The following is a 72089-nucleotide window of genomic DNA, read 5'->3' on the forward strand; positions in this document are numbered from 1 at the left end:
TGGCCCGGCTACAATGTCTGGTTCTTGAGATATAAGTGGAACACTCTGCAGGGGAGTACAAGAGTCTTTTATACTAAATATAATCCTGCCATACCCTGAGGTGACCTTGAATGATTCCCACCTCCTGGTATTTATGACTGTGTGAAATCCCCTCCCGTTAAGATTGTGCAGAACCTGTGACTTGCTTCTAACCAACAGATTATGGCAAAGGTGATGGATCTCCCTCCCATGATTAGGTTATATCATATGACAAACTATGATTTTGTTTGTCACAACTATGTGACAATTATGATTGTTATATAAGACCCTGGTTTTTTTTGTCTCCCAGTTTTGGAGGCCAGAACTCCAAACTCAAGGTGTTGGCAGGGTTGGTTCCTTCTGAGAGCTGTGAGGGAAGGATCTGTTCCAGGCCTCTCTCCTTGGCTTGTAGACAGCCATCTCATCCTTACATCTCTTCACATCGCCTTCCCTCTATGTGTGTCTCTGTGTCCAAATTTCCCCTTTTCATAAAGACACCAGTCATACTGGATTAGGGCCCACACCAATGAACCCATTTTATTACCTCTGTAAAGACTCTATCTGCAAATAAGGCTCACATTATAAGCTACTGGGGGTTAGGACTCCAACATATTATTTTTGGAAGGGGGGGACACAATTCAACCCATAATATACAGTAATGGACTCCTCTGTGGCTTGCTGGATTCACTGTGGCAATGTACTTTTATTCAGCTGCTGTTACTTGGTGATAAAGTTTAATCTGTGATGGGAAATAAAAAGAGCATAAGCCACACCAACTTCCCCATCATACTGACATTACTACTAATCCTCAGTAAAGAAATTTGCCCTCTTACAGAACAGCCTAGAAAGCATCTACACCCCTCTTCACTCTCATGTAATGACCTTACATATATATATGTTTACGTATATATGTATACATATATATGTGTGTGTATATGTGTGTACAGCTATCTATCATCTATCTACTTATCTGTCTATCTATCTATCAAATGACATTTATTGAGTGCTCACCACATTCAATTAAACAACTTTCCTGAGGTCACAGAACCAGTAAATCAAAGAGGTATAGTTAAAAAATAGGAAGCAAATCCAGGTAACGTGGTTCAAAGCCTACAGTCTTAACCATTATGCTGTGGTGTATCTCATGATACAAATGGGAAGGTAGCCATCCTCTGGATGTACTGTCCTACCATACTGGGACTGTAGGCATTGCTCTAAGCCAGTATTTATTCAGTACTGAGATCTCGCTGAGGATTTTTAAATGTTTTATTTCCATGCTAATGATAATCTAGAAATATTAATAAAAGCATATTCTGCATTATTTGGGTTATTATCTTTGCAAGAGTTCTGCCCATATATCAGTGTCCCTGGATTTACATATGTGTTTAAATGGCACTAAACGACCACCTCAGGTGACATCCTTTAGATGCTATTGCACTTTTTCTCAAACTATGATCCACAGACTCTTGGGCATTTATATTTTCTTGAGGCAACTTGCCAAGTTTATAAAGTACTCACCTGGCCTAGGGTGAAGGACGATTATAAACAAGTCAGAAAAATAGGATATCATTTACCAGACTTAACTTTGGAGCAGACTTGACAGTCTGCCAAGGGCATGGGTTACAGGATAGGTCCTTCAGTTGGAAGTAAAAAGTAGAGACCTACAATCACCACCTCCAGCCGTCTGGGGTGCCTAAGTGAAAGAGCAAGCAACTGAGTGAGATGTACACACACACACACACACACACACACACACACACACACATTGTATGAAGGAATATTTTGATTATAGGGAGGAAGAAATGTGACTAGGGGATAACTGGGGGAAAAGGGATTAGGGTTGTTTCTGAGGGACTAAGGCCTAGGTCTGATTGTCAACAACACTGAGGAAGCAATACAGGAATCCAGCCAGCTTGCCTGGAACCCTGGATCTGGGAGAATGATTTAATTGTAAATCCCAGACCTTCTTACTCAGAGCATGGTCCCTGGAGCAGCAGTATCACATGGGAGCTTATCAGAAATGCAGAGTCTCAGGCACCACCCTAGACCCACTGAATCAGCATCTGCATTTTAACATGATCACCAGGTCATTCCTGTGCACACTAAATTTGAGAAACATGGCTCTAGCACAGTAGTTCTCAGACTCCAGCACTTAGAGGGCTGATTAAAAACAGATCTTGGAGGTCTAACTCCAGTGCTTCTCATTTAATAGATCTGAGGTGAAGTATTTCTAATAAGCTTGCAAAGGACGCTGTTACTTATGCTGCTGTTTCTGTGGACTATACTTTGAGAACCACTGCCCTAGTACATGGGAGCAGTGGAAAGCAAGACAGAGGGTATAGATATACTTCGTGCTTTATTCAGGATTCAAACAGAAGATGAAGTAGGCCTGAGCCTGTAGGTGGAAATTATCAGTTGGTTCAGACTTGAAGAGCTAGCAATGTCTGAATATTAAGAATATAATTTCTTCTTATACATGAATAGGCCCTTGTACCTTAGTTTAGACATCCTGCATTAGTTAGGGGTTCTCCAGAGAAATAGACCCAATAGGATGTGTATCTATATCTATGTATCTATATCCACATCTATATCTATCTAAAGAAAGAGAGAGATTGCTTCATTATAAGGAATTGGCTCACACGATTATGGATGCTGAGAAGTCTCAAGACTTGCAGTCAGCAAGCTGGAGACCCACCCAAGACAGCTGTTGTGTAGTTCCAGCCCAAGTCCAAAGGCCTGAGAGCCAGGAGAGTTGATGGTGTAAATTCCAGTCAAAAAGCCAGCAGGCTAGAGACCCAAGAGGAGCCCATGTTTCAGTCTGAGTCTGAAGACTGGAAAAAAAACAATGTCCAAGCTGAAGCAGTCAGGCAAGAGGAGTTCCCTTTTACTCAGCCTTCTTGTTGTATTAAGGTCTTCAAGTAATTGCATGGGGCCCAACCACATCATGGAAGGCAAGCTTCTTTACTCAGTCTACCAATTCAAATGTTTATCTCATTGAGAAACATCCCCAGAATAATATTTGGCCAAATATCTGGGCACCCTGTGGCCCAGTCAAATTGAGATACAAAATTAAACATCACACACCTATAGTTTTGGTTGTTACTGTGAATTTTTAAATCATTATTACCTTGCTTAATTGGTTGTGTGGCTATATAGAAACATTTTTGGTGTCTTGATCTTGTGTGTACAAATTGCTGATGAAATCTTCCTAAAGTTTATTTTGAAGGTGTTTTTGCATTTTCTATGTAGACAATCATATCAGCTACAGATAACTTCCTTCCTTTCTTTCTAATCAATAAACACATTACTGCTTCTTATTATCTGAGATTTTAAGACTAGTTAGAAGTGTTCAATCTGTACCCAACTTCCTGGTTTCAATCCCAGCTGTGGAACTTATCGTACAGTCTTAAGTAAGTTATCTCATGTCTCTGTATCTCAATTTTGTCATGGTTGTTATACCTAGTGTGTATCTTCATACTGGTTATAACTTGAAGAATTGTTATGAGAATTAAACAAAATTGGTGTAAACTACTTATGATTTCTCTGGCTTTTATGTCTTTCTTTTTCTGGCACAGGGGTACTTCCCTTCTTTTAAACTCACCTATATATTAAACAAATTTTTGTTAAATCTTATCCAGCATTTCTGTGTTTGCAGCAAAATGGGACCTATCAGCATTAGCTTACTTCTCCAGATTTCAGGAAGGAGCCTAGGTCAGTTTTCCGCAAATTGTAGTCTAAGTTTGATCTATACCAAGTCACGTCGGATGCTTGTTAAAAAGCCTGATTGCAGGGCACCTTAGACCAGACCTACTAAAATGAAACTTTGGAGCATGGTGCCTGTGAATCTGCATTTGAAACTAAAACATGATATCTATGCACATTAAAGTTTAATAGTCACCTTTTTGACTGGAATTTACACCTATTTATTTATCTATCTATTTATTTTTTTTATTGAAGTATAGTTGAATTACAATGTTGTGTTACTGCTGTTCAACAAAGTGACTCAGTTATACATCTATGTATTCTTTTTCATATTCTTTTCCATTATGGTTTATCACAGGATATTGAATATAGTTCCCTGTGCTATACAGTAGGACCTTGTTGTTTATCCATTCTATACATAACAGTTTGCATCTACTAATCCCAATCTCCCAATATACCTTTTTAATAGTCACTTGCAGCACCAACTTGGTGCTCCAGGACAGAAAAGGCAACCAAAGCCCTATTGAAGAGAAGAATACCAATAATATAGATTCCCTTACTTGATTTTCCATATAAATAAATTCTCAGTCTCACAAAGCTAAGGGGAAATCCACAAAATGCTAGAGTAGTTGTGCTTTTCCCCTAAATTTCAGAGCATTGTTGACTCTCTGATTCTGCCGGGTTTAATAATGAATTCCTAAGTGTTGGAGTGCCTGTTGTGTGTACTTCCCTAGCAGAGCAATTTCAAGCAGAACAGAAAGAAATTGGACTACAAATCTGGTTTGGTTTAGGTGAAGAAAAAAAGGAATTTTCCACTTTCAGCTTACTGGAGGCTGTAGTGACACTACATTCCATCTGTTTGAAAAACCTTCTTACACCAATTAAATGTGGCCTATTTTAATTTAGCTTCTAATAAGTTTAGATTGTATAATTCAAAGCTTTTTTTTTCAGGAGACATTCTCTACCACATTACAGTTTAGTCCCTAACCCAGTGAGTTCAGTGGTTGCCAAGGGACTATTTAATGCATGTTTGAACCATCAAAGCTATACCTTCAATGGACAGAGTTAAGGTTAAGAGATGTAATCAAGCAGCTGGGAAATGTCCTTCTGAATGTAAGAGGATGATCGCAGGGTTGACTGCAGAGGCATGTCACTAATGAGTATTTTTTTCTCAGTTGCAAAATTAAAGAATCAGGTATGCTTAGCATTCCACTAGCTAATTTTGAACTCTGGGAAAGACCCTCAGCATCTTGTTACTCATGATTGTTTGAGGAATTGGTGTCTTTATCAGTGGAGGGAAGATTCCTCCTGCACAGGCAACAGCTGAGAACAGTGATATGACTGAGAAAAGGAGGCCAAGAAACATCTCTGAGGGGACTGGGGGACATGCAGGAGTCAATGATACTACTCATAGAAGGAAGATTCCACCTGCCACATCCTAATCTCAGAGAGGTCCTATATAAACTCCTGATTCTTCCCAAGTATTCTGAACTGATCACATGCCATACCTGCCCACTTACTAGGTACTGGCACCTAACAAAATTCACACATACACACACACACACATGCACGAACATACATATACATACACACTCCTGAGTGTTTACTGGGAGTCTAGGTGAATGAAATAACACTTTCCTAAGTACAGCGTCCCTCAGCAGGACCAGTCTTTAGGACTATTTGATGTCTGCTTTAAACTACAAAAACTTTTCACAGAAAATTGGCCAGATATGTCAAAACTTAAACCAGTTTGCAAAAGTTTAATCTATTTTAAGGAAAAGGGTAGAGTTGGAAGAAATGTTATATTTAGGGAAGACAGTAGTCATATTAAGTAGTGATAAAATTAAGTAGTGATTGATAAGAAGGACTAGCAAGTAAAATATGAAATTGACCTGAGGTATGTGGGTTCTTTCGATCTTGCTTTAGATCATAACCTATTAGGTCAGTAGTATTTATTAATGAGCAATTTTAATAAAGAAGCATTTGGATATTTTCTATGAAATATAAAGCATAATTGAGTTCAAAAGTATACCAAATATATATAATACATTTTACCCATTCATTAAAGAACTAGGGAAAGAGGGGTACAAAAATGGTAAAACTTCTTTCTTAGCAAAGTATTGGTAGTTAATCACAGCCCAGATTCCCAGATTTTCATCCCAGTGCCTACACTATACTATGTTTTTGGCTCTCTCGTTCAATTTATTTTTGCCTGTGAAGAGACTAGTTGTTTAGAGCTTGAAGCCATTACCAAGGCACTTTCATCTATCATAGAATGTAACCTAAATATAGTCTATTTATGAGCAAAAGAAATAAAAGGGATACAAATTGTCAAGGAACAAGTTAAACTGTCACTGATGGAAGATGACACAATCTTATATATAGTAAATCCTCGAGATTCCATAAAGAAACTCTAAGAATAAATGAATTCAATAAATTTGCAGGACACAAAATGTATAAAAATTAGTTCTATTTCTATACACTAACAACAAACTATCTGAACAAGAAATTAAGAAAACTATCATATTTACAATAGCATCAAAAAGAATCAAATACATAAGAAGAAATTTAACTGAGGTGAAAGATCTGTACACTGAAAACTAGAAGTCATTGATGAAAGAAATTAAAGAAGACACAAATAAGTGGAAAGATACCTGTATTCATGGATTGGAAGAATATTATTAAAATGTTGATACTACCCAAAGTCATCCACAAATCCAATGTAATCCCTCTCAAAATTCCAATGGCATTTTTCACAGATAAAAAAGCAATCCTAAAATTTGAGTAAACCACAAAAGACCCCAAGTAGCCAAAGCAATCTTGACAAGGAAGAACAAAGCAGGAGGCCTCATACTTCCTGATTTAAAACTATATTACGAAACTATAGTAATCAAAACAGTATGGCACTGGCATAAAAACAGACCAATAGAACAGAATAGAAAGGTAGAAAATAAACCCACACATATGAGGTCAACTAATCTATTATAAGGGTGTCAAGAATGCACAATGGAGAAACAATAGTCTCATCAGTAAATGCTGTTGGGAAAACTGAATATTCACATGCAAAAGAATGAAATTGGACCCTTCTCTTACACCATCCACAGAAATCAACTAAAAATGGATTAAGGACTTAAATGTAAGACCTGAAACTGTAATACTCCTAAAGAAAACAAGGGGAAAGTTCACTGACATTGGTCTTAGCAATTTGTTTTTTAATATAACATCAAAATCACAGGCAACAAAAGCAAAAATAAACAAGTGGGGCTACATCAAACTAAAAATTTTCTGCACAGCAAGGAAACATTCAACAAAATGAAAAGGCAACATACAGAATGGGAGAATATATTTGCAAACATTTATCTGATAGGGGGTTAATACCCAAAATATATTAGTAATTCATACAGCTCAATAGCAAAAAACATATAATCTATTAAAAAATGGGCAGAGGGATGGGAGGAGATTAAGATGGTGTAGTAGAAAGATGCTGGGTTCACCTCCCTTCGTGAACACATCAAAAATACATCTACATGTGGAAGAGTTCTCACTGAAAACAAACTGGAGTCTGGCAGAAAGATGCTTATACAACCAAGGCTGTAAAGGAAGGTCTACACAGAGTTGGGTAGGAACCACTTAAATAAGCTAGTACTAATATTAAAAGACAAAAATTGTAAAATCAACTATAACTACAATAAAAAGTGAAGGGATAAACATGAAGATGTAAAATATGACATAAAAAACACAAAGTGTGGTAGAGGGGAGTAAAAAAAATGTAGCTCTTTTAGAATGTGTTTGAACTTAAGTGACTACCAGTTTAAAACAAGTAGATACATTTATAGGTCAACATATATGAACACCATGATAACCACAAATCAAAACCTTCAAGAGATAAACAAAAACTAGATAGAAAGGAACATAAGCATATCACTAAAGAAAATCATCAAACCACAAAGGAAGAAATCAAAAGGAGAAGAAAATAATAGAGAAGAACTACACAAACAATCAGATAACAAGTAAAAAAATGGCAGTGAGTACATATCTATAAATAATCACTTTAAATATCAATGGACTAAATGCTCCAGCAAAAGACATAAAGTGGCTGATTGGATTAGAAACAAGACCTATCTATATGCTGCTTACAAGAGACTCACTTCAGGGCAAAAGACACACACAGACTGAAAGTGAGAGGATGAAAAATATATTTCTTGAAAATGGAAACAATAAGAAAACTGGGGTAGCAAAACTCATATAAGACAAAACAGACTTTAAAACAAAGTCTATAACAGAAGACAAAGAAAGGCATTATATAATGTTCAAAGGTCAATAGAAAAGAGGATATAACATTTGTTAACTTATATGCATCTAATAGAGGAGCACCCAAATATATAAAGCAAATATTACCAGATATAAAGGGAGAAATTGACAATAATACAAAAATAGCAGGGGACTTTAACATCCCCTTGCATCAATGGACAGATCATCCCAACAGAAAAGCAATAAGGAAACAGTGGTCTTAAATGACACATTAGAGCAATTGGACTTAATAGATACCTGCAACACATTCCATCCCAAAACAGCATAATACAAGTGCACATGGAATGTTATCCAGGATAGATCACATGCTAGGCCACAAAACAAATCTCAACAAATTTAAGAGGATAGAAAACATATCAAGCATTTTTTTCCAACCACAACAATATAAAAGTAGAAATCAATTACAGGAAGAAAAATGGGGAAAACACAAACATGTGGAGACTAAACAACATGCTACTAAAAACCAATGGGTCAATGAAGAAGTCAAAGAGGAAATAAGAAAATACCTCAAGACAAACAAAAATAAAAACATAACTTTACAAAACCTATGGGACACAGCAAAAGGAGTTCTAAGAACTTTTTATAGTGATACAGGCCTACCTCAAGAAACTAGAAAAATCTCAAATAAATAACCTAACTTACCATTAAAAGAATTAGAAAAAGAAGAACAAACAAAACCCAAAGTCAGTAGAAGGAAGGAGATAATAGAGATAAGAGAGGAAATAAATAAAATAGAGACAAAAAAAAACTAATAGAAAGGATAAATGAAACCAAGAGCTGTTTTTTAAAAAATAAACAAAACTGGGCTTCCCTGGTGGTGCAGTGGTTGAGAATCCGCCTGCCAATGCAGGGGACATGGGTTCGAGCCCTGGTCTGGGAAGATCCCACATGCCACGGAGCAACTGGGCCCGTGAGCCACAACTACTGAGCCTGTGTGTCTGGAGCCTGTGCTCCGCAACAAGAGAGGCTGCGATAGTGAGAGGCCCGCACACCGTGATGAAGAGTGGCCCCCACTCTCCGCAACTAGAGAAAGCCCTCGCACAGAAACGGAGACCCAACACAGCCAAAAATAAATAAATAAATAAATAAATTTTAAAAAGAAAAGATGACTACTATCTAAAAAAATAAATAAATTAAATAAATAAACAAAACTATATGCCTTTAGCCAGGCTCATAAAAAAAGGGGGAGGACCCAAATAAAATAAGAGATAAGAGAGGAGAAATTACAGCTGATTTCACAGAGATGCAAAAAATCATAAAAGAGTACTATAAACAGTTTTATGCCAACAAATTGAACAACCTAGAAGAAATAGATAAATTTCTAGAAACATACAATCTTCCAAGACTGAATCATTAAGAAATAGACAATCTGAACAGACCAATCACTAATAGTAAAATTAAATTAGTAATAAACTCCCAGCAAACAGAAGTCCAGGACTGGATGGCTTCACAGATGAATTCTACCAAACATATAAAGAGCTCATACCTATCTTTCTCAAACTCTTCCAAAAAACTGAAGAGGAAGAAACACTCCTAAATTCATTCTACAAGGCCACCATTGCCCTGATACCAAAACCAGACAAAGACACTACAAAAAAAAATTATAGGCCAATATTTCAGATGAATACAGATGCAAAAATTCTAAACAAAATATTAGCAAACAGAATTCAAGAATATATAAAAAGGATCATACACCATGATCAAGTGGGATTTATTTCAGGGTTGCAAGGATGGTTCACCATCCATAAATCAATCAATATGATACACCACGTTAACAAAAAGAAAGAAAAAATCACACGATCTCAAGAGATGCAGAGACAGCGTTTGACAAAATTCAACATCCATTCATGATAAAAACTCTCATCAAAGTTGGTATAGAGGGAACTTACTTATCTCAAGATAATAAAGACCATTTATGACAAACACACAGCTAACATCATACTCAATGGTGAAGAGCTAAAAGCTTTTCCTCTGAAATCAGAGACAAGACAAGGTTGCCCACTTTTGCCACTTCTATTTAATATAATATTGGAAGTCCCAGCCACAGCAATCAGACAAGAAAAAGAAACAAGAGGTATCCAAGTTGGAAGGGAAGAAATAAAACTTACTATTTGCAGATGACATGATTCTATATTCAGAAAACCCTAAAGTCTCCATCAAAAAACTATTAGAACTAATAAATGAATTGAGTAAAGTTGCAGGATATGAGATTAATATGTAGAAATCCGTTGCTTTTCTATAAACTAATAATGGACTATCAGAAATCAAAGCAAGAAAACAATCCAGCTTAAAATTCCATCAAAAAGAATAAAATACCTAGGAGTATACTTAACCAAGGAGGTGAAAGACCTATACTCTGAAAACTATAAAACACTGATGATGGAAATTGAAGATGATATGAAGAAATGAAAAGATATCCTGTGTTTTTGGATTGGAAGAATTAATATTGTTTAAATGTCCATACTACCCAAAGCAATCTACATTTTTAATGAAATCCCTCTGAAAATATCCATGACGTTTTTCACAGAACTAGAACAAATAATCCTAAAATTTATTTGGAACCACAAAGGACCCTGATAAGCCAAAGTAATCTTGAGAAAGAAAGAACAAAGCTGGAGGTATCACATTCCCTGACTTCAGACTATACTACAAAGCTACAGTAATCAAAACAGTATGGTATTAGCACAAAACAGACACATAGATGAGTGGAACAGAATACAGCACCCAGAAATAAACCCACGCACTTATGGTCAATTAATTTACAATAAAGGAGGCAAGAATATACAATGGAGAAAAGATGGTCTCTTCAATAAGTGGTACTGAGAAAACTGGACAGCTACATGTAAAAGAATGAAACTAGAATATTTTCTGACACTATATACAAAAATAAACTCAAAATGGATTAAAGACCTAAATGTAAGACTGAAAACCATAAAACTCCTAGAAGAAAAGAAAGGCAGAACACTCTTTGCCATAAAGCATAGCAATATTTTTTTGCATGTCTACTAAGGCAAAGGAAACAACAACAACAATAAACAAATGGGACCTAATTAAACTTAAAAGCTTTTTCACAGCTAAGGAAACCATCAACAAAACAAAAAGAGAACATACTGAATGGGAGGAAATATTTGCAAATGATATAACTGATAAGGGATTAATACTCAAAATATACAAACAGCTCATACAACTCAATATCAAATAAACAGCCTGATTCAACACCCATTTATGATAAAAGCCCTGCAGAAAGAGGGAACTTTCCTCAACATAATAAAGGCCATATATGACAAACCCACAGCCAACATCCTCCTCAATGGTGAAAAACTGAAACCATTTCCACTAAGCTCAGGAACAAGACAGGGTTGCCCACTCTCACCACTATAATTCAACATAGTTTTGGAAGTGTTAGCCACAGCAATCAGAGAAGAAAAAGAAATAAAAGGAATCCAAATCAGAAAAGAAGAAGTAAAGCTGTTACTGTTTGCAGATGACATGAAAGTATACATAGAGAATCCTAAAGATGCTACCAGAAAACTGCTAGAGCTAATCAATGAATTTGGTAAAGTAGCAGGACACAAAATTAATGCACAGAAATCTCTTGCATTTCTATACACTAATGACGAAAAATCTGAAAGTGAAATTAAGAAAACACTCCCGTTTACCATTGCAACAAAAAGAATAAAATACCTAGGAAGAAACCTACCTAAGGAGACAAAAGACCTGTATGCAGAAAATTATAAGACACTGATGAAAGAAATTACAGATGATACAAATAGATGGAGAGATATACCACGTTCTTGGATTGGAAGAATCAACATTGTGAAAATGATTCTACTACCTAAAGCAATCTACAGATTCAATGCAATCCCTATCAAACTACCACTGGCATTTTTCACAGAACTAGAACAAAAAATTTCACAATTTGTATGGAAACACAAAAGACCCCGAAGAGCCAAAGCAATCTTGAGAATGAAAAATGGAGCTGGAGGAATCAGGCTCCCTGACTTCAGACTTTATTACAAAGCTACAGTAATCAAGACAGCTTGGTACTGGCACAAAAACAGACACATAGATCAATGGAACAGGATAGAAAGCCCAGAGATAAACCCACGCACATATGGTCACCTTATCTTTGATAAAGGAGGCAAGCATATACAGTGGAGAAAAGACAGCCTCTTCAATAAGTGGTGCTGGGAAAATTGGACAGATACATGTAAAAGTATGAAATTAGAACACTCCCTGGCACCATACACAAAAATAAACTCAAAATGGATTAAAGACCTAAGTGTAAGGCCAGACACTATCAAACTCTTAGAGGAAAACATAGGCAGAACACTCTATGACATAAATCACAGCAAGATTCTTTTTGACCCAGCTCCTAGAAAAATGGAAATAAAAACACAAATAAACAAATGGGACCTAATGAAACTTCAAAGCTTTTGCACAGCAAAGGAAACCATAAACAAGACCAAAAGACAACCCTCAGAATGGGAGAAAATATTTGCAAATGAAGCAACTGACAAAGGATTAATCTCCAAGATTTACAAGCAGCTCATGCAGCTCAATAACAAAAAAACGAACAACCCAATCCAAAAATGGGCAGAAGACCTAAATAGACATTTCTCCAAAGAAGATATACAGATTGCCAACAGACACATGAAAGAATGCTCAACATCATTAATCATTAGAGAAATGCAAATCAAAACTACAATGAGATATCATCTCACACCGGTCAGAATGGCCATCATCAAAAAATCTAGAAACAATAAATGCTGGAGAGGGTGTGGAGGAAAGGGAACACTCTTGCACTGTTAGTGGGAATGTAAATTGATACAGCCACTATGGAGAACAGTATGGAGGTTCCTTAAAAAACTACAAATAGAACTACCATACGACCCAGCAATCCCACTACTGGGCATATACACTGAAAAAACCATAGTTCAAAAAGAGTCATGTACCAAAATGTTCATTGCAGCTCTATTTACAATAGCCAGGACATGGAAGCAACCTAAGTATCCATCATCAGACGGATAAAGAAGATGTGGCACATATATACAATGGAATATTACTCAGCCCTAAAAAGAAATGAAATGGAGGTATTCGTAATGAGGTGGATGGAGTTAGAGTCTGTCATACAGAGTGAAGTAAGTCAGAAAGAGAAAAACAAATACAGTATGCTAACACATATATATGGAATCTAAGGAAAAAAAAAAGGCCATGAAGAACCTAGTGGCAAGATGGGAATAAAGACACAGACCTACTAGAGAATGGACTTGAGGATATGGGGAGGGGGAGGGGTGAGATGTGACCGGGTGAGAGAGTGTCATGGACATATATACACTACCAAATGTAAAATAGATAGCTAGTGGGAAGCAGCCGCATAGCACAGGGAGATCAGCTCGGTGCTTTGTGACCACCTAGAGGGGTGGGGTAGGGAGGGTGGGAGGGAGGGAGATGCAAGAGGGAAGAGATATGGGAACATATGTATATGTATAACTGATTCACTTTGTTATAAAGCAGAAACTAACACACCATTGTAAAGCAATTATACTTCAATAAAGATGTTTAAAAAAACAAAAAAAAACCCAAAAAAAAACAGCCTGATTAAAAAATGGGCAGAAGACCTCAATAGATATTATTCCAAAGAAAACATGCAGATGGCCAGCAGGCACATGAAAAGATGCTCAACATCACTAACTATTAGAGAAATGCAAATCAAAACCACAATGAGGTATCACCTCACACCTGTCAGAATGGCTACCGTCAAAAAGACGACAAACGTTGGCGAGGATGTGGAGAAAAGGGAACTCTCAAGCACTGTTTTTGGGAATTTAAGTTTGTGCAACCACTGTAGAAAACAGTATGTAGATTCCTCAAAAAGTGAAAAATAACACTGCCATATGATCCAGCAAACCCACTTCTGTGTATGTATCTAAGGGAAATAAAACCACTATCTCAAAGAGACATCTGCACCCCCATATTCATTGCAGCATTATATACAATAACCAAGACATGGAAACAACCTGTGTCCATCGACAGATGAATGGATATTTTAAAATATGGTAAAATATATACAATGGAATATTATTCAGCTGTAAAGAGAAGGAGATTCTGCCATTTGTGACAACATAGATGAACCTGGAGGACATTATGCTAAATGATATAAACCAGACAGAGAAAGACAAATATTGCATGGTCTCACTTACATGTTGGAATTTTTAAAAGTCAAGATAATAGAGCCAGAGAATGATTTGTAGAACTGGGGGCTGGGGCTGTGGAAAATGGTGAGATATCGGTCAAAGGAAACAAACTTTCAGCTATGAGATGAATAAGTTGTAGGGATCTAATGTGCAGCATGGTGACTATATGTAACTTATACTGTATTGTACACTTGAAACTTGCTAAGAGAGTAGATATTGTGTTCTCACCACACCAAGAAAAAAAGTAATTAAGTTTTGTGATGGATGTGTTCATTAATTTGATTGTGATAATCATTTCACAATATGTATATATATCAAATCATGTTGTACACCTTAAATATATATAATTTATATTTGTCAAAAAATTAAAAATTAAGTTCCTCAGTCATACTAGCCACATTTCAATTGCTCAGTAGTGACATGTGTCTACCATTTTGGACAATGCAGTTCTTGAGTATTTTTTCAAGTGATTTGCAATAATAACAAAACATGGAATCTGAGATTTCTATAGAGGGAAAGGAGGTCACCGAGAATGAGGATATAATGGTGTCAGTGGATTGGAAATCTAGAGTATAAAATATCTGAGGTTATGGGGGCACAAGGCTAAGAGTGTGGACAGGTAACCGGGGGTAATGAGAGAAGAAGTCATGTTTTGGAGGTGGAGCCATCACTCATGATGACAATGTCCAGAGTGTAACCACAGGAGTCTTGGCTGTAGTGGAATGGAAGAAAAGACCATTGGAAGTCAAGATGGTGAGGAACTGAGGTTATGGATCTTTGGTTGGGTCCTCCATAGATGCTTAAGTCATGGCAGATTGTAACAGGAATAGGGGAGGGGGGAGAGGCCATGAACCAAGACTCCAGGTCTCCAATGATGGAGGAAATTTGAGCAAGATGTCGGTAATGACTGCAGAAGTGGTAGCTGGAGTTATAGCCTGATAGCATGAGCTACGAGTGTATTGGGAATTTTTTATTGAGGAGGGAATTAAATGGAATCTGACAATGTCAGGAGATGCAGAGTTTCCTGTGTCTGTGGGAGAGCAAGTAGGAAAGGGAGAGGAAAATGTCAAGGGTGACATTAGAAAGGACAAGTGTCAACCTAAGACTTTTGTCACAGTTGAGTGCAGAGTGACAAGCCAGATATGACCTTGGCTAGCAGCCCCTGGGGCCTTAGGAAACACCTGGTAGGAAGAAGAGAAAAACATTAAATAAAATCCAGTTGGGGTGTTTCAGAGATGAATGTTGACTTGGAAAACTGGAAATAGAGACTGTAAAGGGTTTTAACATGGTTGATATTAGGATAGTTCTCAGTTGGCACAATAAGGCCCGTAACTAATGAACAATAATACTTCCCTGCTGAATGGTAGCCATGGTGTTAAGGGGAGCAGTAAAGGGAGCCAGCGTGGAAACAGGATGAACAACCGTCTCTAATCCTCACAGGAAAGAGCTTCCTATATAAGCAGTAACTCTACCTGCAGACACAAACACACAGCTACATGCACCAACACAAAATGAAACACTTTTCTTAAATAGTTTTCAATAAACAAGGACTTAACAGATGAGGTGGCAGAGCCAGGACAGCTCCCTGAATAAACACAAAGGACCAGGGCAGACAGGGCTCAGGAAGCCACCTGAGTCCAGGGCCCAGCACCCTCCTGAAGTGAGCCCGGACTCAGGGATGCACCAGCCCCTGCCTGGGGCAGCTGCTCTGGGACTTGGATCTGAGGAAGTTTGAGGGCAGAGTCTGGGCTCAGTAAAGCATTGCTGGAGGAGAGGAAAGACCTACTGATGAAGCCTCAGGAAGCAGAAAGCAACTCTGATAGTTTCCTTCTATTGGTGCCTCCCTGTTTCCTGAATCCATTCAGACCCCTGTTCACAACAGTTCAGGCTCCCTCTGATCGCATGCAGACAGTCAAGTCTGGGAACCGTCGTGGAGGAGCCCTCCATAAATGCCCCGCTCCCCTCGGAGGAAGAGTTTGTAGGTCTCGCTGTGTGAGATGTTCTTGAAGGGCAGCTTTCCCACCAGCAGCTCATAGAGCGGCGTCTGCACGCCAGATCCACCTTCTCGCTGTATGCTCTGCCCGCGATCATTTCAGAGGGGTGGGCAGTCCGGAGTCCCGCATGATGTTTTTTTCCAGAATAGATATAGTTAGAGTGCTGAGCAGAGGCCTCACAGCCAGGAAGGTTCTTCCTCCCCAGCCTCAAGTGAGCTGGGGGTTGTGAGGCCCCAGGAAGCTCTGGACAGACTCGTCCCTGGAAAGGATCCTCTGTTGAGAACACAATTGTGTTTCAGAAGAGAGAGGGCCTCCTGAGGGAAGATGGGCAGGGCCATGGTCCTAGAGAGGCACTGCTCACTCACAAAGGACAGAAAACTCTGCATCTAGCCTTTATAAAATGATAAATATGTAGACAAAATATGTGAATAAAGTACCGCTTCAGTAATGTAATCAAAGTGGCATGTGATCATTGAAAGGGCTCTGAAGAGCTAAAGTGAGGACATGATTATTCTCATACCTTTCTAGACACAAAATTTTTTAACCTGAGGTAACCCTGAGTATCTGTCTTATGTGCTCTGAAAACCAGCCTCAATATAATCGTAGAGGAGGAATTCCAAAACACCCTGACCAGTGACAGCAGCACGGGGAAAAGGCCCTGGCAGTAACTGTGAAACCCACACACACGTGCCTGTGTTCATCCTGGTCTGCCTCTTAAAATTCTAGTCACTTTACAGCAACACTTCATACAATATTTTATCAGATAAAATAATGAGATTTCTTCTCCGTGTTTGTTTCTCTAACTTAATCATGAGTTTAACTTGGCTGTGTGTATTATTTTCTTCTAGTTCTAATTCCATCCCTAAATAGCTGCTGAGGTGGGCTTCTAGAAGCCCCTCTACCTCAGACTAAGGAAGCTGAGAATTAGGTGTTGGAGGAAAGGATTGGGACTCAACAGGGAAGCCCACTCAGCTAGACCATCACCCTCATTCCACACAGAAAATTAACAATAAGCAGACAAGTGGACCAGGACCAAAAGAAAGTGAGAGTGCTGGGCATTCAAAACCACATCAAGAGTTTTGTCTTGTTTTTTGAGTCAAAGCCCTAAACAGTTTTAAGTGGTGCAGAAAAATGTGCTCATTTGTATATGGATCATTATCTCCACGGTTATAATGAAATAATTGCATGAGACACTATATTTAGTATTCTGATTTCTCATAAGTTTCAAATATTTCATAAGTCAAGCCTTCAAGTCAAGCATTCATACAAAACTTATGCTGCTCAAGGGTACAGACAACGTTTTGGGAGAATGAAGTCTTTCAATAAATGTTTGTAGAGCTGCCTTCAACTAACACGCCTGACACCAGATGGCAGTGAACGTTTATAAAAGACAGATAAAGGAAAAGACGCTCTTTCCCCTCCCAACCACCACCACCTCCTACACTCTGTATTAGTTTCCTTTTGCTGCTGTAACAAATTACCACAACATTAGTGGCTTAAAACAACACAAATTTATTATCAAATAATTCTGTAGGTCAGAAGCCCAACACAGGCATCACAGGGCTAAAACCAAGGTGCCAGCAGGGCTGCGTTCCTTTCTGAAGGCTAGAAGGGAGAATCTGTTTTCTTGACATTTCTGGCTTCTAGAAGCTGCCTGTATTCTTTGGCTCATGTCCCTCTTCCTCCATCTTCAGAGCCAGCAATGGCCAGTTGAGTCTTTCTCACATGGCATTACCTTGACATTGACCCTTCTGCCTCCCGCTTCCATTTTTAAGGATCCTTGTGATCACATTGGGCCCACCTAGATAAGCCAGGATAACCTCCCTATTTTATGGTCAGCCATCTGCAACCGTGATCCTCCTCTGCCATGTAACAACCTATTCACAGGTTCCAGGATTAAGACATGCACATGTCTGGGGGCTGTTATTTGCCTACTACACCCTCAAAAAGATAACCAATGATAACACATCAAAGGCATGGCAGAGAAATCAGAGAGAAGTCGTGCATTTCTTTATCTTCTACCTCTCTTCCTGCTTTGTTGTTTAATATTCTAAAGAGAGCTTTCCAGTGCAAACCGATGGTAAAACCATGAAGGTTTTCCTAAGTTTACAGTAACCACTAGGTTTCTCTCCTGGATGAATTATCAGATATGAAGTAAGCCTCTAGGTTGGGTCATTTTCTAATATCTCTTGAAAAGAAAAGTGATGACCTGTCACAAAAAGTTGTCTCATGGTGATGATACTTAAGGGGATTTCTCTTCAGTATGAATTTTCAGATGACAAGTAAGACAACTCCTCAGGCCAAAAGAGTTTCCACAGTAGTTACACTCCAAAGGTCTTTCCCGAGTGTGAGTTACCTAATGGCAAGAGGCCTTCCCGCATCCCTCACACACAGACTCCCTAGCGCAACCCTCTCGATGCTTGGTGAGGACTGAGCTGCAGTCAAATGCTTCTGAACCTCCTTAAGTTCTTCAGGCTCCTCCCCAGTGTGATTCCTCAGGGGCTGTATGAAAGAAGGCTTCCCCGCAGCCTTTGCACTCCAAGGTTTAGCCACACTGGGGATCCGCTGGTGCTGCACGAAGTGATGAGGTATATGGCTTCTCGCCACTGGACGATGCGGTGTTGAATGGGGCATCTGTTCCAGCAGACGGCTTTCCCACACTCAGCGCACCTGTAGATAGGGCTTCTCTCCAGGGCGAATGTGCCAGAGCCACGTGAGGTGTGACCCATGGACCAGGCTGCCCCGCGCTCTGTGCTCCACTGGGCTTCTCAGTGTGCCTCCTTGTGTGTCAAGTTAAGGACGAGCTGTCACAAAAGGCTCTCCTGCACACTTTGCCCCCAGAGGGTTTTTCTCTCAAGTGCACTGTTTTACAAAACAATGGACAAAAGCAGAGCGGCCTGTGACGGCCTTTCCACGTCCTCTTCTCTCTTGGGGCATTTTCCTAGACCCGATGATGGAGGCCCATGAGGTGCGCTGTCTTGAGACGGTGCGGCACCTGCTGCCCTCACAGGGCTTCTTTCCAGCCTGAGTCTGAGGATGTTGAACAAAGAGGAAATTCCCATGAAACCCTTCCCGGCAAATTGCATCGGCAGGAATCCTTCCTGGAGGAAGCCTGCGGTCTTTACCTGGCCTGGATGAACCCCGTTCCTAGGCAGAATCTCCCCGTGAATTACTGCTGCAAACCCCTCAAGCACGTACTATTATCTGTCCCCAGACTATGGCTTTCTAGGCGCATTTTCCTCAGGAGGGTCTTCTGCAGGACTGGCCGTGGTCTCAGGCACCTTTCCTGCATTTCTGGAGGCCCTTGCTTGCTGCTCCCTGGCTCACTGCAAGGTGGGCTGCCCGGAGGCTCCCGGAGTCAGTTGTCCCTGGGGCGAGGCTCTCCCTCAGGTAAGGCCGGCTGGGAAGTGGGGCTCTGTGACACTGCGTGCTGCCTCGGACCTGAGAGACGATGTCTAATGGTGGGATGAGAACACAGGGCAGTCGGGCCTGAGCAGGCCCAGGGGGGAGGGAGAAGGCGATCAGGGGACGCTTCGAGAGGCGCTGCCCCACAAGCTGAATCCTGATGGGGAGGTGGAAGCTTCCAGATAGAGTAAGGGGAAGGCTCATTGGAGCCTAAGGAGGCAGGGAGGGTGAAAAACACGGGTCTAAATCAGCCAGTAAAAGGCATCTCACGATAGTCAGAAACTTGAGGGACGCAGATGACCCAGGCAGGGCCAGCATTCTGCTGAGAAAGTATTTTTTTCTGAGGTAGGAGGAGAGGGGTAACTGGTGCGTGTGGGGGCACTACCCCAGTCATTCTGCGACCCCTGGGAGGGGGCCAGCCTGAGGAAAAGACAGCGAGGGAGCCGGCCCCACCTCGGGGCTCCTCACTGGGGGAGGGAGGGAGCGTCCTTCAGGGGGAGATCTGCTTGAGCTGGGCTTCTGCTGCATGTGCCTCTTGATCAGTGCAGGGAGGGGGGAGCCATGAGGACCCCATAGAGCAGTAACAGGACAGACAGCAGGACTCACAGCCCGTTCATTCACTCATCACAGTGTTCCTGACAGCGAACAAAGCACACAATGGCCCTGGCTTTCTGGAATCCACAGTCTATCAAGGAGCAAAACGATAAACATAAATTAGTGAATTTTAAAGTCTATCAGAAAGTGTTGAGAGCCATGGAAGGAAATAAAACCGGGGAGAGGGTTAGGGAAGGTGGAAAGGGGACTGACCTCCAACAGGGCGGTCAGTGAGGTGTTTGCATTATTTTATAGTGAGCGCTCGTCTTAAGCCAGGTCTGGTGTAAGGTGCTTTACAAGTCCGTTTTCATGGAATCCTCACCTCAGTCCCAAAGGATACTTATCATTCCATCTTCTAGATGAGGAAACTGAGGCTCAGAGGTGAGGTCCCACGACTGATGACTGGCAAAGGCTGGTCTCTGTCCATGTGTTCAGTCTCCACTAGCTGCAGGGGTTTCCCAGGCTGGAGTCAGATTCAGGAAAGCACGGCGTGGAGGACTAGATCCCCCTCAGTGAGGAAGGGCTAGGAATGCCGACATGTACCCATTATTCCAGGGAGGGGGTGGAGCCCACCGTTCTGACTCTTGGGAGAGACTGTGTGGACACTGAGGCCAAGGAGGGGGACCCTGCCAGCGGGAGCCTTGTGGCTACCTGCGACAAGGGAGCCCTCAGGTTTCTGTTCAGTTCCTAGTCTGGCCGATTCCTGGCTAAACAGACCACCAGAGGTTGGGTGGGAAAACATGCAGGGTGTATTCATTTATCTTATTTAACAAAAATGTAGACAGTCCTTGCTATGTGTCCAGATCTTCCCTAAGAGCTTAACAAATAGGGATTCATTGTAATTCATATAATAAATACCAGGCTGGTACTACTATTGTCCCTGTCACAGATGAGTAAACCAAGGCCTAGAGAGGTTCAGGAACACGATCCATGGCTGAGTCCAGGTGCTTCCTTCGCCATGCTGCCATGGGAATTTCAATCCTAGCGGCAAGACCAAAACGAACATTATGGGTTGTTACCACGTCTCAGGGACTGTGCCCAGCACCTCCAGTGCATTCATGAACTTCAGTTACGTTTATGGACTTATCTGGAGAAGTTACACAGTTAACACGCGGAGTCTCATCATTCCAGAGCATGGTATGATTCATTGATTCATTGACCCAAGGCTCGCATAGGTCCTTGCTGTTGTAGGCCTTGTACTAAATGATTCTCCTGGTTTTTCTCACAGCATCCCCAGGACGCAGGTGTTGTGACAGGTGCCATTTCATGAATGAAGGCGTGGAGGCTCAGGGACGTGAACTGATTTGTCACAGAGCATGCCTGGAAATGGCAAGTTGCCGAGCCCAGACGGGAGCCCAGGTATGGCTGTGGCTGGCATCTGTGATGTTCATCTACAGAACTACACAACGTGGCTTTGGAAGGTGCCGAGTTCAGGCATGATGACGATGATGATGGTATCGATCATAATCAATCATGATCACAACGCGGAGCACAACCGCCAATCCGCACAGTCAGTGAACATCAGGCTCTGTTCTAAGCCTTTTCATACATTCATTTATTTGCCCTGGCAACAGCCATGAGAATTAGATACTATATTACCCCATTTTACCAATGAGGAAACTGAGGCAGGGGCAGGTTAAGTAACTTGTCCAGAGTCACAGAGCTCATGAGCAGCAGAGCTGGGATCGGGCAGCAGGCAGTGTGGCTGCAGAGCCCGGGCTCCTGAGTGACACACCAAGGAGGAAACAGCTCAGAGCCCGGCGTGGGGCCAGCAGCTTTGGAGAAAGTGGGCCATGGAGATGAAGGGCTGTGAGTGGCAGGATTCACTCCTGGGAAAATAGGGGCCAGTGGGAGTGGCTAATATGGTGATTCCCAGAATTGGGCATTTCATGAACTGGTAAAAAATATAACCCAGGAAACCCACATAGTTATTTGGTCAATTAAGGACATTGATTCAGACATCAGGCACCATCTACTCTCAAGAACATTTCACAAAAGAAGGGCAGAGGCCATCTCAAAGTCAAGGGCCGTCTTCTCAATTGAGACTCACAGCATTGGCTGAATTTTCCTGCATCACCAAGGACTGAGATGCTGGGAGAAGGAAATGAGAGGGGCATGGACGGTGCCCAGAGCAGGCTTGACACGTGGCCAGTGCTCATGGAATGGTGCCTGCTTCTCTTTATGTTGACCCACAAGGGAAGCGGGAACTAGAAGAAAATAATACACACAGCCAAGTTAAACTCATGATTAAGTTAGAGAAACAAACACGGAGAAGAAATCTCATTATTTTATCTGATAAAATATTAGGCCCAAGGCTGAGGCAGATCACAGTTTCGTTCAGTTCTTGATTTCAGTCTCTCCCAGGGCCCAGCTGGACATTTGGCCCTTGTTTTCTGCAATATATCCCTATTCCCTTCTAAGAAATTCTCCCTTTGTTTTGAATCATTTTGAAGGGGACTCTGATTCTAGCCCCACCAATCCCTGGTAGAGACACTGGGAGACCAGGAAGGATGTGAGAGTCAAACAACGCAGGAGCTACGGGGAGGAGGGAGGAACAGCCAGGCCTGGAGCGTGGGGGCAGAATGGAGGAGGCTGCAGGTGCCCTCAGGAGGCTCGGGGGAGGACCTACCTGGGTCTAATGCCAGGGCTTCTCTCTGTGTCACTCTCAGCTGAGTGGCTCTTTCTGCTGCAGCGAGTTTGAGGCAGGAATTGGCTGCCCCAGTTCTCACTCTCTGAGGCCCCTGGATTCCTTGCGTCCACTTTTCTCTGCAAGCTTCACAGCTTTACTCTCAAGTTCTCTCTGCAGTTGGACTTTCCTGTGTGGGTGTCCTTGAGGCAGGAAATGGCCACCTGAGCCTGTATTTCCCTCGACTTCTCACCCCAGTGCCCATCTGAGGCTGGCCTGAGAACCTTATCCCAGATTTCCACAAGTCTCCTCAGGCTGCCCGTCAATGCCATTTGACAATGTGCCTGTGCATCTCCTGGACCATGGAGGACCCTGGCCCGTGCCTTAGGAAACAAGGGACGGCCCTGCAGGCACCTGGGCATGACTGAGCTTTTAACCTTTAACTCAGGTTGTGTTTTCCTCCAAAAGATACCAGGCGACAGTGATGGCCACACCTATCTGACTCACCCTCCTCCTTGGAGAACAGCTTGTCATGAGTCCCTGCTCTGGGGACTGTGGGGACCCCCTTCCTCAACCAAAATGTGGGTGGCTTTCCTGCTTTTTAAGCATTTAAGTGAATGTGATATTTCAGACTTTTAACTTTATTCCAATGTTTAGAGGTACAGGAACTTTTCAAACAATTACAGTGAGTCCCCTACATACGAACCTTCAAGTTGTGAACTTTCAAAGATGTGAAAGTGCGTTCAAGTGTCCAATCATGTAAGTTAGTTCAGGTGTCTGGCATACATTGTCACGTGTGCATTCTCTACAAGTGGTTGTGCTTCTGTGTACTTTACTGTACAGAACTGTATAGAGCACAGTAGTACAGTATCTTTATTTCAAGCCCAGGATGTCCGGAAGCAAGCATAAAAGCAGTGGTGATGTAGCTGGTACTGCTAAGAAGCGCCAAGAGAGACAAGAGGAAGAAGTAACTGAAGAACCGAAGAGATTCACGACACAGGAAATGGCAAGGGGATTTTCTTTACTTGAGGAGGCACTGTTAGTTTTTGAAGCACAGGCCCTGAACTCAGAACGGTACAGCAAGGTTGCAGCAGCTGTTCAGAATGCAATCCAGTGCTACCGTGTCATCTATGACAAGAAAAAAAGAGCTACTACCCAGACATCACTGGATCACTTTTTCAAGAGGGTAGACGGAATTGAATCCAGCACAGAACCAGAACCTGTGCCATCAATGTCAGGCATGAGTGAAACTGCAGCTTGCCCTCTGTCTCCTATTGCTGACGATCCTTCAGCTCTACCATCTCCCACCTCCTCTCCCTCCTCCAGTCAGTAACTCTTCTTGTCTGTTCACTAGATGCCAGCCCCTGTATGCCAGCTGTTGTACTGGACAACTGTACCTTTCAAGGTACTGTACTGTAGGATTCAAAATGTTTTCTTTATTTTTTGTGTTTGTTGGTTTTTTAGTATTATAAACCCATTACATTACAGTACTAGATAGCCGATTGTGTTAGTTGGGTACCTAGGCTAACTTTGTTGGACTTAAGCAAAGTGGACTTAGGAATGCTCTCTCGGAACGGAACTCGTTCGTATGTAGGCTTGCTGTAGTAAGAATTTGCATACATTTAACTAGCTAAATCCATAAGTTTTTAATTTCTATTGTGTGCTTAAAGAAGCAATTATTTCATAAATAAATAAATTCGGGGGAGTGGGTCTGAACAGGCCAGTGGGATGCTAGCTCTTTCAGCAGTGCAGCCCGCCTGCTGCACGCCCCCCCCACCAAAGGTGAACCTGCTCAAGGAAACGTCCATTGGAACACTGGATCATCCCTCCTGCTGAGGGGCTTGCTGAGCTGGAGGAGCTGACACACTGGTCTGGCCTGGCTGACTCTTCTCTTGCTCACAGGGAGTAGACACAATGTCTTGCTGAGTCCACAGGGCAATGAACATACACCATTCCCCAGCTCGGGCTCCTTACCCATGCAGGCCTGTCTTCCCTCAGATAACAACCAGAAGCACTGGGTCTGAAGGCCCCCTCCCCTCTGGAGGCAGTTTTGGAGATGCCCACCTGCTGTACCTACCCTCTAGCCCTTCCTTCCCTCTGTCACTTCGGGTCCTTTTGAAATAACAACCTGAAGATTCCCTCCCCCCAAATCTGATCCCCTGGCTATGCCCTGGTCCACATATAAAGCTCCCTTGACATCTCCAGCCTAGACACCCCCCCCCAAAACTGCAGACATGCTTGTCCAGTTGTCCATGTGACACACACACACACTTCTGAACATCTCAGAATTACCAAGACCAAAATCCAACCTCTGACCTTCCCCCCGCAACACACAACCTGCTCCCTTCACCCAACTTCTCCATCTCCATTCTCCCAGATAAGGAAGGAAGGAAGGAAGGAAGGAAGGAAAAAAGAAACAAAGAGCAAAAAAATCTTAGGATGGTCCTTCACTCCCTACCTTCCCTCACAGTACCTGATGCAGCAGGGAATCCTGCAGGCTTGGCCCTCCTCCGCTGCCCCACTCTGGTCTGGCCCAGCCGTACTGCAGCGGCCTCCTCTGTGCTCTCCCTGCCTGCACCTTCACCACGGCTCCCTCCACCCCAGCCCCACCCCACTGCCCCCGGGCAACCTTTGGGAACCTTAACATCTTAACCCAGATTGTGTCCCATTTCTGTCCACAATTCCCCAAAGCCTGTAGTGCCTTAGGAATGAAGGTCCAGCTGTTCAGGTTGCCATTTCAGATGCGACTCCTCCCCTTCACGCTCCATTCCTTGTAGACACCACACAGATCCTAGGTTTGCCGAATGCTCCCGACTCAGTCGCACATCCAAGCCTTTGCACAAGCTGGTCCTCTGCCTGCAACCGTCCCACATCTTTTCCCACTGGCTGTCAGGAGGGGACCCCGCTCACGAGCACCCCACTGTCCTGGACACAGCCGCCTGCGCTTCAGTGCCCTGAGAAGGCACATTCATCCAGGGGCTTTAGGATTCGGAGGTGGGAGTCGGGTCGGGTGACGACCTGGGAATGGCAGCACCCACCTGCGCCGGTCCGTCAGCGCAGCCGCCGTCACCAGAGCCCTCAGCGGCGGGCGACAAGAGCGGGGACCCGGGCTCCGTCGGCCCCAGCCAGGCCCGGCGGCAAGGTGACACGGGCAGCGACACTGCCAAGCCTCAGACCCGCCTCTGTGCAGTGCGGACCACGCTTTCTCTCCTGCCACCTCAGGGATGACACTGCTCTGGAGCTTCTAATCCGGGGTAAAGAGCCAAGAACAGATAAAATAACCGCCGGGAGGACTAGGCCAGAAGTCCCGCCCCGAAGTGGCGCTTAAGACACAGAAACGTCCCTCCCCCAGCTCCTCATTGGTCCAGCGACACTGATGCTCAGGTGCAGAGCCTTCTGGGTAATGTAGTTCCCACAGCCGCCAGGCCAAGGCCGATGGTCTGGGAGCTCACAGACCTTCAATACAGGTAGCCTAAGAGTCAGAGTCAGATTTGTGAAGCTCAGTGTTTTCAGTCAGGGAGGAGAGAAAAGACTTCGGACAGGACCATGGTGGCGAAGATGGAGGAGGTGTCGACTGAAGAAAAACACATAACCTAAAAGTTGTGAGTTATGTTTGGGACTTCCTAGAGCTGGGGAAACAGCCTTTCACAGGGCTCTGAGGGACTGTTCCAAAGAGGTAAAGGAGGAGCCAGGGTATATAGGAGTTTCTGGTGGAAAAAACAAACAAACAAACCGTGTAGTCGAACGAAAGATTACTGCTAATCACAAAAGCAGAGATCTCCAGTTAATGAATTTAGCCCTTTTCTTTGTATGGGAAGATACAAGAGTCTGGGCTCATGGAGATCATTCCTTTGATGTGCATCTCAGCTATCCAGGGCCAGTATCCTGTTCTTTCCCATCCTGAGTCCCCTCAGGGTGCACCATCTAGGGCAGCTACAGTGGCTGCCGGCTTGATGGCTGAAACATCCTTTGTTTACTGAAATGGCAGGCAACATTCTTTGTTCACAGAGAGAGGCATGCCAAGCGGTCCTGAAGCAGGTAGACAAGGGTGGTTCCTGCCTCTGGTTGCATCAAAAAATAAAATCTCCCCTGCCTATATAATTAGAGATTGTGTTCCAAACCAGGGAGCAACACTGTTTTGTCCAGGTATTATATATTCAGTTCCTTTTAGGAATGTGAGAACTATCTAAAAACAAAAAAGTGACTAACCAAGTACCATTTCCTGTGGGGATAATGGCTGCACTGGTCACAGTCAACAGGTGTGGAAAGGGGCCATCTGAGCCCTGAGTAAAAGTTGGGGACACCATGATCTCATCTCCTTGCTGGTGTGGACCTAAAAAAATATTCACAACCTAAAAGTTGAGAGTTATGTTTTATTTGGCAGAAATGTTTAGGACTTAAGCCCGGGAGGCAGCATCTCAAGTAACTCTGAGAGAACTGCTCCAAGGAGGTGAGGAGGGGAAGCCAGGTTATATAGATGTTTTGTAACAAAGGGCAGGTAGTTGGGAATATCAGAAGATTATTTTTAATTAAGGAAAACCAGATATCCCAAGTTACGGAATTTAGCACTTTTCTATGTATGGGAAGATGCAAGAGTCTGGGCTCACTGAAATCATTCCTTTGATATGCACCTCAGCTCTCTGGGGCCAGTATCCTGTATTTTCACATCCTGCGTTTCCTCAGGGCTCACTTCAGGGAGTGGCTGCAGTCTGATGGCTGTCGATGGCAGGTATTCTTTCCTTCCTGAGTTTCCTCAGGGCTCACCGGCTCACATTGGAGGGCTGTGACATCCTTTGTTTACTGCTATGACATCCTTTGTTTACTGATATGGCAAGAAATATTCCATTTCTCACTGGAAGGTGATTATAATTTCACCTGAAATGTCAGTGACAGTGTCTGCGTTATGTAGGGAGTTGAGATTATCTCAGAAAAAGGGTTGTGAAATATCTACTTAATTCAAGCTACTGATAATGATTATGTAGTTATTCTAAGACAGATGCAGAAAGAGCTCTGGGTAAACATATCTGTGACGTTTGAAAAAGGTTAGGATCTCATTGAAGTTTGACCAGGGAATGCTGAAGTCTGAGAAGCTGAGGCCATGGTTACACTGGAAACTTGGCTATCCTGAGGCTTTGACTTCCTAAAGTTGATATTTTTATCATTCTTGAGCGCACTGAGCAATAGCAACGTGAAGAGAGAGGCAAAGTGGGAATTTGGACAGAATTTTCAGAATGGTAATGGCTCACACAATTACTCATAAGTTTGTATGGTTTGCCGGCTAAAAAATGCACAACCTAAAAATTGAGAATTATGTTTTATTTGGCGGACAAAACTGAGGACTTAAGCTGAGGATACATCCTCTCCGATGGCTCTAAGGGACTGCTCTGAAGAGGTAAGGGAGGATCCAGGATATATAGGAGTTTTGCAACAAAAACCAGGTAGTCAGAACATCAAAAGTTTACTGTTAATTAAAGAAAGCCAGACATCTCAAGTTAATGAATTTAGCACTTTCCTGTATATGGGAAGATGAAGAGTCTGGGCTCATTGAAATCGTTCCTTTGATATGGACCTAACTATCCAGGGAGTATCCTGCTTTTCTCCATCCTGAATCCCCTCAGGGGGCACAGTTGGGGGCGGCTGCAGTGGCAGCTGGCTCGATGGCTGCAACATCCTTTGTTTACTGATATGGCAGGCGACATTTGGCATCCACAGGTTTGACCAAACGTTATTCAGGCTTCTCTCCACAGACCCCTAAATTTTGGTTCACCTTCAAGCTTAAGCAAGCACTAACATGCAACTCACTCCTGGCTGTCCATAAGACAAACATTTCCTGTTAAACTGCCCCACTCAAGCTGTCTACTCACCCCCACAGCTTCCCTTCACCCCCCCAGCAAAGCTCCTGCTAGCTTTGCTTATCCCTCTCTATTAAAAAAAAAAGAAGCCTTTTCTGTTTGATTTTGAGATGCCTATGGATCTTGTGGTCCGCGCACTCTCCCTATTGCAATAGCCTTTTTGAATAAAGTCTCTCTTACTGAAGTCTGGATTTGTTTTATTTGACAGTTTTATATTGCCATGAATTGGCTCAAGATTGGACTTTCTATTTGGAACCCTGTCATTCCTGCCCAGGTAACTAACGGCACCTTACAAATCCTTTGAACTTCTCTCTTGTTCATGAATTTGGGAATCCTTTGGTGAATTCAGTTCTCCAACCAGTGCTCTGGACATCATGTCTGTTACAGCATGGTAAGGAGTTATTTTGATTCTTTTAAGCAAAGAAATTTTTCTCTGGCATTTTGAGTGGGGAATCATTCCTTAACTCTTGAGCAGGAAACTTCCTTACTCTTTGGTGTGGGGATTCTTCTGTTTTTCCTTGGTTCTCCTAGTGGGAATTGGGGGAGGAAATTTTCCTGGCCCTTCAGACAGGGACTGTACAAGGGAGTGAGTACTGTAACTGAGCAGGACTCTTCCCTGGCTCCTTTAAGGTCCCATCTCTGATTTGATTAGTTAATCCCGTGGGTAACACTCTACTGTGTTCCCTCCCTCCTCTTTCCCTGCTCTACCATTATGGCCTTAATTCAGTTCAATATCTTTAAAAAAAATGGCAAAATTTTTACGAAAGACGATTTGGAACTTCAATGGCCTCGGAAACATGGGCTCTCCCCCTATTACCTCAGCAAATACCTCTCCCTTCCCGTCTCCCTGCCCCTCATCCTCCTTCCTTCTTCTCATGACCTTCAAACTTCCCTTCAGCTCCCTGTATCCTTTGACTTACATGCCCCCCTTCAACACTCCTGCCTCCTCCATCCTTCTATCCACCTCTGCCAAACCTTTTCCATCCCACTTCAGCCCTTCAAAGTTCTCTAGTCACTTTATCTCTAGACCACCCTCTGCCTGTTGGGGGCTCTTGAGGGGTTCAAAGACCCCAAGAGCAAACACTTAAGGTGGAAAAAGCTAATTAGGAACAGGCTGGATGTTTTATCTACCCAGATGAGCTTTAGAGACACCCAGACTTGGTGTATCCTCAGTCTGTTGCCCCAAATTCAATACAGAGCCTCCATAAGATTACACATCAGGGCAAAGAAAGTCTTAAAGGTCACCTCCACTAATATTGTTGGGGACACTTCAACTCTCATATTGAGTAGGTAAGTTTGACTTGCCCCATCTACCAGAAATGCATTCCTGATTTTGTAAAAAATGTAAGGTGGTCAAGGGCAAGAGCCAGCACTTTTATATAAACCAATACACTAAAAAATTTAAATTAAAGCTATTAGTTTGCTATTTGTGTCTGGCTTTGTATTTATGTATGTATGAATGTTATTTTCCTACTTCCAGATAAGAGTACCATATAGACTATAAAATGCCTTAAAGGAATTCTATTCTGATTGGCTTAGAGATAAATAAGCACTTCTATAAGTTAAATATTCCTAAACTTCTCAAAAATTAAGGAAATTTAACATCTAAGACTTTCAAAAATATTCTTATAGAAACAAACCCAAATATTTAAAAAACTCAAGTTTACATAATTTAAATCTTGACAAACAAGACTAATACAATCAGTTATGTCTTCTGAGTTATCAAGTTTAGATAAAATATAAGCATATATTTTTATTCTATTTGGAATATTCTTCCTAAACTCATACAGGTTTATTGATTGAGTACACTAGCACTGCATCTATTAAATATTTAAGATTAGAAAAAATGTAAATTCAGGTTTAACCAAATTAAATTACTATTCTGACAAACTTTATTTTGACACTAATTATGTTTTGTAATAGATTAGCTTGAAAACAGTTTTCAAGATCTTTGGTAAGTTAAAACTTTAGACTTGGACTTAAGTTAGTTAATGAATATTCATTAAATAACTAGATCAATTTTTAAAAAGATAAAATACTGAAATATTAATTACTAAAGCATACTTTTAAGGCTATATATGTTTGGGTCTATTAATGAATGCATTCGTTTTTTCCTCATTGAAAAGTTGTACTATAAAAGATAGTTATGGCTATATTCATAAACTCTGCTAATCTGCTACAAAATACTGATGCTATGACAGAAGTTCAAAATTATCCACCTCCAACTTTTTTCTAAAATAAAAGTTACTGTGAATGAATGTTATAATCAATATATGTGAATAAAACTCTACTAGAAGCAATAGTAACATATAGAAACAACTTTGTATGCAAAGTATAAAAGATATATTTTTATTAAGGAAAAAATATAGTTTTGTCTTAAAGTAAAAATGACTGGTTCTTCCAAAATAAGAAAGAAGAAAATTTGGGATAAAATTTAAGTAGATATAAAAAGTTGTAAAGGGGAATGTTATATGTGGTGTTCAAAGCTGGTGAAAGACTAATGGGTTTATTTATAATTTTTTAAAAAGTAACTTTAATATCAAATGTTATACCAGTATAAAACTGGACTTTAGTTTTCTCTCTATTAAATGACAAAATTTTCTTGGATTGTTGATCTACTCTTTTTTTAAGTTCATGTATAGTTGATTTACAATATTATATTGGTTTCAGGTGTATAGCATAGTGATTCAGTATTTTTGCAGATTATACTCCATTATAAGTTATTATAAGATCAAGGCTATAGTCCCCTGTGCTGTACAGTACATCCTTGTTACTCATCTATTTTATATATCTGTTAATCCCATACCCCTAATTTGTCCCTCCCTCCTTCCCCCTCCTCTTTGGTAACTACAAGTTTGTTTTCTATATCTGTGAGTCTGTTTCTGTTTTGCATATACATTCATTTGTATTATTTTTTAGATTCCACATTCTCTTAATAAGAAATTATAAAAGTTTTTCTTTGACTTCTAAGTGATTTGCCTAAAAGGCAGAAATACTGTGTCTTAGAGTAACCCCCTGTGCTTTTATGTTGACTTTATCATGTCCTTGATTATTTAAGAAACCAAGGTCTTCTCAGTTTTAAAAGTTCTAGAGTTCTTTACAAACTCCCACAATTTCCATGCTTTGCTCTGGGAAATAACCAGGACTGTGGACAATCTTACCAGAACCACTAACATGATTACCGAAGAACTACATCAACTCCAACAAGTGGTCCTCTAAAACTGTCTGGCATTGGACATGATTCTGTCTTCCCAAAGGGGCACTTATACAGTAGTCAACGGTCAGAAGTGGCTGCTATTCATATGTTCCCCAAAACATCACTGATGTCTATGCCATCACCAAAAGTATTCAAAACACAAACTGGAAAATCCATCAGATCACCACTGTGATTCTCACTCTGCCATCTAAGGACACTTTGGGTTCAATGTGCTGGAATCCTTTTGATTGACTCCTTTCCAACCTCAGATTTTGGTTTTACACTCTTATTTAGCCTTTAATAATCATTCTTTTCCTTGTATTCCCAGGCATACCTCTCACCAGTCCTTATCTCTAAAACCCTCCAACAGCTGTCACTTGACCACATGGTCAACATATAATCTAGCTAATATTTCAAAGCCAACAAGCATGTGAAGGCCAGCCCACCTTGAAAAATATTTTGACCAACCTTAACCTCACAGTGACTCTTATTCTATCCACAATAATGGCTAAGGACAGACTTTGCCTCTCTTAAACAAAAGCAGAGACTGACCAAGTGCTCACAGTTATCCATAAAATACCCACTGACTTGGCTTGACTAAACTTTAGCCAGGCTTCTCTCCCCTGAACTTTGGCTTTCCCCCAAGCTTGAGCAAGCACTGAGATTCAGATATTCCTGGCTCCCTTAACAGCTCATTCTGAGAATCAGCTCACTACAGAAAGAAATACTTCCATTAAACTGCCCCATCATGCTGTCTGCTCATCCCCACCACACACACACACAAAGTTCCTGCTAGCCCTGCTTACCCTTCCCTGTAAAAGAAACATCTTTTTCTGTTCAGTTTTGAGACACGTGAAGAACTTATGGTCAAAGCATTCTCCCTATCTCTATACAGTAAATCCCCTACATACGAACCTTCAAGTTGCAAACTTTCGAAGATGTGAACGTGTGTTTGCATGTCCAATCACTTAAGTTAGTTCATGTGTCTGGCGTACATTGTCACGTGCATGCATCCTCTACAAGTGGTTGTGCTTTTATATACTTTATTGTACAGTACTGTATAGGGTACAGTAGTACAGTATCTTTATTTCAAGCCCAGGATGTCTGGAAGCAAGCGTGAAAGCAGCGGTGATGTAGCTGGTACTGCTAAGATGTAACAGTGGTGATGTAGCTGGTATCTTCTATTGCTGATGATCCTTCAGCTCCACAATCTCCCACCTCCTCTCCCTCCTCCAGTCAGTAACTCTTCTTGCCTGTTCACTCGATGCCAGCCCCTGTATGCCAGCTGTTATACTGCACTACTGTACATTTTAAGGTACTGTACTGTAAGATTAAAAAGGTTTTCTTTATTTTTTGTGTTTGTTTGTTTTTTATGTATTATCTGTGTGAAAAATATTATAAACCTATTACAGTACAGTACTGTATATCTGATTATGTTAGTTGGGTACCTAGGCTAACTTTGTTGGACTTAATGAACAAACTGGACTTATGAACGTGTTCTCGGGATGGAACTCGTTCGTATGTAGGGGACTTACTGTAGTCTTTTCAAATCAAGTTTCTTTTTACATAAGTCTGGATTTGTTTTTATTTAATTGTAAAAAATGAACAGGAGTTATTTCGTGTAATTTTTATTTCCCACTTAACAGATGTTAATTAAACCCCTGCTGTGTTTCAGGCACGGTTGTGGATGCAAGGCTCACATTGGTAACCAAAGATACACAGGCCCCTGCCCTCACGGGGCTTACATTCTAGTCAGAGAAGATGGAAAGTAAACATTAACAACAAAATAGTGAATTATACAGTATAGAGAGAAACTTATGGGTTATGAGAAATGGGGAGTTTTTTCCTCCCCAGAAGTTAGTGAGGGAAGGCTTTATTAATCTGGGGCATTTAAGCAAAGATTTAAAGAAGTGAGGGACTGACCTTGTGGATATGTTGGGGAGTAAATTCTAGGCAGAGGAAACAGCCAGGGCAAAAGCCCCAAATTGGTATTGTCTGTGCCCTTCCGATTAAAACAAGGAGGCTGGTGCAAGTGGGACCAGGTGAGTGAGGAGAAGACTAGAAAGAGATGAGCTGCTGGTGAGAGAGAACAAGGAACGAAAAGGAGGAAAGTAATATTAAATTTATTTTTCCATTTATGTGATGATTTGGTTCGCAGTACACAAACTGCACTGGGCTGTAAAGAGTAAAGAGGAGAGGCATTTGTCAGTCTGAAGGCAAGGAGGTGGGGAAGGGGTGCTTTTAAGTAAAGACACCTGAGATGAATCCTAAAACACCTGAAGTAGATAACCAAGTGAAAGGGTGTGAAAGTGTTTTCCAGACGAAGGGGGAGAAACTGCAAAGGCACTGAGATCCAAGAGCTGGTTTTTCTGGAGTACATGTGTTGAATATGACTGAAATCTAAGGTATGATGGGGGAATTGGGAAGAAACGCGGTCTTGGAGGTGTAAAGAAGTAAGAACTTGAAGGGACACCTGGGCATATGTTAATTTAACGCCTGGGTTACTCTGCTTTGAAAAAGCGTTATTAACGTTTTCTAATTGTAAATATATACTCAATGCAAACCAATTTGGAAATGCAAAAATAAGTATAAAAAATGAAATTAGAGAGCACCAATAAGGCCATCAATAGAAACATATACTGTTAATATTTGGGTGCTTATTGTTCCATGTTAAATGTTTATAACATATATAATATATATATCATATATTATATATGTTATATAATGCTAAAATATATATAATACACATATATTTGGATGGACATATATACATAAGTGAATTTTTTTTAATTTATAGAAATTGAATCAAATTACATGCTATATTGTAGCCCTCTTTTTCAACACAATATATTGGGAGAATTTTTCCATCTCAACAAACACGTATCTGCCATTATTTCTAAGAATTGGTATAGTGTTCAAATTCTTGCATATCCCATACTCCATGTAAGTTCCATGAAGACAGGGATCATGTGTATCTTGTTCCTTGTCATGTCCCTAGCATCTAGCAGAGTGTCTGGGGAAAAAACCTTAATAATGTGCTTAATTAATTAATTGTAGACTTTCAGATTGTTTTTAATCCTTGCTATTACAAACAGTGCTGCTGTGGGGAGCCATGTGTATAAATGTTTACAAACTTTTTGGCAATATTTTTAGATTAAATGCCTAACAGAAGGCTAAGTAAAAATGTATATTCTATATTTTTATTGAAGTATAGCTGATTTACAATATTATATTAGTTTCACTTGTACAACATAGTGAGTCAATAGTTTTATAGATTATACTCCACTCCATTTAAAGTTATTATGAAGTATTGGCTATATTTCCTGTGCTTTACAATATATTCATGTAGGTTATTTATTTTATACATAGCAGTTTGTACCTCAGTTCCCTATTCCTATGTGGCCCCTTCCCCCTACCCTCTCCCTGCTGGTAGCCACTAGTTTTCTGTATCTGTGAGTCTGTTCCTTCTTTGTTATATTCACTAGTTTGTTTTAAAATTTACATTCCACATATAAGTGATAGCATACATTATTTATCTTTCTCTGTCCGATTTATTTCCCTAAGCATAATACCCTCCAAATCCATCTATGTTGTTGTAAATGGCAAAATTTCATTCTTTTTAGGCTACTATTCCATTGTGTGTGTGTGTGTGTGTGTATATATATATATATATATATATATATACCATATCTTCTGTATTTATTCATCTGTTGACTGACACTTGGGTTGCTTCCATATCTTGGCTATTGTAAATAATGCTGCTATAAACATTGGAGTTCATGTATCTTTTCAAATTAATTTCCATTTTCTTCAGATATATACCTAGGAGTGGAATTCCTGGGTCATATGGTAGTTCTATTTTTAGTTTTTTGAGAAACTTCCATAATGTTTTCTATAGTGACTGCACAAATTTACATTCCCACCAACCAGCACAAGGGCTTCCTTTTGTCCACATCTGCCAACATTTGTTATTTGTAGACTTTTTGGTGATAGCCATTCTGACAGGTGTGAGGTGTTATCTCCTTGTGGTTTTGATTTGCATTTCCCTGATGATTAGCAATGCTGAGCATTTTTTCATGTTCCTATCAGCCATCTGTATATGTTCTTTGGAAAAATGTCTATTCAGATCTGCCCATGTTTTAATCTTTTTTTAAATATTGAGTTGTATGAGCTGTTTATATATTTTGGATATTAACCCCTTATAGTCATATCATTTGCAAATATTTACTCCCATTCAGTAGGTTGTCTTCATTTTGTCAATGGTTTCTTTTGCTGTGCAAAAGCTTTTAAGTTTAATTAGGTCCTATTTTTTTTTTTTTTTGCTTTTGTTTCCTTTGCCTTAGGAGACAGATGAAAAAAATATTGCTATGAATTATGTCAAAGAATGTTCTGCCTATGTTTTCTTCTAGGAATTTTATAGTTTTCAGTCTTTCATTTAGGGCTTTAATTCATTTTGAGTTCATTAATTAGTTCTAATAGATTTTTGGTGGCGGCTTTAGAGTTTTCTGTATACAGTATCATGTCAACTACAAATAGTGACAATTTTACTTCTTCCTTCCAATTTGGATGCCTTTTATTTCTTTTTCTTTTCTTTTTTTAAATAAATTTATTTATTTATTTATTTATTTATTTATTTATTTCTGGCTGTGTTGGGTCTTCATTGCTGCTCACGGGCTTTCTCTAGTTGTGGCAAGCGGGGGCTACTCCTAGTTGTGGTGTGCGGGCGTCTCATTGCAGTGGCTTCTCTTGTTGTGGAGCATGGGCTCTAGGCGCTCAGGCTTGCTTCAGTACTTGTGGCTCGCGGGCTCTAGAGCACAGGATCAATAGTTGTGGCGCACAGGCTTAGTTGCTCTGCGGCATGTGGGATCTTCCCGGACCAGGGCATGAACCCGTGTTCCTTGCATTCAGAGGTGGATTCTTAACCACTGTGCCATCAGGGAAGCCCTATTTTTCTTGAATGATTGCTGTGTCTAGGACTTCCAATACTATGTTAAATAGAAATGGCAAGAGTGGGCATCCTTGTCTTGTTCCTGTTTTTAGAGGAAAAGCTTTCAGCTTTTCGCCATTGAGTATGATGTTAGCTGTGTTTGTCATAAATCACCTTTATTATGTTCAGATATGTTCCCTCTATAGCAAGTTTGATGAGAGTTTTTGTAATGAATGAATGTTGAATTTTGCCAAATGCTTTTTCAACATCTATTGAGATGATCATGTGATTTTTGTCCTTCTCTTTACTACTGTGGTGTACCACATTGATTGATTTGTGGATATTGAACCATCTTTGTACCCCTGGAATAAATTCAACTTGATCATGGTGTATGATGCTTTCAATGTGTTGTTGAACTTGGTTTTCTAATATTTTGTTGAGAATTTTACATCTATATTCAACAGATATATTGGCCTATAATTTTCTTTTTTGGTGGTCTCTTTGTCTGGTTTTGGTATGAGGATAATTGTGGCCTTGTAGAATGAATTGGGAGTATTCCATCTTCTTCAGTTTTTTGGAATAGTTTGAGAAGGTTAGGTATAAACTCTTCTTTATATGTTTGGCAGAATTCTGCTGTGAAGCTGTGTGATCCTCAACTTGTTTTGCTAAGAGATTTTTTAATTATAAATTCAATTTCACTACTAGTGATTGGTCTGTTCAGATTATACATTTCTTCCTGATTCAGTTTTGGAAGGTTGTGTGTTCCTAGTAATTTGTCCATTTCTTCTAGGTTGTCCAATTTATTGGCATATAACTGTTTGTAGTATCCTCTTATGCTTTTTGTATTGCTGTGATATGGTAGTAATTTCTCCTTTGCATTTCTTATTTTGTTTGAGTTCTCTCTTTCTCTCTCTCTGATCTTTATTATTTACTTCATTCTGAGGACTTTGGACTTTCTTCTTCTTTTTCCAATTCATTTATATGGTAGATCAGGTTGTTTATGTCAGATTTTTTTTCTTGAGATAGGCCTGTATCACTATACACTTCCTTCTAGAACTGGTTTTGCTGCATCCAAAAGATTTTGGAAAGTTGTGTTTTTATTTTCATTAGTCTCAAGGTATTTTCTGATTTCCTCTTTGCTTTCTTCATTAACTCATTCGTTTTTAGTAGCATGTTGTTTAGTCTCCATGTATTTGTGTTTTTCCCATACTTCTTCCTGTAATTGATTTCTAGTTTTGTACCACTGTGGTCAGAAAAAGTGCTTGATATCATTTCTGTCTTCTTAAATTTGTTGAGACCTGTTTTGTGGCCTAGCATGTGATCTATCCTGGAGAATGTCCTATGTGCACTCGAAAAGAATGCATACTCTGCTATTTTGAGATAGAATGTGCTGTAGGTATCTATTAAGTCCAACAGCTCTAATGTGTCATTTAAGACTACAGCTTTCTCACTGCTTTTCTGTCAGGATGATCTGTCCATTGATGTAAGTGGGGTGTTGAAGTCCCCTATAATTATTGTATTATTGCCCATTTCTCCCTTTATGTCTGTTAATATTTGCTTTATATATTTAGGTGCTCCTGCATTGGATGTGTATATGTTAATGAATGTTATATCACTTCTTGTATTCTTTATCATTGTATAATGCCCTTATTTGTTTTTTGTTATAGACTTTGTTTTAAAGTGAACTTTGTCTGATATGAGTATTGCTACCCCAACTTTCTTATCATTTCCGTTTGCATGAAATGTCTTTTTCCATCCCCTAACTTTCAGTCCATGTGTGTCTTTAGCTCTAAAATCAGACTTTTATAAGCAGCATATAGATGGGTATTGTTTTTTAATCCAATCAGCCACCTTATATATTTTGATTAGAACCTTTAGTCTATTGATATTCAAAGTGATTACTGATAGGTATGTAGTTATTGCCATTTTATTACTTGTTTTCTGGTTGTTTTGCAGTTCTTTGTTATTTTCTTCTTTTCATTTCTTCCCTTGTAGTTTGATGATTTTCTTTAGTGGTATGCTTGTGTTCTGTTCTCTCTAGTTTTTGTTTATCTATTGTAGATTTTGATTTGTGGTTACCATGGTGTTCATATATGTTGAACTATAACTGTATCTTGTAGTTTTAAACTGGTAGTCATTTAAGTTCAAACACATTCTAAAAGAGCTGCATTTTTTACTCCCCTCTACCACATTTTGTGTTTCTGAATGTCATATTTTACATCTTCATGTTTATCCCTTCAATGTTTATTGTAGCTAAAGTATATTTTATAATGTTTTGTCTTTTAATCTTCATACTAGCTTATTTAAGTGGTTGATCCACAGCCTTACATTTACTAGTGGGATTCTTCCCTTCTCTATAGATTCTTACTTCCTTTCCACTTAGAGAAGACCCTCTAACATTTCTTTCAGAGTTGGTTTAGTATTGATGAACTCTTAGTTTTTGCTTGTCTGAGAAGTTCTTCATCTCTCCTTCAATTCTGAATGATAATCTTGGTGGGTAGAGTATAATAGGTTGTAGGTTTTTCCCTTTCAGCACTTTAAATATATCATGCCACTCTCTTCTAGCCTGCAAAGTTTCTATACAAAAATCAGCTGATAGCCTTATGTGGGTTACCTTTTATGCAACTCTTTGTTTTGCTCTTGCTGCCTTTAGAATTTCTCTTTGTCTTTAACTTTTGCCATTTTAATTATGGTATCTCTTGCTGTGGGTCTCTTAGGGTCATCATATTTAGGACTGTCTGTGTTTCCTATATCTGGATATCTGTTTCCTTCTTCCTTCAGATTTGGGAAGTTTTTGGCATAATTTCATCATATACATTTTGACCCCTTTCTCTCTTTCTTCTCCTTCATGGACCCCAATAAAGTGAATGTTGGTATGCTTGATGTTGTCCCAGAAGTCCATTAAACTGATCTCATTTTTTAATTTGTTTTTCTTTTTGCTCTTCTTATTGGGTGATTTCCATAATTTTATCTTCCAGATTACTTATGCATTCTTGTGTATCACCTCATCTGCTGTTAATTCCTTCTAGTGTGTTTTTCATTTCAGTTATTGTATTCTTCACTTCTGATTGGTTCTTTTTTATATTTTCTAGTTGCTTGTTAAAATTCTGACTGTGTTCATCTATTCTTTTCCCTAGTTCAGTTAGCATTCTTACTACTAATGCTTTGAATTCTTTATCTGGTAAATTATTTATCTCTGTTTCTTTAGTTGTTTTTTCAGGTTTTTTTCTTGTTCATTCATTTGAAACAAATTCCTCTGTTGTCTAATTTTGCTTAACTTTCTCTGTCTCTATGAAATTAGGTGAAATACCTAACCTGGTCTTGAAGGGGTGTCCTTATGTGGGAGCATCCCTATGCAGCCTGGGTGTGCCCAGTGGCTTTGTGGGAGAGCTGGATCTGAAGTCTTCTCCCAGGGTGTACTAGCAGCTCTCACCTTGGTGAGAGGGGGAGCTGGAGATGGAGGGTCCAGAGCCAGTGCCAGGTGTGAGCCAGGACTTCTCCTGTGCTTAGTAGCCAACACTGCTCTATTGGGGATTAGGTTAGGTCTCCAATTGCTGGTGCAGAAGCCCTGAGTTTCAGGTCTGAGCTGATTCCATCTAAGTGTGTGCTCTCTCCCTTCCCAGCACTGGAAAGTTTGCCCCAGGGGAGAGAAGTGCTGGAGCAAGAGGGGGTGCCCAGTGTGGGCCAGGGTACACACACTCTGACTGGTGTGTGGGGCAGTCCCCACACACCAGTCAGAGTTCCAGATGCTCCCACTGTGCTGCCTCCATGAGCACTGGTAATGGCTACTCTCAACCTGTTCGATATAGGCCAGGTCTGTGCTGGCTCCATCCCCAGCACCTGTACATTCTCCTCAGCCATGGAAGCTTTTGCTCTAGTTGGGTGTGTGTGTGCTACAGAATAAGAGGGACTGGAGCAGGTGCTCAGAGTAGGTTGGGGCACATCCTGGGGTGGTTGTAGGAAACCAGCCAGCATCCTGTGCAGTTTCAACCTGCTTCTTCTGCCTTGTTTTATGAGTAAGCAAGCCTGTGGGTGCTCTTCACAAATGGAGTCTAGATTTCTTATAGCCCTCCTGTTAGTCCCACTGGTTTTCAAACCAGCTAAGGGGACTCATCTTCCCAGTTTCTGACCCCAAGGTTGGGGTTTCCAAGATGTGGTTTGAACTGCTCACTCCCCAGGAGGATCTCTTAGCCCGTGTAATCCCCTCCCTCCTCTGTGTCCCCTCCTAGAGGTGCAGGTCCTGACCTGATCGCTTCTCCTCCCTTCCTACCCAACTCCGTGTAGACCTCCCTTTACAGCCTTGGTTGTATAAGCATCTTTCTGGCAGACTCCAGTTTGTTTTCAGTGAGAATTGCTCCACATGTGCATGTATGTTTTATGTGTTCACGGTGGGAAGTGAGCTCAGCACCCTCCTACTCCACCATCTTGATTTCCTCAAATGTATGTTCTTTTTGAGAGTTTTTGTATGAATTGCCAAACTACTTTTCAGGAAAGTTTTTATTGCCAATTCCTAGTCTCACCAAAAATAGATAAGAATGCCATTTTCCTTACATATTTGCCGACCCAATATAGGAACAGTAATATTCAATTTGCAAATATGTATGTGAAAGTTAATCTCACTTTAAAATATGTATATTTGTGATTACTAGTGAAATAGAAAATCTTTTTATATTTTATTAACGTTTATCACTTGTGTTTTTTCTTTTGTGAATTTCTTGATCACATCCTTTGCTATTTCTCATTTTGTGTTTGTCTTTTCCTTTTTTATGATAGCCTTTTATTTATATTAAAAAAACTTGGCATTTTTTCTAGGCAGCAAATATTGGAATTGCTTCTACAACATTAATTTTACCCTTTCCCAATTGTATAGCATTCACATGGTTTCAAAAGGATTAACCCCATACCCAGCTCTGGTAGTAGACTCGGATTGGTCTAAACTATAGAGAATAATTTCATCTTCTTTCCTTAGTGATTAGTTCAGGCACTGGAACCATATTTAGGCCTAAGCCAATCAGTGATTGGTTCAGAGGTGGCAATTAACACTCCCGTGGAGGAACACTAAACTAAGGAAATTGGGGTAATTACATCCTACTGTCCACAGGGATAGGCATTAGCCTAGGCTTAAGTGAATCAGGTGATGGAAATACTCCCTGAACTGAGTGATTGGGTTTAAGAGTGATGTAATTGGAAATAAGCTTAACACATTTTTGATGGTTATGGGAAGTAGAACATTTTTTCCCTCTTGCAATGAAAAAGGGCTAATATAGCCCCAGTTGCCAGTCACAAACATCTTATGATTTTTAAGGAAGCCAAACTGAGGATGAAGCCAACACTAGAAAGTATATGGAATCAAGAGAAAAACAGACAATTAGACCCAGAGCTTTGAAATAACCATGCTGGAAATCTAATCAAACAGAGAAAATAGAATTTTCTAAAAATATTTTAAGGCAGTTTAAGTTGTGCTTTATGTCACTCATAACTAAAATCACCTGGATATTGTAGTCTTATAATTTTTGTAATTTTTCCAGTTTTTCATTTGTCACTTATCCTTGTTCATGATACTTTTCATAATGATATTTTTCACAATGTTTTACCATGTATTCAAATCTATTTTTCTTGGTGTATTTTTTAAACTGTGACATTTGTCCCAGTTGTCATCCAAAGTCAGTGATAACTCTCAAGACCCAGGCAAAATTTCAAGGTGTCATTTCTTTACTACCATTCTACACATACCAAAACATGTAATATTTTATTTCTCAGGATTTGTGTTACTCCTTAGCCAAAAGAGATCATATGATCTCCATAAATCCTTACTTTTCTAATTCTGTGACTTTTATTTTATTGAGCCCATTAAAGAATTCTGGCTGTGGACTTATTTTGAGACATTGTTGGGCCCTTAAGCAAGACAGAATACTGTTTCTAAATAGTTCTTAGTTTTCCCAATTCAAATTCTGTATATAACTGTTGGTGTTATTTTAAGAACATCTTCTACAATTTAACAGCTTATCTTAAACATCAGTATAAGTGATGAGCTACTGAATTTTAATTTTTTAGAATAAATAACTTTCTATGCGTGAGTAGGCTTTAAAAAATAAAAACACGTATACACAAGAAGTAAAATAGTCTATCAATCAAATTATGTGACAGATGTATTCATTTTTTTTAACATCTTTATTGGAGTATAATTGCTTTACGATGGTGTGTTAGTTTCTGCTTTATAACAAAGTGAATCAGTTATACATATACCTATGTTCCCATATTTCTTCCCTCTTACGTCTCCCTCCCTCCCACCCTCCCTATCCCACCCCTCTAGGTGGTCACAAAGCACCGAGCTGATCTCCCTGTGCTATGCGGCTGCTTCCCATTAGCTATCTATTTTACGTTTGGTACTGTATATATGTCCATGCCACTCCTCACTTTGTCACAGCTTACCCTTCCCCCTCCCCATATCCTCAAGTCCATTCTCTAGTAGGTCTGTGACTTTATTCCTGTCTTGCCCCTAGGTTCTTCATGACCATTTTTTTCCCCTGAGGTTCCATATATATGTGTTAGCATATGGTATTTGTTTTTCTCTTTCTGGCTTACTTCACTCTGTATGACAGACTCTAACTCCATCCACCTCACTACAAATAACTCAATTTCGTTTCTTTTTATGGCTGAGTAATATTCCATTGTATATATGTGCCACATCTTCTTTAGCCATTCATCTGTTGATGGACACTTAGGTTGCTTCCATGTCCTGGCTATTGTAAATAGAGCTGCAATGAACATTTTGGTACATGGCTCTTTTTGAATTATGGTTTTCTCAGGGTATATGCCCCGTCGTGGGATTGCTGGGTCATGTGGTAGTTCTATATTTAGTTTTCTAAGGAACCTCCATACTGTTCTCCATAGTGGCTGTATCAATTTACATTCCCAAAAACAGTGCAAGAGGGTTGCTTTTTCTCCACACCCTCTCCAGCATTTATTGTTTGTAGATTTTTTGGTGATGGCCATCCTGACCGGTGTGAGATGATATCTCGTTGTAGTTTTGATTTGCATTTCTCTAATGATTAATGATGTTGAGCATTCTTTATGTGTTTGTTGGCAATCTGTATATATTCTTGGGAGAAATGTCTATTTAGGTCGTCTGCCCATTTTTGGATTGGATTGTTTGTTTTTTTTGATATTGAGCTGCATGAGCTGCTTGTAAATTTTGGAGATTAATCCTTTGTCAGTTGCTTCATTTGCAAATATTTTCTCGCATTCTGAGGGTTGTCTTTTCGTCTTGTTTATGGTTTCCTTTGCTGTGCAAAAGCTTTTAAGTTTCATTAGGTCCCATTTGTTTATTTTTGTTTTTATTTCCATTTCTCTAGGAGCTGGGTCAAAAAGGATCTTGCTGTGATTTATGTCATAGAGTGTTCTGCCTATGTTTTCCTCTAAGAGTTTGATAGTGTCTGGTCTTACATTTAGGTCTTTAATCCATTTTGAGTTTATTTTCGTGTATGGTGTTAGGGAGTGTTCTAATTTCATTCTTTTACATGTAGCTGTCCAGTTTTCCCAGCACCACTTATTGAAGAAGCTGTCTTTTTGCCACTGTATATTCTTGCCTCCTTTATCAAAAATAAGGTGACCATATGTGCGTGGGTTTATCTCTGGGCTTTCTATCCTGTTCCATTGATCTATATTTCTGTTTTTGTGCCACACTGTCTTGATTACTGTAGCTTTGTAGTATAGTCTGAAGTGCGGGAGCCTGATTCCTCCAACACCGTTTTTTTTCCTCAAGATTGCTTTGGCTATTCAGGGTCTTTTGTGTTTCCATACAAATTGTGAATTTTTTTGTTCTAGTTCTGTGAAAAATGCCATTGGTAGTTTGATAGGGATTGCATTGAATCTGTAGATTGCTTTGGGTAGTAGAGTCACTTTGACAATGTTGATTCTTCCAATCCAAGAACATGGTATATCTCTCCATCTATTTGTATCATCTTTAATTTCTTTCATCAGTGTCTTATAATTTTCTGCATACAGGTCTTTTGTCTCCTTAGGTAAGTTTCTTCCTAGGTATTTTATTCTTTTTGTTGCAATGGTAAATGGGAGTGTTTCCTTAATTTTTCTTTCAGATTTTTCATCAGTAGTGTATAGGAATGCTAGAGATTTCTGTGCATTAATTTTGTATCCTGCTACTTTACCAAATTCATTGAGTAGCTCTAGCAGTTTTCTGGTAGCATCTTTAGGATTCTCTGTGTATAGTGTCATGTCATCTGCAAACAGTGACAGCTTTACTTCTTCTTTTCTGATTTGGATTCCTTTTATTTCTTTTTCTTCCCTGATTGCTGTGGCTAAAACTTCCAAAACTATGTTGAATAATAGTGGTGAGAGTGGGCAACCTTGTCTTGTTCCTGATCTTAGTGGAAATGGTTTCAGTTTTTCACCATTGAGGAGGATGTTGGCTGTGGGTTTGTCATATATGGCCTTTATTATGTTGAGGAAAGTTCCCTCTATGCCTACTTTCTGGACTGTTTTTATCATAAATGGGTGTTGAATTTTGTCAAAAGCTTTCTCTGCATCTATTGAGATGATCATATGGTTTTTCTCCTTCAATTTGTTAATATGGTGTATCATATTGATTGATTTGCATATATTGAAGAATCCTTGCATCCCTGGGATAAACCCCACTTGATCATGGTGTATAATACTTTTAGTGTGCTGTTGGATTCTGTTTGCTGGTATTTTGTTGAGGATTTTTGCATCTATGTTCATCAGCGATATTGGCCTGTAGTTTTCTTTCTTTGTGACATCTTTGTCTGGTTTTGATATCAGGGTGATGGTGGCCTGGTAGAATGAGTTTAGGAGTGTTCCTCCCTCTGCTATATTTTGGAAGAGGTTGAGAAAGATAGGTGTTAGGTCTTCTCTAAATGTTTGATATAGTTCGCCTGTGAATCCATCTGGTCCTGGGCTTTTGTTTGTTGGAACATTTTTAATCACAGTTTTAATTTCAGTGCTTGTGATTGGTCTGTTTATATTTTCTATTTCTTCCTGGTTCAGTCTCGGAAGGTTGTGCATTTCTAAGAATTTGTCCATTTCTTCCAGGTTGTCCATTTTATTGGCATAGAGTTGCTTGTATTAATCTCTCATGATCCTTTGTATTTCTGCAGTGTCAGTTGTTACTTCTCCTTTTTCATTTCTAATTCTATTGATTTGAGTCTTCTCCCTTTTTTTCTTGATGAGTCTGGCTAATGGTTTATCAGTTGTGTTTATCTTCTCAAAGAACCAGCTTTTAGTTTTATTGATTTTTGCTATCGTTTCCTTCATTTCTTTTTCATTTATTTCTGATCTGATCTTTATGATTTCTTTCCTTCTGCTGACTTTGGGTTTTTTTTGTTCTTCTTTCTCTAATTGCTTTAGGTGTAAGGTTAGATTGTTTATTTGAGATGTTTCTTGTTTCTTAAGGTAGGATTGTGTTGCTATATACTTCCCTCTTCGAACTGCTTTTGCTGCATCCCATAGGTTTTGGGTCGTCGTGTTTTCATTGTCATTTGTTTCTAGGTATTTTTTGATTTCCTCTTTGATTTCTTCAGTGATCTCTTGGTTATTAAGTAGTGTATTGTTTAGCCTCCATGTGTTTGTATTTTTTACAGATTTTTTCCTGTAATTGATATCTGGTCTCATAGTGTTGTGGTCAGAAAAGATAGTTGATACGATTTCAATTTTCTTAAATTTACCAAGGCTTGATTTGTGACCCAAGATATGATCTATCTTAGAAAATGTTCCGTGAGCACTTGAGAAGAATGTGTATTCTGTTGTTTTTGGATGGAATGTCCTATAAATATCAATTAAGTCCATCTTGTTTAATGTATCATTTAAAGTTTGTGTTTGCTTATTTATTTTCATTTTGTATGATGTGTCCATTGGTGAAAGTGGGGTGTTAAAGTCCCTTATTATGATTGTGTTACTGTCGATTTCCCGTTTTATGGCTGTTAGTATTTGCCTTATGTATTGAGGTGCTCCTATGTTGGGTGCATAAATATTTACAATTGTTATATCTTCTTCTTGGATTGATTCCTTGATCATTATGTAGTGTCTTTCTTTGTCTCTTGTAATAGTCTTTATTTTAAAGTCTATTTTGTCTGATATGAGAAATGCTACTCCAGCATTCTTTTGATTTCCATTTGCATGGAATATCTTTTTCCATCCCCTCACTTTCAGTCTGTATGTGTCCCTAGGTCTGAAGTGGGTCTCTTGTAGGCAGCATATATACAGGTCTTGTTTTTGTATCCATTCAGCCAGTCTATGTCTTTTGGTTGGAGCATTTAATCCATCTACATTTAAGGTAATTATTGATATGTATATTCCTATTAACATTTTCTTAATTGTTTTGGGTTTGTTATTGTAGGTTTTTTTCCTTGTCTTGTGTTTCCTGCCTAGAGAAGTTCCTTTAGCTTTTGTTGTAAAGATGGTTTGGTGTTGCTGAATTCTCTTTGCTTTTGCTTGTCTGTAAAGGTTTTAATTTCTGCATCAAATCTGAATGAGATGCTTGCTGGGTAGAGTAATCTTTGTTGTAGGTTTTTCTCCTTCATCACTTTAAATATGTCCTGCCACTCCCTTCTGGCTTGCAGAGTTTCTGCTGAAAGATCAGCTGTTAACCTTATGGGGATTCCCTTGTGTGTTATTTGTTGTTTTCCCCTTGCTGCTTTTAATATTTTTTCTTTGTATTTAATTTTTGATAGTTTGATTAATATGTGTCTTGGTGTGTTTCTCCTTGGATTTATACTGTATAGGACTCTCTGTGCTTCCTGGACTTGATTATCTATTTCCTGTTCCATAATAGGGAAATTTTCAACTATAATCTCTTCAAATATTTTCTCAGTCCCTTTCTTTTTCTCTTCTTCTTCTGGGACCCCTATAATTCGAATGTTGGTGCATTTAATATTGTCCCAGAGGTCTCTGAGACTGTCCTCAATTCTTTTCATTCTTTTTTCTTTATTCTGCTCTGCAGTAGTTATTTCCACTATTTTATCTTCCAGGTCACTTATCCGTTCTTCTGCCTCAGTTATTCTGCTATTGATCCCTCCTAGAGAATTTTTAATTTCACTTATTATGTTGTTCATCACTGTTTGTTTGCTCTTTAGTTCTTCTAGGTCCTTGTTAAACGTTTCTTGTATTTTCTCTATTCTATTTCCAAGATTTTGGATCATGTTTACTATCATTATTCTGAATTCTTTTTCAGGTAGACTACCTATTTCCTCTTCATTTGTTAGGTCTGGTGGGTTTTTGCCTTGCTCCTTCATCCTCTGTGTGTTTTTCTGTCTTCTCATTTTGCTTAACTTGCTGTGTTTGGGGTCTCCTTTTCACAGGCTGCAGGTTTGTAGTTCCCGCTGTTTTTGCTGTCTGTCTACAGTGGCTAATGTTGGTTCAGTGGCTTCTGTAGGCTTCCTGGTGGAGGGGACTTGTGCCTGTGTTCTCATGGATGAGGCTAGATGTTGTCTTTCTTGTGGGCAGGTCCACGTCTGCTGGTGTGTTTTGGTGTGTCTGTGGCCTTATTATGATTTTAGGCAGCATCTCTGCTAATGGATGGGGTTGTGTTCCTGTCTTTCTAGTTGTTTGGCATAGGATGTCCAGCACTGTAACTTGTTGGTCGTTGAGTGAAGCTGGGTCTTGGCGTTGAGATGGAGATCTCTTGGAGATTTTCGCCATTTGATATTACGTGGAACTGAGAGGTCTCTTGTGGACCAGTGTCCTGAAGTTGGCTCTCTCACTTCAGAGGCACAGCCCTGACGCCTGGCTGGAGCACCAAGAGCCTTTCATCCACACGGCCAGTTACGTGTGGTGTTTCTTGCCTTTTGCGAGGTCTGAGGTCTTCTGCCATTGTTCAGTAGGTGTTCTGTAGGAGCTGTTCCACATGTAGTTTTACTTTTGATGTATTTGTGGAGAGGAAGGTGATCTCCACGTCTTACTCTTCCGCCATCTTGAAGCTCCTCAGATGTGTTCATTATATCTCCAAATGGAGAAAATTAGAATTTCCTTCAACTTTTGATTATGTGAAAAAAAATTTATAAAATTCCACTGTTTATATCAGTGGAAACAACAAATCATGTACAAGCATAAATATAAACAAAGATAAAAATAGAAGAAAAATTTAATTAGTGCATTTGATTTTCTGTAATTTAAATTATGTAAAGTGATTCTTAATCAAAAAATAACATTGAGGGCTTCTGGTTTCAGCTCTGACATGTAAAGAGCTTAAAAGTCAAAACTCCCATCCTTAAAGCAAGAAAAAAGATGAACAAACTAAAAATAAATGACTTTTCCTGGAACCACCAGAGAACTGAAGTCACAGGGCAAAACCCACTCCAAAATCTGGATCTCATAGGTTAGATCAGCTTATCTGGAGTAGACGACACTGGAGCCACGAACTTGTAAGTACACTTAAACTGAAACTTTGATGAATTGGTAGAAGCTGAGGGTGGACTAGAGTGAGTGTCAGAAACTCCTGGGGGCTGTAGAATTTAGAAGGGCCTCCATGCTTTCATGGGGTCCAGGAATCCTTTCAGATTCTCATAGTGAAGAGTCAAGAAACATTCTTTCAAGGCTCTGGCAAGAGAAGGAGAAAAGTATCCATTTTGAAATAAGACATTCTCCATAACAAAGGCCTACGCTTGAGGCAAAAGATTTTACCAGAGTCTTCTCAGACACAAGGAAAGGGCAATTATTCAGTTCAAGTCTCCTGTAGCTTTCCTGTATCACCCAATAGGGAAGGGAATCTGAGAAACACTTTAAGGACCTCAGCCCAGGGACACACTAAAAGACAGATTTAATAAGATTAAAGAGCATTGCTCCCTCCTGTACCTTACCATCCAATCAGCAGCACTCCAGTATATTAACATGGATTACAGCTCAAAGAGCAGCAAGGTGCTTCTATTATTTAAGAAGGCATTTTTAGGGAAACCCAAAGACAGTAGGAGAGACAAAATCAAGGACTAGAACTATACAACTTTGAAGACTGGCACCTACAGCTATAGCGAACAATAACAAGCCCAACTCATACTCAGACTAACATAAAACCTGGCAACGTTGAGCTTTACCAGAGTCCTGTAATCCTGGAAAACAGTTACTATTAAAGAAATCTCACCATTCTTTGTGTTCTGGGAAACAGCATATGGCAAAGTGTCACTCTTCCCCATATGACCTAGCTAAGACTTGCAGGTCATCCCCTTTTTTACCTAGAACAGGGTCAGGCACAGACCCTCCAAATTCCCATTCTTTGTCTTACAAATGATTAATTAGCTGAACTGTTTGTCCCCACTGATCTATGAGAGCATAATGCCTATTAAGTTGACCAAATTTTAGTTAAGTTTCTCTTCTGTCTATATGGTTCTGAATTTTGACTCACCCCCAAGATTAAACCAATATTGGAATGCTTAAACAAATATTAGAAACAAATCTTGGAACAACACTCCCTAATAGATCCCTCCCTAATGAAAATATGTGGACCACAAGGAAACATATTTCTGGCTCTAGTTTCCAGTCACAGCATCTTATGAACCCAAACATTATATAAACTGTCTGATCATGCTCCTGGTTCATCTCACTCCCCCATAAACAATTCTTTCTAGCCTCGTTTACTCCTTATTACAAAAATAAAATTTCTTTCTGGCTGACCTTGGAGACACTTTCAGATTTTGTGCATTCTACCTATTGCAATCATCTTTTCAAATCAAGTCCCTCCTTACTTAAGTGCATATTTGTTTTTTATCCAACAAAACTCATGACAAAGCCCAATTTATAAAACCCAGTCCCTGTGATGGTTAACTTTATGTGTAAGCTTGGCTCAGCCATAGTGCCTAGATATGTGGTCAGATGTGTAAGTTCGTGTAACTACCACCACAGTCAAGATGCAAAGCTGTTTCATTACCAAAAAAGAACTCCTTTGTGCTTCCCTTTGGTACGTGCACCACCCCCTGCACCCTGACACCATGGGAGAATTTTAAGCAGGAAAGTGGAAGGATCTGAGAGCTGTCAGCTGGATCAAGGGCATGGCTTATCTAGCTTTGGGTGCCCTAGAAGCCTTTGACAAAGTAAGTGAACCATGAATGTATGTTGTTAGTTTGTTTTATTTAAGGGTGTTATTTTTAGAGCAGTTTTAGGTTCACAGCAAAATTGAGGGGAAGGTACAGAGATTTTCCATGTACTCTCTGCACCCACACATGCATTACCTTCCCAGTTCTCAATATCTCCCACCAGACTGGTGCACTTGTTACAACTGATGAACCTACACTGATATGTCATTATCACCCAAAGTCCATAGTTTACATTAGGGTTCACTCTTGGTGTTGTATATTCCATGGATTTGGGTTAATGTATAATGACATGTATCCATCATTATAGTATCATACAGGGTAATTTCACTGACCTAAAAATTCTCTGTGCTCTGCCTATTTATCCCTCCCCCCTCCCCGTAACCATTGATCTTTTTACTGTCTCCATAATTTTGCCTTTTTCATAATGTTGTATAATTGGAATCATACAGTATGTAGCCCTTTCAGATTGGCTTCTTTCAGTTAGTAATGTGCACTTAAGAGTCCCCCATGTCTTTCATGGCTTGATAGCTCATTCTTTTTAGCACTGAATAATATTCCATTATCTGAATGTACCACAGTTTATCCATTCACCTACTGAAGGGCATCTTGGTTGCCTCCAAGTTTTGACAGTTATGAATAGGTCTGCCACAAACATTTGTTTGCAGGTTTTTTATGGACATAAGTTTTCAACTCCTTTGGGTAAATACCAAGGAGCACAATTATTGGATTGTATGGTAAAAGTATGCTTAGTTTTGTAAGAAACACACAACTGTCTTCTAAGGTGGTTATACCATGTTGCATTTTCACCAGCAATGAAGGAGAGTTCTTGTTGCTTTACATCCTTGCCAGAATTTGGTGTTGTCAGTATTTTGGATTTTGGCCATTCTAATAGGTGTGTAATGGTATCTCATTGGTGTGTTAATTTGCATTTCCCTGATGATCTGTGATGTGGAGTATTTTTTCATATGCTTTTTTTCCCATCTGTTTATCTTCTTCAGCAAAGTATCTGTTAAGATATTTGGTCCTTTTTTTTTTTTAAGTTTTTTGATGTGGACCATTTTGAAAGTTTTTATTGAATTTGTTACAATATTGGTTCTGTTTTATGTTTTTTGGTTTTTTGACCCTAAGGCATGTGGGATCTTAGCTCCCTGACCACGGATCGACCCGCACCCCCTGCATTGGAAGGTGAAGTCTTAACCACGGGACCACCAGGGAAGTCCCTGGTCCATTTTTAAATCAGATTGTTTTCTTATTGTTGTGTTTTAAGGGTTCTTTGTATATTTTAGATAACAGTCCTTTATCAGATGTGTCTTTTGCAAATATTTTCTCCCAGTCTGTGGCTTGTCTTCTCATGGTCTTCACATTGTATTTCATAGAACAGAAGTTTTTCGTTTTAATGAAGCCCAGCTTATCAATTACTTCTTTCATGGATCATGCCTTTTGTGTTGTATCTAAAAAGTCACCACCATATACAAGGTCATCTAGGTTTTCTCCAATGTTATCTTCTAGGAGTTTCATAATTTGCATTTTACATTTAGGTATATGAATATATATATATATACACACATATATATTCTGTTTCTCTGGAGAACCCGAATTAATATAGTCCATGTTACCTGATATATCATCTGGATTTCAACAAAAAATTACAAAGCATCCTAAAAGGGAAGACAAAAACACAGTCTAAAGAGACTAATCAAACATCAGAATAAGACTCAGATATGATATAGATTTTGGAATTATCAGACAGGAAATTTAAAATAACTTTAATTAATATGTTAAGGGCTCTAATGGAAAAAGTGGACAATGTGCAAGAACAGATGAATAATGTGAGCAGAAAGATGGAAATGCTAAGAAGGTATTAAAAGGAAATGATAGAAATCAAGTATACTGTAACAGAAACGAATAATACCTTTGATGGGCCCATAAATAGCCTGGACAGAGCCAAGGAAAGAATCAGCAAGCTTAAAGATGTGTCATAATAGAAACTTTCTAAACTGAAATATAAAGAGAAAAAAAAGAAGCAAAGGAACAGAACAGAATATCCAAGAACTGTGGGATAATTCCAAAAGGTATAACATGCACATAATTAGAATACCAGAAGTAAAATAAAGAGAGAATGGAGCAGAAGAAATACTAAACCACAATCCAGGAAGCTCAGAAAACACCAAGCAGGATAAATTCCAAAATCATATATATATATAGTATTATATATTATATGCTTTTATATATAAAAGAATACAATATTAAAACTCCAGAAAACCAGAGATAAAGTGAAAACTTGAAAGAAGTTAAATGAAAAAAGCCTTACCTATAGAGGAACAAGAATAAGAATCCTACAGGGGACTTCTCATAAAAAAAAACCACACAAACAAGAAAAGAGTAGAGGTAAATACTTAAACTGTTGAAAGAAAATGGACACCAACCTAGTATTCTATATCCAGCAAAATTATTCTTTAAAAGTGAAGAAATATAGACTGATTTATAAAAATCAAGGAGTTTATCTCCAGCAGCTTTGCCCTGCTAGTAATGTTAAAAGTTCTTCAAGGAGAAGAAAGATTATCTAGGTCATAAATTTAGATCTACGTAAAGAAAGAAAGCGTCAGAGAAGGAATACATGAAGGGAAAATAAAATATTTTACTTATTCTTAATTGATCTATTATATAACTGTTCAAAGTAATAATACTAACAATGTATTAGGTGACTATAGCATGTAGATATGTGAAATGAATGACAGAAGTGTTATAAGGGACAGGAAGGAGGATTTGGGTACATCTGTTGTGTTACCTTCATTATCTATGAACTGATATAGTGCTATTTGAAAGTTGACTTGGATCAGTTGTAAATTTATATTGCAAACTCTTGGGCAACCAGTAAAACATTCAGAAAATGTATTACACTTCAGTGGATGAAGAAAACTTGAAATGAACTCAGGGAAAAATATCTAAACCACTAAAACACAGAAGCCTTTAAAAAAAAAAAACATGCAGTTAACATTTAACCAAAGGCAAGAGGAAAACAATTTATGGGAAGGGAAAGAGCTTTGTAAAATGACGTTAGGATCTCTAGTCTGATACAAAGACAAACAAAAAATAGACCTATTTGCAACATTCATTCATGAAAAAAATTTCTGCAGCATTTAAGCCTTCTACATTAAAAACATCTGCAGCACAGTGACCACAGATGGCATAGCTGAGGATGAGACATACTTGGTAATGGCAAAACCATTGTGTTAGCTTATGAAAGTAATTGAAGAGAGTAGAAAATTTGGAAAAAAACATGTAAGAATGCATTAAAAATGGTTGTTCAGAAATGCTACCTCCTGAGAAATGGACAAATTCTTAGAAAAGTACAACCTTCCAAGACTGTACCAGGAAGAAATAGAAAATATGAACAGACCAATCACAAGCACTGAAATTGAAACTGTGATTAAAAATCTTTCAACAAACAAAAGCCCAGGACCAGATGCCTTCTCAGGTGAATTCTATCGAACATTTAGAGAAGAGCTAACACCTATCCTTCTCAAACTCTTCCAAAATATAGCAGAGGGAGGAGCACTCCCAAACAAATTCTCTGAGGCCACCATCACCCTGATACCAAAAGCAAAGACGTCACAAAAAAAGAAAACTACAGGCCAATATCACTGATGAACATAGATGCAAAAATGCTCACAAAATACTAGCAAACAGAATCCAACAGCACATTAAAAAGAATCATACAACATGATCAAGTGGGGTTTTCCCCAGGAATGCAAGGATTTTTCAATATACGCAAATCAATCAATGTGACACACAATATTAACAAACTGAAGGATAAAAGCCATATGATAATCTCAATAGAGGCAGAAAAAGCTTTTGACAAAATTCAACACCCAGTTATGGTACAAACTCTCCAGAAAGTGGGCATAGAGGGAACCTACCTCAACATAATAAAGGCCATATATGACAAAGTCACAGACAACATATTTCTCAGTGCTAAAAAACTGAATATATTTCCTCTAAGATAAGGAACAAGACAAGGTTGCCCACTCTCACCACTATTATTCAACATAGTTTTGGAAGTTTTAGCCACAGCAATCAGAGAAGAAAAAGAAATAAAAGGAATCCAAATCAGAAATGAAGAAGTGAAACTGTCACTGTTTGCAGATGACATGATACTATACATAGAGAATCCTAAAGATGCTACCAGAAAACTACTAGAGCTACTCAATGAATTTGGTAAAGTAGCAGGATACAAAATTAATGCACAGAAATCACTTGCATTCCTATACACTAACGATGAAAAATCTGAAAGAAAAATTAAGGAAACTCCCATTTACCATTGCAACAAAAAGAATAAAATACCTAGGAATAAATCTACCTAAGGGGACAAAAGACCTGTATGCAGAAAACTATAAGACACTGATGAAAGAAATTGAAGATGATACAAACAGATGCAGAGATACACCCATGTTCTTGGATTGGAAGAATCAACATTGTTAAAATGACTATACTACCCTTAGCAATCTACAGATTCAATGCAATCCCTATCAAACTACCAATGGCATCTTTCACAGAACTAGAACAAAAAACTTCACAATTTGTATGGAAACACAAAAGACCTCAAATAGCCAAAGCAGTCTTGAGAAAGAAAAACGGAGCTGGAGGAATCAGGCTCCCACACTTCAGACTATACTACAAAGCTACAGTAATCAAAACAGTATGGTACTGGCACAAAAACAGAAATATAGATCAATGGAACAGGATAGAAAGCCCAGAGATAAACCCACGCACATATGGTCACCTTATCTTTGATAAAGGAGGCAAGAATATACAGTGGAGAAAAGACAGCCACTTCAATAAGTGGTGCTGGGAAAACTGGACAGCTACATGTAAAAGAATGAAATTAGAACACTTCCTAACACCATACACAAAAATAAACTCAAAATGGATTAAAAGCTAAATGTACGACCAGACACTATAAAACTCTTAGAGGAAAACATAAGCAGAATGCTCTATGACATAAATCACACCAAGATCCTTTTTGACCCAGCTCCTAGAGAAATGGAAATAAAAACAAAAATAAACAAATGGGACCTAATGAAAACTTAACAGCTTTTGCACAGCAAAGGAAACCATAAACAAGACAAAAAGACAACCCACAGAATGAGAGAAAATATTTGCAAATGAAGCAACTGACAAAGGATTAATCTCCAAAATTTACAAGCAGCTCATGCAGCTCAATATCAAAAAAACATACCACCCAATCCAAAAATGGGCAGAAAACCTAAATAGACATTTCTCCAAAGAAGATATACAGATTGCCAACAAACACATGAAAGAATGCTCAACATCATTAATCATTAGAGAAATGCAAATCAAAACTACAATGAGGCATCACCTCACACCAGTCAGAGTGGCCATCATCAAAAAATCTAGAAACAATAAATGCTGGAGAGGGTGTGGAGAAAAGGGAACCCTCTTGCACTGTTGGTGGGAATGTAAATTGATACAGCCACTATAGAAAACAGTATGGAGGTTCCTTCAAAAACTAAATATAGAACTACCATATGACCCAGCAATCCCACGACAGGGCATATACCCTGAGAAAACCATAATTCAAAGAGTCATGTACCAAAATGTTCATTGCAGCTCTATTTACAATAGCCAGGACATGGAAGCAACCTAAGTGTCCATCGACAGATGAATGGATAAAGAAGATGTGGCACATATATACAATGGAATATTACTCAGCCATAAAAAGAAACAAAATTGTGTTATTTGTTGTGAGGTGGATGGACCTAGAGTTTGTCATACAGAGTGAAGTAAGAAAGAGAAAAACAAATACCGTATGCTAACACATATATATGGAATCTAAAAAAAAAAAAAAAAAGGTCATGAAGAAGCCAGGGGCAAGACAGGAATAAAGACACCGACCTACTAGAGAATGGACTTGAGGATATGGGGAGGGGGAAGGGTAAGCTGTGGCAAAGTGAGAGAGTGGCATGGACATATATACACTACCAAACATAAAATAGATAGCTAGTGGGAAGCAGCCACATAGCACAGGGAGATCAGCTTGGTGCTTTGTGACTACCTAGAGGGGTGGAATAGGGAGGGTGGGAGGGAGGGAGATGCAAGAGGGAAGAGATATGGGGACATATGTATACGTATAACTGATTCACTTTGTTATAAAGCAGAAACTAACACACCACTGTAAAGCAATTATACTGCAGTAAAGATGTTTAAAAAATAAAATAAAATAAAATGAAATAAAAAAAAATGAAGAGAACTACCATATGACCCAGCAATCCCACTACTGGCCATATACCCTGAGAAAACCATAATTCAGAAAGTGTCATGTACCACAATGTTCATTGTAGCTCTATTTACAATAGCCAGGGTATGAAAGCAACGTAAGTGTCCATCGACAGATGAATGGATAAAGAAGATGTGGCACATATATACAATGGAATATTACTCAGCCATAAAAAGAAACGAAATTGAGTTATTTGTAGTGAGGTGGATGGACCTAGGGTCTGTCATACAGAGTGAAGTAAGTCAGAAAGAGAAAAACAAATACTGTATGCTACACATATATATGGAATCTAAAAAAAAAATGGTTCTGAAGAATCTAGGGGCAGGACAGGAATAAAGACGCAGACGTAGAGAATGGACTTGAGGACTCGTGAGGGGGATGGGTAAGCTGAGACGAAGTGAGAGAGTGACATGGACTTGTATACACTACCAAATGTAAAATAGATGGCTAGTGGGAAGCAGCCGCATAGCACAGGGAGATCAGCTTGGTGCTTTGTGACCACCTAGAGCAGTGGGATAGGGAGGGTGGGAGGGAGACACAAGAGGGAGGAGATATGGGGATATATGTATATTTATAGCTGATTCACTTTGTTATACAGCAGAAACTAACACACCATTGTAAAGCAATTATACTCCAATAAAGATGTTAAAAAAAAAGGAGTCATGTACCACAATGTTTATTGCAGCACTATTTACAATAGCCAGGACATGGAAGCAACCTATTTGTCTATTGACAGATGAATGGGTAAAGAAGATGTGGCACATATATACAATGGAATATTACTCAGCCATAAAAAGAAACGAAATTGAGTTATTTGTAGTGAGGTGGATGGACCTAGAGTCTGTCATATAGAGTGAAGTAAGTCAGAAAGAGAAAAACAAATATCGTGTGCTAACACATATATGGAATCTAAAAAAAATGGTTCTGATGAACCTAGGGGCAGGACAGGATTAAAGACGCAGACGTAGAGGATGAACTTGAGGACACAGGGAGGGGGAAGTATAAGATGCGATGAAGTGAGAGAGTGGCATGGACATATATACGCTCCCAAATGTAAAATAGATAGCTAGTGGGAAGTATCTGCATAGCACAGGGAGATCAGCTCAGTGCTTTGTGACCACCTAGAGGGGTGGGATAGGGAGGGAGGGAGGGAGACGCAAGAGGGAGGGGATATGGGTATATATATGTATACATATAGCTGATTCACTTTGTTGTACAGCAGAAACTAACACAGCACTGTAAAGCAATTTTACTCTAATAAAGATGTTTAAAAAAAAAGCGCAATAGTGTTAAATGGCGATAATATATTCAGATCAGGAATAACAGCAGTGGCCTATCTGTAGACGTAAGCTCTCTCTGTCCATATCATCCTGGTAGCTGCTTTAGATAATTGATTTTCTGCAAACAAGGCGTGAAAGTACTCCCACTTCCTTTGAAAGGACAGCACACCCACAGTGTCTTTCACTCATATTGATTTTAAATCACATTCAATGACTGACTTTGAATCATCAGCTAGGTCTCCCAGGAGTTAAAGTGCCAAAAAGATTTAATTAGGGAGCTGCAGTCCAGATAAAAGATACCATATCATTGACTTTAAATCTAAAGTGAACTTCTCTTTTGATGCTGATGAGTGAAAAACTGTGTTTTAGTTTTTTTCTAAAACATTTTCTGTTGCCACGCAGGATTCTTGAGGTCAGAGACTCTGCCTTATGTATCTCCATATTTGATTGACTAATCCCTGAACCTTTTAAAAACATTTCAAAATGAAAGTTAACACCAAATTAAATATTCCACACTCTAAAACGATGTATAAAGTGTCTGGTTGCAAACACGTATGAATATCTTCTTTGGAGGGCTTAATAGAGCAGGAAGTATCTTGCTATGTTATGCAATTAGAACGTGAAAATAAAAGGAGATTTCTGATGTCAGCAGGAAATGATTTCAGCTACAAACCTCAGAGATATTTATGGTTCTTGCCACAGTGTAATATTTTTCATATATAATGTGTACTGTATGTGAGAATTTCTGGACCTATGTGAAAATCTCATTGGGATAAGTCCCCACAAACAGAATTGTTGGGTTGTAGGTTATATGTATATTTAACGGACTAATTAGTGCCAGATTACTCTCCAGAATGGCTGTACCAGTCCATATTGCTATTAACAATGCAATGTCCCAACATCTTAACCATAGCTTGGCATTATCCAGCTTTCCAATTTTTGCCAGTCTAATAATAAGCACATCGTTATGTCATTTTCACATCAATTTATTAAAGTATTTTAGATGATCTGATTTACACATGAGAAAGCTGAGGCACAGCAAGATGAAGCCATTTGCCTAAAGCTAGAACTTGATTCTTGAACTTTGACAAATCAACATAATCTGATTGGGTATAAGTATATAAGAACAAACTTTTTGCCTCATTTCCCACATCTAATAGCCTATAAATGTGAGAAACACATTCTGTAATGAAGCTATCTCATTACTAATCAATTTTTACATGAGTGCTCTTCACCTACTGGCACAGGATTTTGAGTTTGGCTCACCATAGCAATCTCTGTTGTCACCTATGCAATCCCCTACTGTCCTAATTTCACCCATTTGCCAAGTCATTTTTATTTTTGTTTATCATGTAATTTTGCATCTAGTCCTTTTCCACCTTTATTCTTTTCTAATCAGGAATTGTGGACATAATCTCTATTTTCCATACTCTTCTCTGTCTCAACCCTTTCACTTTGCCTTTCAAATGACATCATCATCTCAATCCCCACCCCTCCTCAAGCTAGCCATATGGCATGTACCAACAGTCATCATTCTCCTAATACATTTAAGATCTTCTCATTCATTCTGAGATGGAACTTGTAAATTAGTAGTTCCAAAACAACCAAGTGGAGCTTTCCATTCAGCAGAGAGGGAAAAAAACTGACTTTAAAGCCAAACATTCACATAAATTTTGGCTGTTTGATTATGGGCAAGATAACATAACTTCTGTATACCTCAATTGATGCTTGTGTAAAATGAGGGCAATTTGGGGGGATTAGATGAGTAAACATATACAAAAACTACCTAGCACATACACATCTGATATATCATAAATAGTAAATAAGTGGCTTACATTGTGGTCGTTATTCTCTTATTACCTTCAAGATAATATCAGCACAATAAATTTATTTTCCTGAAGAAATGCATTAATTTTAATATATATGTTAATCACAGGAGTAAAGTGTTTCATTACAAAGGTCTAAAGGAATACAAATGTGTACAAAATTTTTTAAAAATCAGATCACTGATTTCTCAGTCATATTTCTCAAGGGTAACCCTAGTCCTTAAAGATATCTTTCTTTGCATATGCATACAGATTTTATATTAACAGAAGTAGAAGTATAATACATTTTCTATGGTTTGACTTTCTCCCTATCTATTTACATCTTCATTTAATAGCATGGTAATCTATGGCATGGCTATACCCAGCGCTGGACTAGTAAATTCTAACAACTCGTTCTCTGGAAAAAAAGGCCCTCATTTGTACCATTTTCCTTTCTCTATATTGTAAATACTCCCATGGCTGAATTCAAGCAACAAATGTGACATCACTGAATGCAGTATTAGGAAGAAATGCTCATAATCAGCTCTTGCAAAGCAGTGTGACAGGACTCCAGCACACCACTGGTGGTACTATCATTTTTTTTAAGTGATGTTTTTATAAGCAAGTTCTAAACAAATACAGAGGTATCATCGTAGGATGGACCAAAATGATTATGGTATGGACTAGTAAAAGAGCATTTCTATTTGAAAATTGAAGCAAGTACATGAATAACAAGACTATATTTTCTCAAAAACAGTTTTTATATCAATAAAATGGTATAAGAAGTATAAAGCATAAAACCTTATGGTTCATAAAAGCACATTATAAATACAGTATCAACATAACTTTATGAATAACTTTAAGTGCACACATTTAGATAAAGAATCACACATGCATTAGATAAATACTGGTCAAATATAAAGTTGACTATGACAATGCTTATCAGTAGGCAATAAGATTATTGGTTATTTTAATTTTCTTCTTTAAACTTTTCTATATTTTCAAAAATTTTACAAATCTCCTATTATATTTATAATTTACAATTCAGATTTAAAAATAAAACTCCACTTTTATGATCAGATTCTGTAGTTCTTGAATACCCTGTTTTTAAGCATGTTCTAAAAAGGCAGCATACGGTATTTGTTTTTCTCTTTCTGACTTACCTCACTCTGTATGACAGACTCTAGGTCCAAAGCAACATGGCTGAAACTGTGGCTCACTAACACAGACCCTTCTCACACTCTTTGCAGTTATGCAAGGTGTTTTAAAGAGCAAGGAGGTAGAATATGGAGGGTGGGAGGGAGACGCAAGAGGGAGGGGATATGGGGATATATGTATACATATAGCTGATTCACTTTGTTGTGCAGCAGAAACTAACACAGCATTGTGGAGCAATTATACTCCAATAAAGATGTTTAAAAAAAAATAAGTTATTTAGCACCAAAAAAAGTCTGTATATTACTATATCTGAAATGATAAATAACACCTTTTAAGCACAGCCCATAATTAATTTTTGTTATTTAAAAAAAAAGGTTTTTTAACAATTAGTTTTTAAAAACAGAACAATACTGGTTAAATTTAATACTTTCTCCCAAAGTCTTTGGACTAGAGCTTTTATTTCTCTAATCCTGTACTGACATGCAGGATTGAAATTTCATGTTATAAGAAGAGTACAGAATATATAGAAAAGTGAATGTATAGAGTGTGATTTGTAAGGATTTAGAAAATATCAGTTCATTGCATAAGAAATGTAAAATAAATTGAAACTTTTTAAAAAGTAAATAAATTGAAACTTTAAAAAAAGTAAATAAATAAATAAAAATAAATAAAAATAAGGCAGGTCAAATAATGTAGGGACACAATCTATATAAATAGTCACTAAAATAGTAATAATTAGTTAGCCACTTACTGTCAAAGGTCCATTGTTTAAGTTTGCTGGCATTTAGAACTTTTTTGGCTCCTGTTTCAGCACTAACACCACTACTCCCTAAATCCCCTCCTTATATACCCATATGGTATAGTTGCAAATAAATGCAATTTAATTATATATACATGCACTAAAGTATTAAGTAAAATCAGTAACATTCAGAGTCAACTAACATTCACTGAGTGATTTTCTTAAGTGTGCAATTTGCTCAGCAAACAGTAAGTACTAAATCAATGTTAGTTTCCATTTCTGTTATTACCTCATTTATTTCAAACTCTAGGCATATTTATAATCAGTATTCTATTAGTAAATCAGGAACAATTCTAAGTTTTTCAGATATAAAGGGATTTATTACAGTAAATTAGTTCACTTCAAAATCACTGAGAAGCATAAGACTTGCACTTCTGAGAATGATGAAGTAGAGAGAATTTCTTTTACCCTCCTGCCTATGACAACTAAAAAAAAAAAAAAGAAAACAGACAAAATATATTGAACATTGGTTTTGAAGACATTGGACCTTGGCTAATGAAAGACAGGGATATCCATGAGACAGGATAAAATAAGATGAGACTTAGGAGGAACCAGCTTACTGCTTAGATTGAGTTTCTGGGCTGTGGTACAGGAACAAGAAACCCAGGAAGATCCTGGTGGTCACCCTGAAGTGAAGAGAGAGAGCTGGGGGTCCAGGGAAACCAAGGTGGCTGGAGTTCAGAGGGCAGAGCACCAGAGAGGAATGAGATGGGGAGAGACAGAGGGAGACAGACAGAGAGAGAGAGAGAGAGAGAGAGAGAGAGAGAGAGAGAGAGAGACAAAGACAGAAACAGAGAGATAAAGAGAGACAGAGACAGAGAGAGACAAAGAGACAGATACAGACAGAGAGACAGAGAGAGAGGCAGACATACAGGGAGAGAGAGACAGAAAGAGATTGATTCAGTGATCTAGAGATGTTCCCCCTTAAGTATTCGGCAGGGTACTGATTAGCAATTGCATGTGAGGAAACTACCCTAGGCCAAGGAGAGAATTACCCAAGAGGATTGGGAAGAACAATCCTCAGAGCTCAAATAAGACTGGGGAGAATGTACGAAGTATTGTATAGTACACAAGGTAGCACACGCAGAGGGTTTTGCATCAGGAGTGGGAAAATACTAGCCCTAGACCAAGTACTGCTCTGGTCCCATCTAACAAAGCTTAAAAGCAACACCCAAGAGTATCAAACTCTTACCTAGCAGCTTATTAACAAGTTAACGCAGTGTGTCTTTACCTTGGCAATCTTTGTCATATCACTGTGTATTTAGAATCTACTGTTTGAACGTGGAGTGTGTGTATTAGTACATTCCCTCAGGGATTGCAGGATGTGCAGGAAGTGGTCTCAAAGCCTTCCAAACCATTAAGAACGTTATGTGGAAAAGAGCAGTGGTAACTGTGGCAGCCTGTGAGGATAACTGTATAACAGGATCTTCTCCAAATTAACTCCCTCATAGAAGAGAATGGTTTTTAAAGGATAAGCACTAAAAATGTGCTATTTTGAATATTGCTAAACTTTTTGCATTTTTTAATGATAAAATGTACATAAAATAAAAATTCTCCCTTTTAACCATTTTCAAGTGTACAATTCAGAGGCATTAATTTCATTCACAATGCAACTATTGCCATTGTCCATTTCCAGAACTTTTCACCATTCCAGACAGAAGGTCTGTCCTCATTAAACAATAACTCCCCAGTCCTTCCTCTCCTGAGCCCCTGGTAACCTCTATTCTACTTCTGTATCTATGAATTTGCCTGTTCTAGGTACCTCATGCAAGGGGAATCATACATTATTAGTCTTTTTTTGTCTGGCTTATTTCACTTGGCATAATGTTTTCAAGGTGTATCCATGTTGTAGCATATGTCAGAATTTCATTCCTTTTTATGGCTGAATAATATCCCATTACACACATACACCAGATTTTGTACATCCATTCATCTGTTGATGGACACGTGTTGTTTCACCTTTTAGCTATTGTAAATAATGCTGCTATGAACGCTAGTGTAAAAGTATCTGAGCACCTGCTTTCATTTTTTTTTTTTTGAGTATCTAATTAGGAGTGGAATTGCTGGACCATATGGTATATCTATGTTTAACTTTTTGAGGAACCACCAAACTGTTTTCAACAGAGGCTACACCGTTTTACCTTTCCACCAGCAATGTACGAAAGCTCCAATTTCTCCACATCTTCACCAACACTTATTTTTAATTTTTCACAATAGCCATCCTAATGTGTAGTATCTCATGATTTTGACTTACATTTCTCTAATGACTAATGATGTTTAGCATCTTTTCATGTACCTATTGGCCATTCATATATCTTCTGTGGGGAAATATATACTTAAGTCCTTTACCCATTTTTGAATTGAATTTAGTTTTTTGTTTAGTTGTAGAATGAACCTTATACTTTTAAAACTTAAACCACAATAAACTTTTAAAACTTGGACTAACAAAAGACTTTATTGAGGAAGAGTGTTTTACAACTGTAGTTACCTAGAAATGCTAGGGTATGGTGATAATTAAAAGACCAGCTTTTACTCGGTTTTATACTTGTATTAAAATTCTCTGTAGGGAAATTCCTGGCGGTCCAGTGGTAAGGACTCCGCACTTTCACTGCCAAGGGCACGAGTTCAATCCCTGGTTGGGGAACTAACTAAGATCCCACAAGCCGCGTGGTGTGGCCAAAAAAAAAAAAAATCACTGTGGGCAGTGATCCTCTTTCTCACCTGCACCATGAGTGGACCACTTGGGAAGCCACTGCTCCACCGCCAGTTTCTTAGCAAAAAAGTGGCCTAATCAGTATTGGGTTTGTTCCCTCCAAACATTATTTTAGTCCTTGGTGACTTTTAGTAGGGTGAGCATTTTGTGCCTTCTGAGCACCTTTAGCTGACAGCATACACCAGGGGTACAACAAACCCCACTATGAGGTAAGTGGCCAGGAGGTGATTTCTCTGTCTGCCTTTTTCAGGGGGAGTATCATAGTCAGCATCCACACATCAAACCCTCTTCCCATCTGGCTTCTCGCAATCTAGACCCTAATGTCATTCCCCACCCCAAAAAATGCAGTAACACCACACACTTTTACTCCTTGCCCCTAAGATAAAGTGAAGGAAGGAAATAGATCTTCAGTGGAGAGTCCTGACCCAGTCCTGAACCCTACTGTCTGGCTAACTGTGGACCTGAGGGTCTGGTTCCCAACCACACAGGACCCCATATCCCTTCCTTTTCATGCACCTGCCCCTTTTCTTCCTTCCCTCCCTCCCCATTAGAAAATTCACAGAGACACACAAATATTACTGTTTCACCACTTGATCTTTATTTTAATCATAGCCATCATTTTACTATGTTGGCGTAAGATTCAGTCTCTTTCTGGTTGGCCATTTCTCAGAAGCCAGACCTCTGGAGACACAATTCTAAACTCTCTGGCCTTTTCTATTCAGTTACTGGCTGCACAGGTTATGTGAAGTGGTGGGATTCTCCAGGTCTCTTGTTCTAGGGCTGGTTGAGATCGCCTCTTTGTTTGATTCTGCCTCTTATTTTGATTCTGCCACTTATTTTGATTCCTTTTCTTACTTTGATTCAAATTCTTATAAAGTACATACATAGTAACAGACAAAAACTTTTGGTTTTCTTTTTTCAGCTTTTTTGACTGAGTGGCAGATGTTTGAATTATTTTTCTCGAGTGCTCTTGAAGAGGTCTTTTGACCTTCGTGGTTGTCTTTGGCACCTGGAAAGGCAAGAGAGCCCAGAAGGGTATTAGTTTGGGGAAAGAGGATAAGGACTGACTGTGAAGGGGGGCTTCATGAAAAAGGGATGTGGGCTGATGAGGGGTTTTGTGCCAGACAAGGGCAGGGTAGAGGTCTTGGACAACAAAGTCAATGGAGAAGAGGAGGAGCTTGGTTGGAGTCATTTTACCTTGACACCATCTCTGGACCTCAGTTGACAGAGGGTCTTCTTCTTCCTCCCTTTGATTCTTGGAGTGGACTGTACTACAACCGTTCTTGGCTCCCATGGCTTCCTGGTTACCTTAGTCATGATGATGCTAAGAACTGGCTTAACTCAGAACCTCTGCCTCTGACCTCCCTATATATACCCTCCTTAGGACAATAAGGAGCCACGCCCTTCAATTTGATTGGTCAGCTAGACACTACCCCAGCCAGTGGTGGCTTGGGGGGCAGCCTTAAACATCGCAATGCACAACTTTGCCCATCAACATGGGCTAGTGGATGCTAGGGAGGCCATGATATGGCTTTCACATCAAAGTATCACTCCTGACACCTCTGTGGGGCTGATTCTGGGGAGGCAAAGGTTCTCTGGTTGGACAAAAAAGGCTCTTCTTTAGCACCCTCTAAAGAGCATTCCCAAACTTACCTGCTAATGTTCCTCATCACTCCATGTTCAATTTTGGAGGCTCACATGGCAAGGAGAGGATATTTTCTCCAAGTCATACCCCACGGCCACCCCTATTCCATGGTTCATTCTCTCACCCTTCACCATTACCTAGTATTTTATATATCTTACCCTCTAAGCTAATGTGGTCATATTTAGGTCTTAGTGGAGATGTGGATCATCCTACTTCTCTCCTACTAGAATAGATAAAGTTAAAAAGACAAATAATTACAAGTGTTGACAAAGATGCAGAACAACTGGAAACCATATACAATGGTACAATCAATATAAAATGGAACCATCACTTTGGAAAACCTTTTGGTAGTTTATTTAAATGTTGAATAAACCTTCATAGGATCCAGCCATTGCACTCTTAGGTATTTATTCAAGGACAATGAAAACATATCTATACAAAAACTTGTAGGAATATTCATAGTAGCTTTATTTGTAATAACCAAAAAACTGGAAACTGTGCAAGTATCCATCAGTAGGTGTATACGTGAACAAGGTATATCCATATAATGGAATGCTCTTCAGTAATACAAAGTAATGAAATCTGCTACCTGCCACAAGATTGATGAATCTCAAAAAACATTATGCTGAGTGAAAGAAGCCAGATAAAAGAGTACATACTGTAAGATTCCATTTATATAAAACTTTAAGATGTAAACTAATCTATAGTGACAAAGAGCAGATCGTTAGCTTCCCTGGTGGTGGGGAACAAAGAGGAGTGAGATGGTTAATTATATCAATCAGACCTCAATAGAATCGTTAAAACATCCACAAGCAAGGAAACAAACAACAACAACATAGCACTGGAAGGGATAAAGCGGTGAAAGTCAGGCTGAGGCCACTAGCTTTCATTTTCACATATGCAGAGACTTACAGAGATGTTGCCACCCAGGGTCAGGGATATGAAGGAAATCACTCCCCACTTTATAGATCTTCTTCAGCCTCAAAGCAGATTAAGTGGCTGGGGAATGCAGAGGCTGCAACAACAACAACAGAAAAACATGCACTGGGGGATCTTGTGAGTCTGCTTGCCACTTATAGAAGAAGCAAGATGGACTGTGCTTCTCATCTGTTTCCAAACCTCACACTGATGCATCTTACCGTGGAGTCTAAGACTCTATGGACCTTGGCTGGCAAGGCCATCTGGTGTATGTATCCCAAGTTTTCATCCTCTGCAACAGAGAAGATATAGAGGGGGGATGTAAAAGGGTACTAAATGCCAACGGAGAATATCAGGTCCAGCATAGATTGGGAGGCCTGATGAAATTCATAGGGGTCTCTGTCAGAAGCAACTTTTTAAAGAGCTTCTTAGGTACAGCAAGGGAACAAGTGCAACATTTCTTTTGCACTTACCTGTTTAACTTTGGATAGCCAAAGCCATCTGTTTATAGATGACTGTATAATTTATCATACAAGCTGGGATACTTTTCAAAGTGAAATTGGGGCTATTAATAATCACACCTGGATAAGCAAGAGTAAACTAGGATTGTGCTGGGAAAACAAGGACAAACAGTCAAGCTATCTAAATGAGAAAAGCCCTCTGGATCAATTATTTTATGTTGTAGATAGGACTCAGCATTCTCCAAGCAACAGTTTGACAGATGGTCATAAAATGTCTCTGGGGTTCTCCGGGAATCCTCTAATTGCAGTCAGGCTTGGACAAGATTGTTTCACCTAAATTATAGTGTTGGAAGAAAACTAGTTTGAAATACTCTACCTCTCATTGCTCTTTATTCACATGCCATTATTTGGACTAAATCTGGTCAGAGAGAGTAGTGAGGACTTTGTGATGAGACCTCAGAGGCTACTGCCTTCAGGAAATGTAAGACTCTAGCTGATGTGAACTTGCATAATAACTTTGAGGCAACAAGCTACGGAGTTAACCAGAGAAGAGAAATTGAGATTGAGGTTCTGGGGGGAAATTTAGAGATGGTCCTCAGGTAACAGATCAATCTTTGATTTATTTAAGCACTCTGCTTACGTCACTCAGTCCATTCTCTTAACAGCACTATAACACAGGTCGTATTAACCCAATTTCATTAAGCGAAAGAAATGACAACTAGAGAGATTAAGTATCTTGTTCAAGTTCACACAGCTAGTAGTGACTCAGGAGTTGAGCATAACTCTTTTGACTCTAAGCTTAATGTTTGTTCCACTGAGGCCATGCTGTCCTTAGTATAGTCATTTATCAATAATTTCTTTTATTTCTCATAATATAGAGATAGGTCTGAGTATGGACCTGTTGGGAGATTCATGAAACTGAATCTCTAGCTGGATCTGGAGTGTTTTTAATGTTCTCTCGCAAAGCCATACTGAAAGTAGACACAGGAACCTAGTGGTCTATTGTGTTTTAGGCAGTGCTTCTCAAGCTTTAATGTGCTTACAAATCACATGGGGATCTTCATAAGATGCAGATTCTGATTCAGTTGGTCTGGGGTAGGGCCTGATATTTTTGCATTTCTAACAAGCTCCCAAGTAATACTGATACTTCTGGTACATGGACCACTCTTTGAGTAACAAGGTTATAGAATATGAATTGATCTAGGTCATTCTTGAATCCCATTTCAAGAAAGTTTAATGATGCCAGTGACAGAAAAACTCGTTTGTGACCCTGTTTTGTTTTGCCTCTAATGTGGACTCATTGGTATTAGAGCAGACCTCCAGTATATCTGAGTTTTTTAAAAAAATGTGTCTGAAACCTGGCTGTTTATCATTCTTGGATTGTATTAGTTCTAGGTGGGTTTAAGCAATGTACGGTGTTGGATATATTGCTACTAAACAGATGCACCTTTTCATTTTTCTTACATTAATTCTTATGTCAAAGTATGTGTTCTGTTTTCTGTCTTATACTGTCTAGTATCAGCACTTATGTGAATGACAGAGCTGACCACTATGTTCTCTGAATAGCCACAGTCAACATAAATACTAAAGAAGGCTATCTATCGACACATTTGGATCACTGCAGTTATCCAAGAGAGATTGACATTGAATCTATTCTATTGAGAGGATGGCTGACTCACTTCTTGAGTAACTCTCAACTATAATACACTTTCAGTGGGGCATTCTTCCTTTTTGAGATGTCATTATTTCCAACTGAATACTGAAAGAGTTAGAAAAATCAACTGGAGAGTATTCTGTCCTTTGATTTATCTAGGGCTCTTGGGGGCCTTGCTAAGAGTGACTGAAGTCTCTTTTAAAGGATTAAACATACTTACACAATTCTTTAAGGATGATCTCTGAGGAAGATCACCAAGAAAAGGATAGAAATCTTAAATCAGGAGTAAAAACAAATGGTATTTTGGAGGGTATAGGAAAAAAACCAGAAGGATTTGGAGAAATGAATTTTGTTTAGAGAGAGAAAAGGGACAGAATGAATATATAATTACTGGAAAGCCTCTTCCTTCTCTTCTTCTGATGATAAAAAGAGCAATATCACCAAAATTCAATCTTATGGCAAGCAGTAGCCAGAGGACATGATCTGACCTCACACTATGCCAGCTACTCCCTCTTCCTCTTTGTTTTGCTCTACCATGAATGACTTCATTACTTTGAAAGGATCTTTAAAAAGTCTTGAGTCATTCTGAAAGTCTTTCCAATTGTGGTCCGAACTGCCAATATTAGGAATTACTTTTTTAAAACTTTTACCTCTTGGAAATAAAGAACATTCTAATAAATTGACATTGCTTGTGTCATTTATTTAATACTCATTCCCTTATAAACATCATACTACTCAAAAGGCAACACTCAGAAATACAGCTGCCCTTGTCTGCACTGACTTGCCCACAGTTCCAATAAATGTCATTGATGCTTTCCTTAAGAAAACATTAACCCCTCTTCCCCTGGATTTTTAAATATCTACTCACTGATAACACGAATAGATGTGTTTCACTTGGAGGAGACGTGTTGGTTCCTCAAAGGCTTTTCAAAAATCAATAGTGTGCAAATTGATCCATGAGACCATAGGGAAATTCTGTTACTTTGAAATTTCAAAGTGTTTTCATCTATATTTCTGGTGGATCTTCAATTGTCAGAAGGCTCTTCAATGGCCCCCTTTTACCATGTGTGGTAAAGGACCTGTAAATAGCCACAAGGGTGAGGATAACAGAGAATCTAAAGGAGGTCTTTTATTAAGTCAGTCTTGGAGGTTTGTTTGTTCAAATTTTACTGTATTATTTTGGGTTTGGGTAACACTCTTCTGTATTTCAGCTGGAAAAAAAAAATCAATAATGTCAGCCCACTAAATCTTGCAAAATCCTCAGGGAAACAGTCTCAATAGAGAAGGGCTTTCTGAGTTCTTCCTCCCCCTCTCCTACTATTCACTTTTCAGCTACTTTTCTAAAAGCGTCTTTGAAATCACATATCCTTTTGGTCAGTGCTAGAAGAAGAGGGCTTTCTGACTGTGAAGCCAGCTCCTCTTAGCAACAGATGACACACACGCACCCGGAATAGCTACAAGCTCTGTGCTCTCTGTGTGTCTCTTGTATGGTCAGTGACAATTTGCTTAGTTTCCCCTCACCTGCTTCCTAGCTAGTAATTACCCAGAGACAGAATCTTTGTGTAACCCTGACTTACAGCTATTAGAATAGGATGTAATTGTACCCAGTGTAATTGGCTTCAGTGGCAGAGCCCCATTAACCTGGCACAGCCGTTCTTAAAGCAGCCTGTGATCTAGCTCATTAAATTTTATCTTCAGTAATAACGCAAGTTATGACCTTTGCTGTTCCTGTCTTTATGTATTTATGCGAACATGTCACCTAGGATATCAAAACATACAGTGTCATCGAAATGCAGAGGCAGGCCAACCCTGTATACTCAGAGTGACTAAAAATTGAGTTCCAAATGTGATGCAGATGAAGAACATGACCCATAATTAAAGAGGGTCTTGAGAGGTCTGTGCAGGAAAAACATTCTGCTGGGAGAGTTACCCTCATGCCCAGGCACCCTCCCTTTCCAACCACACAGACACTGGCTGTGAGCTGTGTGCCCTAGTAGAGGGGCATGGGAAGATTCCTCAGTGCGCATGTGTTCCCACAGTATAATGACTAGAAGAACCAAGCCAGAGAGTTTATCTCTTTTCTCAATTTAGCCTAGTATGCCCCTTTGACAGTTGTCTGAGAGGTACTGTGCATAGAAAACTGGACTGGGTTCTCATTTTAGGTTGGGTCTGAACCTGCCAGGTAAATCTGAGCAAGGTGCTTATCTACTCTGGGCCCAGTTTAACCACTGATAAAGTAAGACTATCAGCTTAGGTGCTATCTAAGATCTTTTTAAAGTAAAGATTTCAAAACAGCCAAATAGGTGTCATGATTTATTTTTTTAAATATCTTAAGAAAATTAAATTGCATCCCATCAATTCTCCTTTTCATTCAGAGACAGGACTAATAATGGCTACCTTACCAGACCTATGTCTGATACAGGCAATCCAAGAAAATTTTGTTAAGAAAAACAAAAAAAAAAGCTTTGTGTGCTGAGTG

The sequence above is a fragment of the Balaenoptera acutorostrata genome, chromosome X, assembly GCF_949987535.1.
Source record: "Balaenoptera acutorostrata chromosome X, mBalAcu1.1, whole genome shotgun sequence".
Taxonomy (NCBI): Eukaryota; Metazoa; Chordata; class Mammalia; order Artiodactyla; family Balaenopteridae; genus Balaenoptera; species Balaenoptera acutorostrata.